General features: G+C 46.5%; 1 protein-coding gene across 4 annotated transcripts; it reads left to right on the top strand.

The window, feature by feature from the left end:
- Positions 1–1,877: 1,877 nt before the first annotated feature.
- Sema4f (ssemaphorin 4F) lies at positions 1,878–30,837 on the top strand. Of its 4 annotated transcripts, XM_075983779.1 has the most exons (14): positions 1,878–2,172; positions 4,520–4,671; positions 5,690–5,749; positions 5,966–6,064; positions 10,817–10,910; positions 22,457–22,576; positions 22,681–22,832; positions 23,452–23,630; positions 23,828–23,975; positions 24,105–24,327; positions 24,463–24,572; positions 24,679–24,839; positions 28,395–28,453; positions 28,700–30,837. In XM_075983779.1, the coding sequence occupies exons 1-14, from the start codon at positions 2,007–2,009 to the stop codon at positions 29,311–29,313; spliced, it is 2,337 nt and encodes a 778-aa protein (XP_075839894.1). In that variant the 5' UTR covers positions 1,878–2,006; the 3' UTR covers positions 29,314–30,837. The 4 variants fall into 4 exon arrangements, with proteins under 4 accessions (XP_075839894.1, XP_075839895.1, XP_075839896.1 ...); XM_075983780.1 differs by lacking the exon at positions 5,966–6,064; XM_075983782.1 differs by lacking the exon at positions 10,817–10,910 and having other exon boundaries at positions 1,880–2,172.
- The last annotated feature ends 40,803 nt before the right edge of the window (positions 30,838–71,640 follow it).

The following is a 71,640-nucleotide window of genomic DNA, read 5'->3' on the forward strand; positions in this document are numbered from 1 at the left end:
CAATATATCAGAAGCATCCATGGTCACACATCTAGTAATTATATTTGGAAGTGTTTATACAGGTAAAGAATTCATGATGACAGGCGGCATATTTATAGGGTGCTTTTTACTCTCTCAACCACGGAAGAGAGAAATAAACACACCAAGTATTACCACTCGACTCCTGAACTCCCAAAGACCATGTCTTCCTTTCCTTTTTACATTTTTATTTATTTACTTTTAGATTTAGCTTATTTGTGTGTATGAATGTTTTACCTGCATGTGTGTCTGTACACCACATGCATTGTGGTGCCTGAGGAAGTGACAAGACACTACATGGGTGCTAGAAATTGAACCTGGGTCATAACCACGGAGCCAGTTCGCCAGCCCCACAAATGTCATTTCTTAGAACTGGGTTGATTGAAGTTTTGATCACAGAAAGGAAACAAGGTTTCTAGAAGAAATTCATACCAGACCACAGTTGTCTTCAAACATGAAGTGTGCACCTAATAGAGACGTGATCAAGACTAGAGAGTCGGTCAGGCTTTGCTCAGGAACTCTTCCCAGGAAGCAAATGCTTATTTACATAGAGGCCTCCTTAGGAGACAGAACAGCATATGAGGACCTGAAGCAGTCTTCAGCCTGAGTTAATAAAGCAAACAACACGAGATGCCACCCCAGACCTCCATCCCACAGGTGACTAAGGGCTGCTTACTCATCATTCCAGCTCAGTTGCTAGGTGTATTAACACTAACACACCGAAACAGATCGGTGCGATTCTGGATGGCCAGGCACGTGTTCCAGCCACTGCTGAGATGTTCTGTTGGTCTGTAAAATACCTACTGTGTGTCTACCACACGTAGAATAAAATCCTGCAATTTTAGAAAGGGCAGGGTGGTAGTGCTGCTCCCAGCTCATCTCTGTCTTTATAAGTCAAGCAGTTATTCTTGATTTATAATTGTGTTAGTCACTCTTTGTTGCTGTGATAAAAATCACATGACCGAAAGTGACTTATGGAAGTTTATTTTGCCTCAGGTTTCCAAAGGGAGAATCGATAACGGTGGGGGAGGCTAGTAGCAGGTGATTGGAGCAGGAAGCTGAAAAATCCATCTTCAGCTACTACTAGGAAGCAGAGAGGGCAAAGTAGAGTGAGTTGGTAAACTCCCAAAGCCCCAAACTTCCTCCAGCTAGGCAGTTCCTGCTACAGTTTCAACAACCTCCCTAAACAGTGTCACAAACTGGGGACCAAGTATTCAAATACCTGAACTTATCGGGGACATGTCTCATTCAAACCACCACAATAATTATGTAACTTTTACAAATTCTTAATAATTGTTGATAACTAAATAATGTCACAATTTTGTTGTGAATTATTTGGTTAATTCTTAGTAAATTAACAGATGTTTACATCCATATCATTTGAAACCCAAGCGCTCTCTTTTTAAAAAATATCTTGAGCGAATGTCATATACGTGTGTGAGCAGAGGTGAGAAATCAGACTCAGACTTTAAGCTCAGCAGCAGGTGCCTTTACCTACTGAGTCATCTTTCCAGCCCTTACAACCCTATCTTTATGCGTACAGGGAACAAAGAAATAATTCTAAGAAATTTGGTGTATGCTCCAATTTACCTACATATTTTCCATAGTATCACATATATATTCATAGTAGTACAGATATGGATATTTGGGGATTTAGAGTGACTGCAACAAACTCACGGGTGACTCCAGGCCTAGGAAATCTCCGTTCTTCTGGGGAAGACAGGCACACCTGCACCTGATCTAGCTCCGCCTCCACCTGGGTTGAGCTTTTCTTACTCGTCCCTCCTCCACTCAATCTTGATTGGTTATAGGAAGAAACAGGTACTCCATTGGTTCCTTCGTGAGGGGGTGGAGTCGGATTGTGTTTCATCTCACCGCCGCAGGCCGATCTCAGCCGAACGGATCCGAGAGGCACCGAGGCCCGCGTAGTAGCGGTACTGATCAGAGGCCACCGGACGCGCCCCACCCGGCATCAGGCGTAGCCAGAGATGCTGGCCCGAGCCGAGCGACCCCGCCCGGGCCCCCGGCCGCCTCCGATCTCGCCCTTCTCGGCGCCGCCACCATCGCTACTGCTGCTGCTGCTGGCAATGCTGAACGTCCCGGTGTGGGGCCGCGTCCCCCGCTCGGTGCCCAGAACCTCGCTGCCCATCTCTGGTAAGACGCAGGGATCCTTGTTCTCAGCCCTTTGCACGGAGCCCAGCCCTTGCCAGCAGGCGCCCACACCCACCTGTCCTGCTAACCCCAGCGGCAGCATCTAGGGCCCCTCTCTGCACGGTGCACACCCCTCTGAGACCAAGACTGAGACCTGTACCCTGTGTACCATCTCATTCATCCCATCCCACCCAACCCTATCCCACCCTATACTACCCCCAGCCTGGCCTGGCATCTCAGCTCCCAATACACAACCACAGTGCTCTTGAAGCTCTTTCAACAGGATGCAGTCCCACGTCCTGCAGACCTGGATACTGAAGCCCAGGGAACACCTGGGGTTTGCCCAAGGTTGTCCATTTCAGCTCTTTATTCCTGTTTCCCGCACCTACATCCACACCCAACACTTCATTTCCAAGCCCACGCTATTCCCTATTCTTTCTTTCATTCTAGTTGAGGTACCAGCCTTGATCCCTAATCTAGCACTTCAGTCTTTTCAACTTCTTTTCCCCGTTGTCCTTTCAAATGCCCTCCCAATGCCATCGAGACCCAGATCTTTCCACCCACTTCCTATATGGCTGACATCTCTGGTTTTACCCTTCCCATCCTGTTACCAACTTGCTTTAACTTGATTCTCTAAACATTCGCTGCTCCCCCAGCCCATCCCCTACTCTGAATGCTAGAAAACACTTCAATGAGTCCATTCAAAAGTTCTTCATAAAATACAGAGAAGGGGCCTGGAGAGATGGCGCAGGTGTTAAGAGTATTTAGCCGCTTTTCCAGGATATCCGAGTTTTTGTTCCTAGCATCCATACTAGGTGGCTTACGACCACCAGCAGTTCCAACTCCAAGGGAACAGGACTCTGTGGTTACCTGTATGACCAAATATGCGGACAAAGATGCATATACTACTAATAATAATAATAACAGATGATGACGAAACCTAAAAATTATATATTAAAAACAGAGGCTAGGGCTGAGGTCGTTGATGAAGGCATGGGAAAAGTCGGGGTATGTGCTAAAGTTTCAAATGGCATTCACATTTTAAATATCCTTTGCTGAGTTGGACATGAGTGTAGCATGGGGCTTGTTTTCTTCTCAATGAAGCCAAAACTCACAATTGGGTGACACTTAGGCCAAATGACATCTAAGGATGCCATGAGTCCAGAAGGCAAAGCTGGGACCAGAGCCTCTGGAGTTTCAGTCTGTGGCAAAGCCGTACCCCACAAAGAGAGTTGTGGGTGCCAGTCTTCACTGATACCCAGGAACCCAGAGAGGCAAGGCAAAGCAGAGTAGGTAACACAAAAGGAGTTCTGACTGTTCAGGGCTTATACTAAGCATCAGAGTAGAGAGCGGGGATGAGTGTGGATGTGGAAGGATGGGAAGGGTGGGGCTCACACTGGCACATCTAGGGATGAATGGGCCCGTAGCTGGTCTACTGTCTGGAGAGCGTCTGAGCTGATGAGGCAGCCAGAATCGGGATGTGCAGAGCTCAGGTCTCCAGAACCAGATCTTGAGCGAAGGTGAATTTACGGTATTGAACTTTAAATAGCTAAGAGTTCTTGATGCGGATAATGAATTTCGTTTGGGTTTAAGTAGAATGCATGCTAAAGGAGGAAGGATGTGACCACTGAGACGGGTGGTATGCCCACTCGTTCCCCCCTGTACTCTCCCAACACCCCTGGATGGTGGTGTTTACACACGAGAAAGATGAGGCCCTCACAGGGCTCACGTGAGCACACACAGTGGTAAGTAGAAGAACCACATTTAAATGCAGGCTGATCTAGTTCAGAAACACATATTCACCCCACTCTGGCTTTGGGTGAATGGGGTAAGGGGAAGCCACGGGTGAGAGAGGAAGGGCACTCCAAATGTGTTGGCCAAAGAGCGCCCACTGTGGTAATACGCACGTTTAATCCTGGCTGCCAGGAAGCTGAGGTAGGAGTATTTGGAGTTCAAGGCCAGTTTGGGTTACATAATGAGAGTTTAGCTAAAAAGAAATAATTGAGGTGTATCAGGAAAGTACTAACACTTTCTATAGGTATTGTAATGTTTTGTATCACATTACTTTGAATGGAAATGCCAGATTCAATAGTTGAGCCATTATTCGTTTAAAGTGTTCTTTTTATAGAAAAAGCATGCCTGACTGGATCGTGCGCTAACTATTCTGGCCTCCTCAGGAAGATGGTTGGCTTGTTGGGGTTCTGTTTTCTTTCTTTCTTCTTCTTTTTAAAATCCTAGCTGGCTGTCAAATAAATAGACCTCAGAAGACAGCAAACCCCAGCCCCTGTGGGGACCTTATGTTTCTGAAGGGATGGCTAAGGTCACTCTCCCCCTCTTCTCTTCCTGCCAGAGGCTGACTCCTATCTCACGCGGTTTGCCGCCCCTCGCACATACAATTACTCTGCTCTCCTCGTGGACCCTGCTTCTCACACACTTTACGTCGGAGCTCGGGACAGCATCTTCGCTTTAACCCTGCCCTTCTCGGGGGAAAGACCCCGCAGGGTGAGAGATGACAGTAGGGTTGACCCAGAGCCCATGGCATGCATTTAAAGCCATCATTCCGTGGGCTGTAGGTGGGAGAGTTTCATAATAACTAAGGATGTAACGGAGCAGGAGAGAGAGGGAGCCTGCAGCAGCGTGAGTTACTTGTGGGTGGTGTGGGTGGGAGGGAAGGGTTTTTGGTGAGTGACTGTGGTTGTATGGTTAAGACCATTACTGTGTGGAATAAAGGATGAGGCAGAGGACACCCTCTCAGGGTGTAAAGCCTTTGTCTGCCAGTCAGGGAGGGGATGATGGGAAGGGGGTCTTCCTACCTGTGTTGGCTGTGATGGGGAAACATGGTTGGGGGAGGTTTTGAGGGACGCATGATGATGGGGGAAGAGTACAGGACATGTTTCAGGTGGCAGTGGGCAGAGGTGTCACTGGAATGGTGATTTTCCAGGGAGTTTGCAGACGGTTTTCACGCTGTATTTGTCATAGCTCTAGTGCATGCCCTAACATGGTGCACAAGTGGGTAAAGGGGTCCTGACAGAAAATTTCCTTGAACCAGCATTGAAAGTCACATATGTGACAAATTCTGATATATTGTGTTTCCTTAAAAATGTGGTAGGAATTTGTTTAGTAGGTGATTGCTTAGTCTGGACAGAGTCCTGGATTTGATCTCCACCACCACATAAAATCTTGTGTGGTGGTGTATGGTGTATGGGTTCTGTGATCTCGGAACTGGGAAGGTGGAGACAGAAGGATCAGAAGTTCAAGGTCATCCTCGGCCCTACAAAGAGTTTGAGGCCAGCCTGGGCTGCTGAGACCCTGTCTCAAAAATAAAAGCGTGGTTTTGATTTCACAGTTGATTTCATTACTCATTAATGGGTGGGGTACTTCCAGTTTGAAAAGAAGCTCAGTGAGTGCGGAATCTTGGAAGTTTCCAGATTGTTGAGATTTGTAGATCCTTCTCTTCTTCCCTGACCTCAGTGTGCAGGGAGAAGGGAACCCGGGGAAAAGAACTCTTCTTCTTTCTCAGATTGACTGGATGGTGCCTGAGGCGCACAGACAGAACTGTAGGAAAAAAGGCAAGAAAGAGGTAGGTGTAAACCCACAGCCGTCCTGAGTGTCTGTGGGGGGCCTTGGTCCAGCCCTGACTTCGGGTCATCCTGCAGTGGCACTCCTGTCCTGAAGGGTCCAACATCACACATCACCCGTACTTCCCCATACCACAGCTGCCTCTTAACTGTACCTGACCCAGTCCTCCCTCATCCCCACGGCTTCTGATTCTCTCTAACCATCTCTGACCCCCCAGGACGAATGTCACAATTTTATCCAGATTCTCGCCATTGCCAATGCCTCTCACCTCCTCACTTGTGGCACCTTCGCCTTTGATCCGAAGTGCGGGGTTATTGTGAGTGACAGGGACAGAAGGGGAGGGAGAGGGAGCCTGCAGCAGTGTGAGTTACTTGGGGGTGGTGGGTGGGAGAGTGGAAAGGGCTTTTTTGTGAGTGGCCGTGCTGGGCATGGTTAAGACAACCACTGTGTAGGATAAGTATTGGTGGGGGTTGGGGGGTAGAGGATGCCCTCATAGTGGATGGGAAAGGCTGCTTGTCTGTAGAGGGTAGAGTATGCTAAGTGTAAAACCATTCTGTGAGACAGGGAATGGAGTTCGGGTTGCTTGGAATTGGTTGGGCTGGGGATTGGGCCACTCCAAGAGATACTTCAGAAGCCAGACACTCGTGTTTCTTTGCCCACTAAGTGCTTTGGCCCAGCAGTGGAGCCTGACTGCTCATCAGAACAACCCAATCTCTCTTCTCCCATAGCAAGACTCCTCATCTTCTGGCATCCTCTGCCAACCCCACTCTCTACAGTGTGTGACTCTCATGACCTCTGATGTCATCACCATGTAATGTGGTCCCAGCTGGCTCTGTGCTCTTGACATTGCCTTCGGCATGAGCCACTGTGTCCACCACATTTTCTTCTAGATCTTGTTTACTGGGGAAGGCCTGTGGACTTTCCCACCCTCCAACCCAGGCAGTCTTGGTGTGATATATTGTTGATGATGTCTAGTCTAGTCACAGCTGCATGTTTGGAACTCTGACCTTTCTCTGTTAATTGTACAGTGGTCACCACTGGTCTTCTGGTCGCAGATCTGTGACTCAGTCCTGGGGTAAATAAAAAAAACCTCCATGTCCTTTGCACACAGGCTGTGAGCGTATTTCTTTCTTGACTCTGATCCTGAACTGCAGATATTGACTGGGTGGTTCTGCAGTTGCAGTAATACAGTGATCCGCTTGGGCCTAGGCAGTATACATCTCCAAAAACCTCTATTCAGGGGCATCCTCCTGTCTCTGGCTTGGGATGGATTCAGTCAGCACCCAGGGCTTTCCTCGGGGCTACCTGGCCTTGTTGAATTCTTTTTATATGCTCTTCACAAAAAAGGTGATTCTCTCACTCTGGGATGGCTTATTGGTTCTGGATGGTGTTTGAAAACCTCTGTATTCCAGCAATCAATATTGGGGGTTTAGGTCTTTACAATTCCCACCAGGCCCACAGGTAGCAGAGCTGTTTTTCCTAATCTGCTCAGGCAAAGGGATCCCAGAGGCCTGACTACCAGAGTCAGGGATTGTGCATAGTCCGGCCATCCCAGCTCATCTTCTTTAGCTTTTCTTTCTTCCTGGGATCTTTGAGTTGGACCCCAATGGGTTCTAGTCAACATACCTAGATGGAAAATGTTCTGGCCATGCCTGGGGTTATCGGTGTGACTTGGGCCCCATCCATTCTTGAGAGATGTCAGCAATGGTGAGTGGAGTTCATCTCACCTACCAGTTCATCTCACCAGATCAGTGTTTTCTCTGAAGCCATCTCATGAGATGGCTCATGAGATGAGGGGCCATTCTTTAGAGGGGGAGATTAGCTCTGTTAGCCCTCCAAGCACTATCCCAAGCCTGCTCTGTAGACATTTCGAACACCCTCTGCTGTTTTTACCTGTCCTATTCTGCTTGACTACGTCCTTGCTTTTCCCGTAGTGCTGAACCTCCCATGCCCCAACAAGTGATATTGAGGCTTTACATAGCTGTTTCCTGAAAGCTTTGGTCTGGACGCAGCTCACCTACTGATGGGCATGGGGAAATCAAGGCTCTAAGGAAGCCCTGGATCTACCAGTTGTAGCAATGAGGTGCTAGCTTTCAGTTCCAGCTTCCATCGTGCATTGGAAGAAGATACTTGAATGTGACTTGTTGAGGGAACTCCAGCCATTCATAGAGCAGAAACACATTAGCTTCAGTAATGATCACCAGAGAAGCAATGGCCGTTCACTCTGCTGTGGGCTTAGGTTCCTTATGTTCACAATTAAGCTTAATTTTATCACCGTATCATTGTATTCAGGCATGTTTTGTTTCTATTTTATAAGCGAGGAAACTGATATTCAGAGAAATTAGATACCATAGATACCATGGCTAAGATTATGTAGCTAGCAGAGACAGAGCCAGTATTTGAACCTGGGCTAGTTTAGATATGTTCTACAACCCTGTCCGTGTGTCCAGCCTGCAACCCAGGGGGCTTCATCTGGCTTCCGTCTCTTGTAGCATCTGACATGGTTCATGCATCTTGGGTCCTTTATATGCCTTCTCTTTTCTTTGGACAAGCCCAAAGGGCCAACTATAACTTCGCTGCTCAGGGAGAGACTTCTTATCCATCCCCAGATTTAGCTTTAGGAACTTGCCTTCACCACAGCTGATAGAGACTGGCTGCTGACGCGATGAAGAATCTCCACATACAAACAGAGAAAATCAGCAAGATGATCTTCCATTTTCACAGCCCAGTTCAAGGTCATTTTGAACAGAGGACAATCAGAAGCTGTTTCTTAGCAGGTGGCTCACATTCTCACAGGTTAGAATGTTAGATGGTAGGATAACCAGGGAAAACTGGGAGAGGGCTAGTCCTGACATTTTGTCCACTGGCCAATGGAAATATGGACTCGATTTGGAGGACATGGGGCTCATTGGAGAGCATCAGTCTCAGAGGGTTTGGCCAATGCTTTAAACAGAAAGGCTGGAAACAGAGGGATGAATGGGATATTTGAATGATATGTTAGAAAAACTACAGATGGATCCTAAGGATATACATGGTGGGGCTGGACAAAGAAGGAGCTAGAGAAACAAATAGGAAGAAGGATTCCAGGAAGATACAGTCTCAAGAGCCAAGGAATGGAATATTTCAAGGAAATGAACTGAACATGCCAACTGATACATAGAGATTGAAGCGGGTAGGGATCAGGAAAAGGCCTGTCTTTTTGGTCTTTGCTGAAAAGACAGAGAACAGTTTTAGGGACAGAGATAGGAAAACAGTTTGTTTTCTAGAAATAATAGGTGACTTTTTTTTTGGAATGAAGATAATTTTGAGAAGCAGTAGAAAATAAATAGATCGGGTTAGAGTTTGTACTCCAGGCTATATAGTGGTATATTATTTGTATTTTAATAAATAAATTCAACCTGAAAACCAGAAAATCAAAGCAACCAAGCCACTAGAGAAGTCTTACCTCTACCAAAGCTGGGTGACCGTTAACTAAGCAGCAGGAGCCCCTCTCTCCTCTCATTTTATATTTCCTCTTGGGCTGGGATTAAAGGTGTGTGATTCCTTACTAGTACCGGGAATAAAGGTGACACACCACTGGACCAACAGTGGCCTCCTCCAACACACCACCACCTGCCTTTGTTTCTGCAAGGATCTTCTGTAGCCCAGGGAATGCTGGAACTCACAGAAATCCATCTGCCCCTGCGTCACCATGACCTGACCTCTAGTGACTTTATCTTTGCTTCTGGTCTTCAGACAAGATTTATTTATTAAAATACAAACGATATACCACTACAAGGCAATGATGGGTCATGTGTGTGTGTGTGTGTGCACGCGTGCACAGATGTGTGCAATTCTGAAAAATTGATGTGAAGTAAATATGGAGGTAAACTGGGGGTGGATCTGTTCCACATGGGGCAAAGGGTAGCTTAGGTGAGAGGGCAGAAAAGCAGCCCCAGTTGGTGCTGACTGCACTCCAGGAGGGGTGGAACACTTTGATAGTGCAGAACCACCATCTTTCTCCTCAGACAAGGATCTTCTCTTTACCACACATTTGGAGTGCTGGGGTCTTCCATTCCAATATCTTTTTCTGGAGAAGCCATAAGTTTACGTCGCGCTTTTACAAGACTTCTTTAAGAATTATATCAGCACACTCAAACCTTGTTTGCCATCTGCAGCAAAGAGAGGAGCAATGCGAATCGTTGGACAGTAGCAGCATTAAGCTTAGGATCTGTCTTTACTGCCCACCTCTGACTAGCATCGGAACAATCAAGCTGCTGCCACCGTGGGCGTCTACTTGAGTTTGCCAGCTAGAGACGGCGTGCCTGGCATGTCCATGTCATAACTTTGATCTGAAGCCAACTACAGTAATGTTCCTCTGAGTCCTAGTGAAACCGTTCATTTCCACTTTTAGGTGTTAGCTTGACCCTCTCTTAGTGCTCTAGGCTAGAGTAAGATCACTTGTGACTGGCCCTGATGGCAGTCTTCATCTGTCACCTCCACCCCTCTGGAGGTCTCTGGGAGAAGACAGTACTTGCCTAGCAAGCCCTCAGAGCATCATCTGAGCTTTAGGTCATTCTTCATTGGCTTTACAGTTTCCTTCTCTGCTTGGATGTGGGACCTGACCCTGTCCTCCATGAGGAAGAATGATACTTTGTTTTCTTGTAAGTTCCCAGGCTTTAGTTGGTTTCTGTGACTTCCGCTTTTCCTTGCCCTTCCTCAGAGCTACAACCCTCAAAAGGCTGTTTGCTCCCTTCCATCTCTCTGGCTGTAGCACATCCAGGTAGTTACAAACTCCAGAATTACTGAGGAGAGACCTATGACCGGCCTCGTGGTATTTTCTAGGGCTGTTCTAGGTATGCCTTCATGAGGAAGTGTAGGGGATGGGTCTGAGGGCAAAGGGGAGGAACGCAGAGAAAAGGAGCGGGTGGAGGAACTGGGATTAAGGTGACTGGGTTTGGGGGTGAGCGTGGGGAGAGGGGGTGAATGGAAATGGTCTTTTCCTCCATTTTGATCTTCTGTTTCATTCTCACCATGAACCTTCCCCATGAACCCTAAACCACCTGCCCCATCCCCTTCTGGTCTGTAGGATGTGTCCAGTTTCCAGCAGGTTGAAAGACTTGAGAGTGGCCGGGGAAAATGTCCTTTTGAGCCAGCTCAACGGTCAGCAGCTGTAATGGCTGGTGAGTGGGGAGAGACAAGAACCGGTGATTCTGGCCCTAACGACCTCCTTCCCCACCCTTGCCGCTTGAATTTCTGTGTCTTGTCTTCCCTTGGAATGTCTACTACACTCACGTCTCCCTTGAGCCTTTCCTGATGGCCCCTGAGTACCTGTGACTGCTCTGTGTCCCCACAGGATACGATTTCCGGCAGGCTCCTCTCCAGAGAATGTGCCCCCCCTCCCGCACTTGCAGTGTGATTGCTTTTTCTGTGGACCCCGTTTTCTTCTCTTACAGCATCCCTACCCCGCCCCGTTTGTAAGAGGAATTGACTGCAGTGCATATTGTAATACATCTGGAAAGAGCATGATTTAGAATAGCACCGTCCAAATGATCTTTATGTGATAACCGAAATGACCTGGATCTTTGTCTGATCTGGTAGCCACTGGCTACCTTGGCTGTTAAGCCCTTGAAATGTGACTACTGCAAGGGAATGAGGAAAATTTAAATTAAGTTGAATTCAATTTGGTATAAATGGCCCCATGCGTCTTGAGGCGATCCCTTAATGTACTTCTAGAATATCTCTGCTTCGAAAACCACTGCCGGTGTTTTAGGATATTCCTTTCCAGCTTAAATGTGTCCACACACCCGCATACCCTTACACGCGGTTCGTCGGCTCGTCCTTTGTTCTTCAGAGGAACGGCTGTTTTTCAGTTCCTTTCGTTGCCTTCTTTGAGGGAGCCACCTGCAATTGTTCAAGTGTGGACCCCTCCCAAACTTCTTTTGGAGAATGACGAATTCATCGGCATAGAGAACAGATTACTTTTGTACTACATAACCCGTATTTTAGGGGAGGTTACCCCATGTAGACTCTCCACAGTCGGAGAAAAGCCAGCTGTCTCCTCCTGACAGTGCAGAACAAGCAGGGACAGAATAGAATCTTAGGTGTACGATGTAATATTTAAACCACTCAACTTCCAGCTTGAATCTAATTTTGAACTTTGCCATGTAACTTTAGTTTGTAGAACTTTCTGTATGATTTTTAATGCTTTTGTTGTTATTTTGAGACAAAGTAACATGTAGTTCAGGCTAGCCTCAAGCTCTCTATGTAGCCAGAGGTGAGCCTGAGCTCCTGATCCTCCTGTCTCCACCTTTGAAGGCTGGAAGGAGAGGTATGTATCTGCCTTAGCAACATTGGTGACAGAACCCAGGCGTTGTGTGTGCTAGGCAAGCCCTCTACTGACTGAGCTGTCCCCAGCCTCCAAAAGTACTTTGTGAAGACATTTTTTTTAAGTAATTATTCCATTAGCTTGCTTGGTTATTCATTCATTCATTCATTTATTTTTATTTATGGTTCTTTGAGGCAGTGTTTTACTATGTAGCTCTGTCCTGGAACTCACTTTGCAAACCAGGCTAGCCTTGAACTCAGACTCACCTGCCTCTAGCTTCCAAGTGCTAGGGTTAAAGGTATGTGCCACTATGCCCATTTGTGAAGACAGTTTTTAATGGCATTATACTCATCATCTTCTGAGAATGCTGTAAGTTGATTAAATAATTTCAAGTTGTTGTTATTCTATGCTTCCTTCAAAGTTTTTAGTGTTATCCATATTGCTGTAGTGAACATGTATATGCGTATGTTTGTCCTTGGTTTTGCTCAAGTCAGGATTCCTAGAAATGGATTACCACGTCAAAGGCTGTGAGATGTTATGGCTCATTAGCTAAGTTTAGATGGGGTGCACCAATCCACACCCTAAGCCAGCAGAAAAAGCCAGAAAAAAAGGCACCCTCAAACACTGCCTTTTTTCTCACATTAATTTTGCCATAATATATTGTTGTCATTTAAGGAAATCTATGCTAATCTGAGACTGAAAGTGGCACCTGGTTTTAATTTGTGTTTCTTTGACTGCCAGTGAAGTTGAACTTTTTTTTTTTAATGTTATAGTTCTTATTTTTCTTGGGTAAATTCTCAGTTGAGATAGGGTATTAGTACTCCAACTCACACCTTTTCCTCTGTGGGGTGCGTGTGTGTGTGTCTGTGTGAGTGTTCGTGCATGTGTGTGTGTGTGTGTGTGCGTGTGTGTCTGTGTGAGTGTTCGTGCATGCGCGTGTGTGTGCATGTGTGTATGTGTCTCTGTGTGTGTGCGTGTGTGTGATTTCTTTGTTTTATTTTATGTGTATGAGTGCTTTGCCTACGTGTGTGCCAGTGAGACATGTTCATGCCTGTTGTCTTCAGAGGTCAGAAGAGGGGATCAAACCCCATGGAACTGGAGTTATGGCCGATTGTGGGCAACCATGTGCCTGCTTAGAATTGAACCTGAGACATCTTGAAGAGCAGCAAGTGCTCTTAACCACTGAACCATCTTTCCAGCCCTGATTTTTATTTTATTTTATTTTATTTTTGAGACAGGGTCTTTCTATGCATCCCTGACTGTTCTGAAACTTACCATGTAGATCAGGCTGGCCTCAAACTCACAGAGCTCTGCCTGACTCTGCCTCCCTAGACTGTGATTCAAGGCTTGTAGCTCCACACTTGGCTTCTGATTTTTATATTTTTTAAAGCTTAGTTCTTCTTAAAAAAAAAAGACCAGATAACCATTTTTCTCTTTTAAAAAGTTCCCTTAGATTTAATTCTTTGAATATTTGGAACTTATTTTAGTGGTTGGTGTGAGTGGGCTCAAAGTCAGTCTCCTTTCCCAGCTGGTTAATCTGGGGCTTGTTCTCACAGATGACAGTTCTTCTTTCTTCCTGATACTTGTTGCCAAGGTTATCATAAAATATATTTTTACTTAAATTTTTGGACTCTTCATAAAAATTTTATTACTTATTCCTTCCTCCCTCCATCTCTTCCTCCTCCTCCTCTTCTTTTTTTTCTTTTTTCTTTTCTTTTTTTTTTTTTTGAGACAGGGTTTCTATGTGTAGCCCTGGCTGTTCTGGAATTCACTTTGTAGACCACACTATCATTGAACTCAGAGATCACCATGCTTCTGTTTCCTGAGTGCTGGGATTAAAGGCCGCCCTAACTACACCTGGCTTATTAATTTATTTTTGAGACAGGGTCTCACTATGTAGACCAGGCTGGTCTTGAACTCACAGAACTCTACATGCTTCTGGCTTTAGAATGCTGGGATTAAAAGTGTGCACCACCATGCCAGCTTGTGTAATATTTTATATAAAACAAAAGTTGAGACTTGGACTACAAATGTGAATTTTTTTCCTTATGTAGAAGTTTATTTTTAGGGAAAGTCTTAAAAGATAAACAGGTTAAATCACTCTCCAGTAATGTGGTTGGTGATTCTGTGTTTGAAAGCAAGCAGAGAGCATCCAGACATCTTGGTTATCACCATCTACTGTTGGAACCGATGAGACCTTATTTGTACTAGTTCATGTTTGAATAAAGCAGTTCAGTCAATATTTCTCTTGGCTCTGAACTGGTTGCTGGGGTCATTAAGAAGGATTTCTGAGTTGTAGCTGTTGTAAACATTGCTAGAGTCTGCGGAATTGGTACCAAGACAAGAAGCGTGAAGGAGGAACACGAAGTGTACTTTTTTCAGAGCAATATTCCTTAAGCATGTGTGAGTCTCTGGAGAGCTTCTTTGTTTCAGCAGGAAGAAAATTCATATTAGGACATAGCTTAAGGAGGCAAGCTTCATTTTAAGTTTATTTTATTGATTGAAAGTTATTATTTTATTATTATTTAATTAAAAATTCTTATCTAAAGTCCAATTTGATTTGTATTTTTCCTTTCCTTTTCCTCTTTTTTTTTTGTTGGGTGGGAGGTGGAGACAGGTCTCACCATGTTTCATTTGCTGGCTCGGACCTGGCTAAGTAGATTAGAATGGCCTTGAACTTGTAAGGATCTCAGCCTGCCTTTGCTTCCCAAGTGCTGAGATTAAAGATGTACACCACCCTAGGCCCTGATTGTGTTTTGATTGGCCTTTCTCCTGGAGATGTCAAACAGTTTGTCTTGTTACTGGTACTTGTATTTCTTTTTTAGTAAATCTAATAATTCTAGGGTTTATTATTGTTGTTATTGTTTTTGTAGACAAGTCTCTCTGTTGCCCAGGCTGGCTGTGACCTCCTAGTCATCTTGCCTCAGTCTTCCGAGTGCTGAGATAGCAGACATAGGCCACCATGTCTAGCTGCAAGTTCAATTTCGAAATATGACATTTATCTGTACTGTAGTCAGATAAAATTAGCAAAATCATCTCAGTGTCTTCATTTGTGATACTTATTCTAGGAAAAATGTGACTATTTTGGCAATCGATTCACATTAGCCTGAACTCATTGGTGAGTCCTTGGCAGTTCCCTTGTTTTATGCGTGCTCTTTGAAGGTTGGCTTCCACCCAGAAGCCTCTTCTCTTCCACATGGTCATGATCTCAGCCAGCCCCGTGGCTTCTTCCTCCACTACATTCTGAGGGCTCCTGGTGCCCTACCTGCCTCCCAGACCTTACCTGAATGGAGAACATCATCCAGCTGCCTTTCAGACAACTGTGCTTCAAGAATCTCACAACCATCATGCCCCGACATTAGCTCATCATCTTCATCTGCTCACCCACAAGCCCTCTCCCTGATCTCAGAGACCACTACTCACCCAGGCATCCAAACAGGAGCCAGCAGCCCATTGCCTTTGGTCTTTCCCACAGCATTTTGAGTCAGGTTTCTGTGACAGTGACCCGAAGCTTTTGCTACTGCTTTTTTCTTTTTTTTAAAACCTGTCCAGTACCTTTTCTTTTATGGATTCCAGGACCATCCCTGCTGGTGGTAATGCTTCTGCCAAGAAGTCCTGAAAGTGTTCAGGTGTACAGCTGCCGCCAACATCTTAGGTCAAATCCGACCTTTTTAATCCCCTTCTGCTCCTGGACAACCAAGCATACAGTGAAACATGGCGGGCATAGGATCTTGCATGCCCCATAGAGAGCAATAAGGGGTAAACACAGGATCTCTGTCCAGTTGTGTCTTACAAATAGATTGCCGAAGAAAGGTATCCCGGTGACCTAATTCTTAGATAAGGAAGTGGAAAACGTTTGATAGAATCGAAACCGTCCATCTCGAAAGACTGTCTGGCCAGCAGAATGTGGTAGCATAGACCTGTCATCCTGGCACTAGGGAGGAGGAGGAGGTGGGAGATCAGGAGTTCAAAGCCAGTCTCAGCCACATAATGAGTTCTAGGCCAGACTGGGCATCATGAGACCATGTCCAAAAAGGAACAGAAAGAAAAGGAAGGAAGGAAGAAAGGAAGGAAGGAAGGAGTCTGATCTTATGAAGGAAAACTAGAGCACGTTCATAATCTTTTTTAAAAAACAGAAAATCCCTAGTGTTAATTTCCTATAAAAGTGAGCATTTTGAGAGGACCTGGAGTTCAAGGCCATCCTAGGCTTCAAAAGAAGATAGTATGTTGTTTATTTTTAAATTATTTTAGATTTATTTTATTTTATGTGTGTGAGTGTTTTCCCTGAATTATGTCTGTGTGCAGTGTGCTTGCTTGGTGTTTACAGAGGCTAGAAAAGGGCATTAGGTCCCTTGAAACAGAACCACCATGGGGTTGCTGGGAATCAAACCCAAGCTTTTTGTGAGATCAGTAACCGCTCTTTACCACAGAGCCATCTCTCCAGCCTCCCAGATGGAAATTTGAAACTCCGATGGTGTAATGGATACTTGCTGCTGGATGCACAACCTAGCCTGTTAATTTTAGGGTGGCTGATCCTTCTGAGACCTGTGTCCACAGGCCACCCGGACAAGCAGGGACCTGTTACATATACGGTTATATGTTTTATTCAGCTTTGAGCCCTCATCTTTTGTGGCTTTCAATATATTTTTAATTTTTTTTTTGATTTTAGAAATGAAAGTGTGTTAATTTCTGGGTTATAAAAGTAAAAGATGATAACTTAAAAAAATCAACAATGACTACAAAAGTATAAAGAATTTCTTTAAAAAAAAAAACTATCCAGGTGTACATACCTTTAATCTCAGACTCTTGGAAGGTGGAGGCAGGAAAGTCAAGGTTGTCCTTCCCTGCATGGGAAGTGTGAGGCTAGCTTGGGTTACATGAGGTGCTGTCTCAACCCTTTTTACCCCTTCCCCCAAGGGAAAACAGTCCAACTAGGAAGGTGGTTTAAACTGGAAATCCCAGCACTTGGTGGGGGTGCGGTTAATATCAGGGGAATCAAGAGTTCAAGGCCATCCCAGGAAGATCCTTTTTCCAAAAACCCAACGCAAAACATTTTTTTCTAATAACATTAGTCAGAAACAAACATCGTAAACACTGTAGTTATACTGTCTTCAATAATCTGTCTGAAGACCATATACATTCATACATATACATTCATACACACACATGCACACATGCATGCATACACACATTATGTGTGGTGTGGTGTGTGCACACATCTGCTTGAGTCCCTTTGTATGTGAGTGTGAAGGCTACCAGAGCATGCCAGAAATCCCACTCTGTTACTCCGCTCTGTCCCCTTGAGGCAGGGCCTGTCATGGAACCTGGGGCTAAGGTCCGCAAGCTCCCGTGATCCCACTGTTTCTGTCCCACGTGGTGCTGGGACTACAGGCTCGCATACAATCATGCTAGCTTTTTATGTGGGTGCCAGGGATCTGAACTCAGGTCCTCATGCTTGCACAGATGTGCTCTTATCCGCTGAGTGCTCCCCCCAGCTCCTCTCTATGGATATATTTAAATACGTTTTATAAAAATAGGACTGAATTATCCCCAGTGTTGTTTTCTAATCAGCTTTTTCACTAACCTCCACATAGTACTGTGGTCATTGTGCCGTGGTCACCTCATCACTCTCTTTTGCATTTTAGCTTTTAATTGTCATTTGTTTTGGTGCTGAGGTTAGAGCCCAGGACTTTCGCAAGCATCTTACTGCTGAGTTCTACCCCCAGACCACAGGCTCTTTTGGTTTCGTTGTTGTTGTTTGTTTGTTTTTGAGACTGGGTCTCACTATATAGCTCTGGCTGCTCTGGAACTCCTTATGTAGATCAGGCTGGCCTTGAAACCCCCCTGGCTCTGCCTCCCAAGTGCTGGGATTAAATAATGCACTACTATGCCTTGCCCTCAGCCTCTTGAGACAGGGTCTAACTCTGTAGCCCAGGCTGACCTGGGTACCTAATACTCTTACTTAAACTTCCTAAGTGTTGCCTGCATCACTGGACCAGATGTGTATTTGAATGTTTACTTGATTGATCCATTCAGCAATAATTGGCCAAACAGTTACATGTTTATGAATATTTTACTACATTAAGGTTGCAGTTCTGTCACATTGAAATTAAGAAAGCCTTGGAGAATGTGTAAAGACTGTATGTCCTCCTGTGGACATGGTCTTCATGCCTGTGTGGTTGATGTCCCTTCTGTGTTTATTAGAGACCATGGTGAGCCCATTGATTCTCCCAAAGCACCTGGATACCTGCTACTTCCATCCCTGTTCCCCGAGTGTCTGTCCCTTCTTCAGTGGCATAGTGACAGTGACCCTTTTCTTTTCCACCCTGAGTGACAGTTCTCTGCACTTGCAGGTTCCAGTGTTGCTAGATATACAGGGTATTGATCCCTTAGAGCATTTTGGGACCATTTGCCTCCAGGGACAGCTAGGCTTTTGCGTGCGTATCTGTGGTTCTTCCCCATTAATGTTTAATCACCTTGATCCCTAAAGACATGCTCTCTAAATATGCACACCTGTCTTCTCTTATCCTCCACTCTCAGGACAGCCATGGCACAGCTTCTGCCAGAGGTTTGCTTTTAGAGCCTTCTGTGTATGCTGTTCTTGGTACAACTTTTCTTTTTCTTTCTGAGATAGGGTTTCTCTATGTAGCCCTGTCTGTTCTGGAACTTGCTTTGTAAACTAGGTTAGCCTTGGACTCAGAGATCCACCTGCTTCTCCCTCCCAAGTGCTGGGGTTAAAGGTGGTGTCATCACTGCCTGACTGGGGACCATTTTTCTTCTTTTTTTTTTTTCCGAGACAGGGTTTCTCTGTGGTTTTGGAGCCTGTCCTGGAACTAGCTCTTGTAGACCAGGCTGGTCTCGAACTCACAGAGATCCGCCTGCCTCTGCCTCCCAAGTGCTGGGATTAAAGGCGTGCGCCACCACCGCCCAGCTTTGGGGACCATTTTTCAATCAGCTTTTCTGTGTCAGTTCTCTCTCCACCTACCACCTTGCGAGTCCAGAGAGTTGGGTCACATTGGGTTCCGTTTGTTGCTGGGACCTATGACTAATTTTTGAGTTTTCTTTTCTCTACTTCTCTGGGAGGGATTGGGGTGACATTGACAGCTGCCCCTTCTCTACTGGCAGCAATCAAGCATATGTAACTGATTGTCCGGAAGGCCTGCCGTGTGTCAGGCTCTCACTTGGGCTCTGTGGTTGTCATCTAGCGTCTGCATTAATTCTGAGTAGAGCTGGCTTTCTCTCTATTCTGCATTGGAAGAATCTGGGATTTAGGAACGTTGGTTTGCCCAAGATCCTATTATCTAGTAGGTAGTCAGAGTTCAAACCGAAATCTTCTGAGGTTGAAACCCTTTCCGAAATCTCAAGTAGTGAAATTATTTCCCCTTCTTATCCGTACCCCACAAGGTTTTCAACCCACGTGTCTCCCAGGCCTCCTGGCTGTTTTTCAGTCTGCTTTGAGTATTGTGTCAAGGCTGGGTATCTGGCCACTGATAACAGCAAATAGCCTTTCTGGAGCATCTGCGGCCTGGGGTGTCTGACTTCCTTCTGCGTGACACTGCCTTCCTGCGTCCCCTGGCTAGCACAAGCCCTTTCAAGCCCTTGCTCAAGAATCTCCTACTTCTGCGTGACCCTGCCCATCCCTCACCCCCCTGCATCCCCTGGCTAGCACAAACCCCTTCAAGCCCTTGCTAAAGTATCTCCTCCTTCTGCGTGACCCTGCCCTCCTGCATCCCCTGGCTAGCACAAGCCCTTTCAAGCCCTTGCTAAAGTTTCTGCCTCGCTTCTCCTGCCTCTTTGCTCTGACCCCTTAGCTGCCCGCAGAATCCTCTCCTTTAAAAGGTAGTGTTCCCAAGGGCACCCTAAGCTGTTTACCTTTCTGCTTAGCACTTTGCATTGTTCCTACTGGGGCTTAAACAGGATGTGCACCGAGTCCCAGGTGCTGGCTCTAGCTGTGTTTCCCGGACCTTTTAGAATCTCAGATCTGTTTTGAAAGCCCCTTTGTCTTAGCACGTCCAGAAGTGAATGTCCTTCCTCTCCAGCTACCTTCTTCATGGCTCTTCCTCTATTGTTCCCTGTCCTGGTTACTTATGGGTGATAAGCCATAGAGAAATTATCTTAGTTTATTCTTTCATTTCTCTTATCTCAATTCATGCTCATATCTTCCTAACATACTCTACCTTAGGAATATCTTCTTATCCTGTCCCCTTTATTCTCTCTGCCTTGTTCAGAACTTCTACTCTTCTTGAACTGGGTGAATGGTTCTTTGTTGCTGTTATTCCTCTTCTGCCTCCTCTCTCTCTGTCTTTTGTTTTCTCCTTATTCCCCCTTTCCATTTCCTCCTTCTACTTCCTCCTCCTCTTCTCTTTTTTAAACATAAAAATCACTTTCTTTAAATGAATCCACAAGTTAAAACATCACACGGTGAATTTAATGTAGGAATGGTTTCTTCTCCCTCTCTTTTTCCACTTTCATTTTACGTGAATGTGTGTTTTGCATGTATGGCTGGGTACTACACGCCTGTAGTACCCAAGGAGGCCAGAAGAGGGTGTTGGATCCTCCGAGTCTAGAGTCCAAGGATGACTGTGAGCCTCCATGTGTGGGTGCTGGAAATCAAATACAGGTCCTCTGTAAGAGCAGCCTGTGCTCTTCATGGCTGAACCATCTTCGTTGTTGCTGTTTTGTTTTTGAGACAGGGTCTCTCTGTGTAACCCTGGCTGTCCTAGAACTTGGTATGTAGACCACGCCGGCTTTGAACGCACAGAGATCTGTCTGCACGGCTTCGAGAGCACTGTGACGAAAGGCATACACTACCATGGTTTCCTTCTCTTCATTGACAGCAGCTTGTGTTGTAGTCCAGGCTGGGCTCCAGTTTGTCACCCTCTTGCCAGCCTCCCTACTGCTGGGAGTACAGATCCGCACCACCAGGACTAGATTGTCGTCCATGTCATTGTTGCCGTTGTCATCGTCGTCGTCATCACTATGGGTTCTAACCCAGTACCTCGGCTTTATTAGGTCAATGCTCTGCCATTATCTTCTTAACAACCAAAAAATTGATTGTTACTCTCCCCATTAAAAACAACTCTGTAGTTCTATTCTTCTGTGTGGGATAAAGACTACTTTTCCTGGCATGGCAGAGCACGCTTCATACACAGTGTTCATCTCCATGCCTCTGGTCTCGCCTCTGCGCTCGTACTTGACCCAGAAGCCACCGTGCTCCTGGAAATGGCTCCTCTATTCGCATCTCTCCTATCTTGCTCTAACCAGCAAACTTTATTCTTCAGAGGTGCTGTGGGGCTGTCTGGGGATACAGCTCAGTTGGTAGAGCACTTGCTTGGCTTATGCAGGGTCCTGGTTTCAATGCCTGGTACTTCCCTGCCACCCTTCCAAAGATGCTGCAACCCTAGGTAGATATGGCTGGATTGCCCGCTGTGCCCACCTCCATCCACTAGTTCAAGACTTCTGGTCTCTGGACATGTGCTCGTCTTCCTTTCCCCAGTGGGAATCTGTGAGGACAGTGATGTGTTCAGCACCGTGCCTTGTGCACAGTAGCTGATGGGCTCTTGCCACCTTGCTTTCTCCAGACTGCCCTTGGTGCTTGAGACCTTCCAGATGCCCATGACTTTCTTTTGCCCTCAACCACTTTCTTACTCCTGTGTCTGGGCTTTGCCCGTGTTACTCATGGTGACAGAGCTGTCGGTCTCCTCCGAACCAAAGCATCTGTGGTTTCTTCATTCCCTTACCACTACTACCCTGGAGTGCTCGCAGCTGTTTCGGGACGGGGACGGAAGAAGAGCCCACTCTTCTGTTGTCCCCGCTACCTGGAGCATCTTCTCATCAAACTGGGTTGGCATTTCCCAAAGTGACCTTGAGCCACTTGCATCAAAGTAACCCCTGCTTGTTTGAAATGTCCCGATTTTACAGTTAGTCACTGGGCCTGAGGACACTTTCCCTGTGATCAAGTCCGCAAGCAATTCCCACGTGCTCTTTAGCTGGGAATTGTCCCAGACTAGCATACCCAGCGGAAAAACACAGGTTCCCTGACTGCTCCATTGTGGACAACTTGAGTAAAAATGGGGTTTGCTGCAAAGCAAATGCCTCCTCTTGGGGAGTCTCAGGACAGTCAGCTTATCACCAGATTACTGCAGCGACCCCCAGGGTCCCCTAGAGAGGCCTTTCTGCTCCTGTTGTACAAGACAGTTTCTCTGGCAGTTCCTCAGTGTGGGCTTCCTACTCCAGCGCGTCCTTTCCCGTTTTTTTGTAAGGCAGGTGCTCCCCTGTGATGACATTTGGCGGGTGCTCAGTCACGTGTGTTGCTGCTCTGCTTTGTCCCGTGCTCTGCCTGTGACCGCTTCTGCTTCTGGGTGTGTCTCTGACAGCGGTCTCCTTTCTGTCGCCCTGCAGGGGGCGTCCTCTACACTGCCACTGTGAAAAACTTCCTGGGCACAGAGCCGATCATCTCCCGAGCCGTTGGCCGCGCTGAGGACTGGATTAGAACAGAGACCTTGTCATCCTGGCTTAATGGTGGGGAGAGGGACAGGGTTACCTGCGGCACAGGTCGGGTGGGGGGGGAGGCTGGGTAGTCCCAGGCTCTGTCTGTGAAGATCTGAGGTCGTTGCTTTCTTCAGCCCCAGCCTTTGTCGCTGCTATGGTCCTGAGTCCGGCTGAGTGGGGGGATGAAGATGGAGATGATGAGATCTTCTTCTTCTTCACGGAGACCTCCCGAGTGCTGAACTCATACGAGCGCATCAAGGTCCCGCGGGTGGCCCGAGTGTGTGCGGTGAGCTGTCTGTCCTGGCTGTGTGTCATCTGCTGGCGTTTGTCCTTCTGTCTTCTCCTTTCTGGGTCTGCTTTGCCTGTCTCCTCTGCTCTGTTCCCTACCTAGGCTTCTTTCATCGGAGCTTGAGGAATGTGAGGGAGAGGGCTCCGTCTCTACCCTCACACTTATCCTTGTGACACACAGTCTAGACAGGAGGTTGGTTTACATTAGAAGTTCAAGGCAGGAACTAATGATGGTCCCGGGTTTGAGTCCTGCCGCACCACTTCCTGCCTCTGTGATCTAGTTTATTCTTTAGCATCTTTGAGACACATATGTAGAATTTATGTAATAACTGATGTCAGCCTGTAAGTGTTTGAGGAGTATGTGAGGTCACGGTTCTTTGTCAGTACTCATCGGGCATTGTCTCTGTCGCTGTTATCACAGTCCTGTCTGCCTCTGCATCTCATTACCCCCGGCTTCTCAGGCTATATGTCTGTTCTTCCTTCTCTGTCTGTCTGTCTGTCTTCTCATCTGTCCATGTGTGCTGTGAAGTCAGGGAGGAAACTAGAAGGTTGACCTACACATGTTTTGCCTAATATTGCTCTTCTGAAGAGTGTTCCTCATGTTCTTGTCACCCCAGGGGGACCTAGGGGGCCGGAAGACTCTTCAACAGAGATGGACAACATTTCTGAAGGCCGACCTGCTGTGTCCGGGGCCTGAGCATGGCCAGGCCTCCGGGGTCCTGCAGGATATGACAGAGCTCCGACCTCAGCCTGGAGCGGGAACTCCCGTCTTCTATGGCATCTTTTCCTCTCAGTGGTGAGGGGGATCTTGGTGTGGGTGAGAGTGACGGGGCTGGAGGTCTGCGGAGTTGGTGTGGTCACTGCCGGCGGACTCTCTTTCCCTCAGCTGCATGGCTCCCGTGTGTTTCTCGGGGATGACCTCATTTGATAAGGCATGAGTTGCTGTCACCTAGCCCTCTCCAGATACCTGGCTCCAATCTGTGACTCCTCCAGGGAAGGAGCTGCCATCTCTGCTGTGTGTGCCTTCCGACCCCAAGATATTCGGGCAGTGTTGAATGGTCCCTTTAGAGAGTTAAAGCATGACTGCAACAGAGGACTGCCTGTCATGGACAACGAGGTGCCCCAGCCCAGACCTGGAGAGGTGAGAGGGCAGGGCAGGTCTTCATCTCAGGCCTGATTTTTGCCATCAATAAGGACAAGCGTCATGCTAAACACCCCTGACACTCCCTGTTCCCTGAGACACACTGTCACCCAGACCTGTCTCTTTTAGTGTATCACCAACAACATGAAACTCCAACAGTTTGGGTCCTCACTCTCCCTGCCTGACCGAGTGCTCACCTTCATCAGAGACCACCCGCTCATGGACAGGCCCGTGTTCCCAGCTGATGGCCGCCCCCTGCTGGTCACTACAGATACAGCCTATCTCAGAGTTGTGGCCCACAGGGTGACCAGCCTCTCAGGGAAAGAATATGATGTGCTCTACCTGGGGACAGGTATATCTAAACATCAAACATGTTCTCTGCATAATGCATACTGTCACTACAGGAAGTCCCCTGTGATGCACTGGAATCAGAGCCGCAGGCACAGTGCCAACCGTGCCATTTTCTTGCCCTTTGCCTGCCTTCTAGAGGATGGACATATGCACCGGGCTGTGCGCATCGGAGCTCAGCTCAGTGTCCTGGAGGATCTGGCCTTGTTTCCGGAGCCACAGCCAGTTGAGAGCATGAAACTGTACCATGTGAGTCGTGAATCAGAGGAGCCGGGGGGAGAACGGAGTCTGTGGCCAGTTCATGGTCCAGCCTGGAAGATGTAGCGCGTTTTCTCTCCTGGCTCCATTTCTTTAGGGTTGGCTCCTGGTGGGCTCCCCTACCGAGGTAACACAAGTGAACACCAGCAACTGTGGCCGTCTCCAGAGCTGCTCCGAGTGTATCCTGGCCCAGGACCCTGTGTGTGCCTGGAGCTTCCGGCTTGATGCTTGTGTGGCCCATGCGGGGGAGCACCGCGGGTGAGTGGGGCTGCTTTGCTTTGGTCTCGTGCCTGCCCTCCGTGGCTCCACCCCTCCCATATGCCTGTCTCATCTGCTAATGCCACCCTGTGTGTATGTGTGCCTGCATCACTTGCTCGTCCATCTGCCAGCCCATATTAGCTCATCCATCTATCTGTCCATCCGTCTGTCCGTCTGTCTGTCTGGTGCTGCCTAATTAATGCTAGGCCTGCCCTGACAGTGGGACTGAGTCCATGTCAGCTGGTGACGACATCTTCGGTTTTCAGCCTGCTAGCTGCTCTCACAGAGCCCGCCCTTGCCCTTCCTCACCTAGCTGGAGTTTCCCCCTCTTGCCTTCTTTGGTCTCCTCTCTCACCCTACCGATTGCTGTCTCCTCCTCCAGCCGCTGAACACCGATATTCCTCAGGGTTTAGTCCTAGATTCTTCTTTTACACTCTGCTGAGGTGATTTCGTTCCTGTGATTGTCACAGACATGTCTGAAGCAGAGCTGCAGTGTAGCAGGCTCCACCAATCAGCTTCCACATCATGACACGGATCCTTCTTATCAGTTATGAGTGCTCGGCCTCAGCTTATTCTTGCCCCTCCGGCTCCTACAACTTAACCCATTTATCTTCATCTATGTTTTGCCTCAGGGTTTCTTTTTCCTTTCTGAATGTCCTACTTCCCCTGCTTCCCTTGTCTGTCTGTCTGTCTGGTGGCCACCTGACTTCTGGCTCCAGACATGTCCCTCCCTTTTTCTCTCCTCCTCCTTCTTTCTTGAGCCCAGATTTCTCCTCCTACTTATTTTCACCACTCAACCCTCTCCTGCCTAGCCATCGGCTGTTCAGCATTTTATTAGACCAATCAGGTGCCTTAGGCAGGCAAGGTGAATCAAATGAAACACATCCTTACATCACTAAACAAATGCAGCACAAACAGATGAAACACATCTTTACACAGTTAAAGCATCCACAGCATAAACAAATATGCTACATCTCCACACAGTTAAAATAACATCCCACAGCCCTGCAGAACTCCCCTGCAAACCCATACTTCGTACTCCCCCGCAGTGCTTCATAAGCAGCTCAGACACAGCCATTCTTAAGCAAGCACTCTGGTTTCCCTCACATGCACGTCTCAGTAGGAGGACTGCCATCCCGTCAGGTGCTCGCAGCAAATGCTGTGCACATTGGGCTGCGACTGATATCGACTCTGGTTCCAGGGTGTATCATGGCTCTGCTGGCTTCCTCCACCTCCACTGCCACCAAGCTTGTGTCGCTTCTTTATGTGTCCATATGATGCACTGTGATGCAAATGTGTACACGCGTGTTTGTGTATGATGTGTGTGATATGTATGTGTGTGTGTGTGTGTGTATATACATATATATATATATATATATATATATATATATATATATATATATATATATATATATATGAGTACCAGCAAGTTTATGTTATTTCCACAACACGTGTGTGTGGGTCACAGGACAACCTCGAGTGCTGGTCTTTACCTCCCAGTCTGTCTTCTCTTCCTCCTCCTCAGTCATCAGGGAGCACTGCCTACAAGCTCCCGGTCTGTCTCTTCCTCCTCAGTCAGCAGGGGTGAACTGGGATCCCTGGGATGATAGAGACCTTACTGCTGTGGCCAACTTTTTTTTTTTTTTTTTGATTTTTCGAGACAGGGTTTCTCTGTAGCTTTTGGTTCCTGTCCTGGAACTAGCTCTTGTAGACCAGGCTGGCCTCGAACTCACAGAGATCCGCCTGCCTCTGCCTCCCGAGTGCTGGGATTAAAGGCGTGCGCCACCACCGCCCGGCTGTGGCCAACTTTTATGTGGGCTCTGGGGACCAAACTCATTCCATCAGGTTTGGGCAGAGGGCACTTTATCCATTGAGCCGTCCCCCACCTGGTCACTTCTCAGTGGGCTGCTCTTCCACCTCCTCATTGACCTTCTGTTGCTCATTTTGGCTCTCCCACCCGTTTGCCTCTCAGAAGTGACCTTCAAATATGCCACATGAAAGTAAATCCTGACATCTCACTCACCCTGAATATTTCAGGTCAGCAGTGACCTTCAAATATGCCATATGAAAATAAATCCTGACATCCCACTCACCCTGAGTATTTCAGGCTGGCTTTCTATCTCATAAAGACGATCCTGAAAATATTTCATCTTTGGGGATTTTAAGCATATTCAACAGTAGAGAGACTGCAGTGATGAATTTCCGTGTGCCTACCCCTCCCACCATTGTTGCCTGGCCAATCCTGTGTTTTTAATAACTTCACTCTCAGTTGTTTTGAAGCAAATCTTAGATATCATATTACTTTATCCATGAAACTTTGAGTATCTCTGACATCCAGGGGCACTTTCAAAGGGGGCTGATGGGTGTGGAGGGATGGCTCAACAGTTAAGAGCATGGCTGTTCTAGAAGACTCTGGTTCAGTTCTCAGCACGTACATGATGGCCCACAGTTCCGGGGCTTCTGTGCCCTCTTCTGGCCTGTCAGGGCATAGCACACATGTAGGGCATTTTGAGGGGAAAAAAAAGCCATAGACGCTGCCTGATGACTCCTGAGATTGTCCTCTGACCTCCCTGTGTAGTACACATGTGTATGCTCATTTGTGTGCACACACAAACACATACGTATACACATACAAAATAAATAGCCATGTTACCTAATGATACATAATACTACTCTAGCCATACCCAATCATTAATTTCTTAGTGTTACCAAATATCATGCCAATATTTCGGTGTTCTAATTTGCATATACTTAAAACAGCCTGCATAAGTCAGGATTCAAATAGTACCATCAATCCTCATAGGCTTATAGGTTGCATAAGTGTCTTTCAATTTGAAAAAAAATTGAGTACTACAGTCCACTGCATATAATCAGGCTAGAACTCATTCTATGTAACCTGAACTGGCCTCAAATTCATAGTGATCTCTCCTGCTGCATCCTCTCACACACTGAGATGATAGGCATCATGATTCAGACCTGATTCAAACCTAGGGTCTGCACATGCTAGGCAGGCATTCTCCCCGAGCTAAATTCTCAGCTGTTAATTTTTAATATCAATTCCTTCAATGGAATAAATTTTTTTGGGGCCTGCTGTTTGCAGAATACTTTTTCAAAGTAACCCTGAGATTTTCTGTTCTGAAGCCCTGCCGTGCACCACCAGCCTGGCCCCACGCCCAGTCTTTTACCTGGGGTTTAAGCTTAAGCTCTCATTGCACAACCAGTGCCCCCACTGGCTGAGTCACCTCCCTGGGCCACTCAGATTTAAATATAGAGATTTTGTAGTTAGGACAGCCAGTCTTGCTTCGGGCAGACCCACCAAGCGTCTTTCCAACAGATTGTTTGCAGGAATATGTATAGAACTGGACAGGGCAAACACCTCAAGGAATGTAAGGGGAATTAAGGAAAGATTTGGTGGCGGGGAGAATGCTGACTGACTCCAGGGGTGACTTATAAGATGGGGGGCTGTAAGTAAGGAGTACCATGGTACCGCGAGGCTCTGAGGAGGATGCAGGCGCGTGTGAACTCCAGAGTTACCATATGTTCTCTTCTTTGTAGGATGGTCCAAGACATAGAGTCAGCGGATGTCTCGTCTTTGTGTCCAAAAGAGCCTGGAGGTTTGTATGGCTCACGGAAATGTGGGTGGGATACACAGAAAGGGGCGAGGAAGTTGTTCACTTTTTACTTAATCAAATAGCTTGGACCCATGAAAAGCATGACATTCAGGGATCCAGGGCCGTCCCCTCTTTGGGAAATCCTTTTTGGCAAAGTCCCTACAACTCCATCTCGTATCTGACATCTTTCCGTATGCCCCCTCATCCTAGTAACCTCATGTCTTTTGTGCCTGTGCCTTCTCTCTGCAGAACACCCAGTAGTGTTTGAAGTTCCAGTGGCTACCAAGGGCCATGTGGTCCTGCCATGTTCCCCCAGCTCTGCCTGGGCATCATGTGTCTGGCACCAGCCTAGTGGAGTAACTGCACTCACCCCCCGAAGGGATGGGCTAGAGGTGGTGGTGACCCCAGGGGCCATGGGTGCTTATGCCTGTGAGTGTCAGGAGGGTGGAGCGGCCCGTGTGGTAGCTGCTTACAGCTTGGTGTGGGGCAGCCAGCAGGGGCCCTCAAACCGGGCCCACACAGTGGTAGGGGCTGGACTGGTTGGCTTTCTCCTGGGGGTTCTTGTGGCGTCCCTCACTCTCCTCCTGATTGGTCGCCGTCAGCAGCGTCGGCGTCAGAGGGAACTTCTGGCTAGAGACAAAGTGGGCTTAGACCTGGGGGCCCCGGCTTCCGGAACCACAAGCTATAGCCAAGACCCTCCCTCCCCTTCTCCTGAAGATGAGCGGCTGCCCCTGGCTCTGGCCAAGAGGGGCAGTGGTTTTGGTGGCTTCCCCCCACCCTTCCTGCTCGATTCTTGCTCTAGCCCAGCCCACATCCGGCTCACCGGGGCTCCCCTAGCCACCTGTGACGAGACATCCATCTAAAGCTGGGGAAAATGACTGCTAGCCCATGAGCAGTCACCGGAACTAGCAGCTACCAAGACCAGGGTTACTGGACCTGGGAGAGGATCATGGCTGCTCAGTTGTCTTGGAGTCTGTGTGATCACCTGGACATCAGTGTCTGTCCTCTAGACTCAGAAGAACTGAGAACCAGACCTTGCCAGAGTCCTATGAGAGACCGATCCCTGTGACCCTTCTGCCATGGCCTCCTATCTTGGGCCCATCAGTTGGGGATGGAGCAAGGATCTATCTCAGACTTGCTTTCTGGTGGTCCCCAGACAGAAGGAAGCACCACAGAGGTAGCTGGGGCTGGTGTGAACTGTGTCCTTGTGGTGGCTGTATGATTTGCCAGATTGCTGACTCTGGGGAGTGCATGATCCCTTGACCGCCTTGAGGTCTCTCCCATCTGTTTCCCGTTGTTCCTGGAAGAGTGTTTGTCTGTACACTGGTGTGCCTAGAAGACCTGTCCATGTGTGCATGAATGGCAGGGCCAGTGCCTAGGTGCTTTTGGGGGGTGAGAGGGGAAGGTTGGAATGGGGGACACTGCCCATACAATTTTACCCTCGGTAGCCAGTGAGGGAAACCACACCCCCCAATCACCCCACAGAGCTTCTTTAACTTCGAGCAAAGTTCCCAAAGTGACCTTCTGGGTGGGAAGGGCAGCAGGACACGTGGCCCCCATCCCTCTCCTTGTCTTGACCCTCTGGCTGCCACCACTGCCATACCACTGCTGCACTTTCCCCGGCTAGAGTGGAGGCTGAGCCCTCTTTCCCTGGCTCCCATTTAAAATTAACTTCACGACATTCTAAGGATTGGAGGATGACGAAGGAAATGTGTGTCGGGATACACGCAGGTTAAAGGTAGATTTGGCGGTGGCTTTCACCCTTGCCCTAAGATAGGAGTCCCCCGGCTGGGGCCCACGGACTCCCAGAAATGGTATGCAAAGTGTTTGTCCATGTGTGTCTGTTTTTTTGGAGTATAATGGCTTTCGTCAGAGCTTAAGGCCTTAATGGGGTTAAAAGGCTGCGTGCTGGAGGTGCTGCTCCGTGGCAGCTCCTCCCTGCCCTGCTGCCTGTGGCCAATCCCTGGACACGCTGCTGCTGGAGATCCGACACCTCTCCGGTCATCGGAAGCTAGGCTCTGCACGGCTTGAAGACACCGTCACCTTGTTTCTTGCTTCGTACTCCAGTGTGCTCTGCTTCTGCTCAGTCCTGGTCTTGGCCTGTGAACGTGCCTCGTCCATCCCTGGTAAGGGACCTCAGACTCCAGTGGTGACGCAGTCCTTTCCAGACAACATTTTATGCTCCACCTTCCTTGACAGCAGCCTGTGAACTACTCAAGAGTCCCCTGGGTTTGGAGTTAGCAGTGGGTTTGTGTGGGATCTGTGGCACGTACTCTAACATAGGGATTGGTTTATTCATCTGTAAAGTGGGGATATACCTACCTCAGGGATGCTGCAAGGAGCAAATGAGGAAATGTGTCAACAATAAAGCATTACCTATAGCAGTAGATGCTGTTATTGTAACTTGCTTTATTATACCATCATAGCTTAACCACTTGACAGCCATGACAGGTGCAGTCACTGTGAGCCCCATGCAGTGGGAACTGGGCCATCTTTTCGCAGATGTCTGGTCTTGGTCCATCTCTGGATGGGTCTTAGCCACTCATGGCTAGGCTTTATTTATTTTTAAATGTTGTGTATATGTGTATGTCAATGTATACATGTGTGAATGCGGTACCTCCAGAGGCCAGAAGAGGGCATTGGATCACTGCAGCTAAAGTTATAGGCAGTTGTGAGGTGGTTGATGTGGGTGCTAGGAACTGAACTCCTGCCTTCTGAAAGAATAGCAAGTGCTTTAGTTGCTCAGCCAAATTTCTGGCCCTCTAATCTTAAACATTTTGAGCAGTGTTTATAGCCAAAGTTTCCTTCTGCTAGACCAGGGGCCAGACATCATTGTTGCTTCTCTGTGGAAGGGGCAAATGTTGTAGGAGGCCACTTGTATGTTCCTGGCTACCCAGACCATGAAATAATCACACAGAAACTATATTATTTGCAATACTGTTTTGCCAGTAGCTTAAGCATATTGCTAGCTAGGTCTTATATCTTTGGTTAACCCATTTCTATTAATCTGTATATTGTGGCTTACCAACAAGGTTCCATCCAGTGTCTGTCTCTGGCGGGGCTACATGGCTTCTCATAACTCTGTCTTTTTTCTCCCAGTGTTCAGTTTAGTTTTCCCTGCCTAGCTCTACTGTGCCCTATCACAGGCCAAGTGAGCTTCTTTATTCATTAACCAATAAAAGCAACACATATACAGAATGACCTCCTACACCAAGCAAATGTACTAAGTCCTTTGTGCTATTCTAGTTTCAAGATGGAAGTGAATTTTCCCCCAGAATGATGGAGATTGGGCACACACAAGAAATCCTGTTGCCTGAATTTTATGTCCCGCCTGGTCCTGCAGCCATCAAGTCCCAAAGAACCACACAGAGGTATACATTAGTTATAAACTGATTGGCTCATTAGCTCAGGCTTCTTATTTACTAATCCTTATAACTTACATTAGCTCATTCTTGTCTGAGTTAGCCACGTGGCTCGGTACCTTTTTAGGAGAGGCCCTCACATATTGCTTCCTCTGTGGCTGGGTCACAACTACAGAATGTGCTTTCCTCTTCCAAGAATTCTCATTGCTCTGCCTCTACTTCCTGCCTGGTCACCCCACCTATTCTTCCTGCCAATTGGCTACTGGCCAATCAGCATTTATTTAAGATATAAGTGACAGGGTACAGACCATTGTCCCACAGCAAAATCCATCTAAGGAAGAGATGCTGAAGTAATATTGCTACATAGCTCAGGCTGGCCTTGACCTCAATATGTACCCCTACTGGCCCAGAACTTGTGATTCTCCTGCTTCAGTTCCTCAAAGTCTTGGGACTACAAGTATATACACTGGCATACCTGGCTTTAAGAAGGTCTAGGTTAAGTAAAATGAGAAATTCATGGCTCACTTAGTAGAGAAGACAGGGATAAGATACTCTCAGTACAGCAGAAAAGACTTTGGGAATCAAGGTGCTAACCTCTAGAATCAGGATTCAGCATTAGAGGGGGGTCTCTCTGTCCTACTGTCTGTCACCTCTGCTTGTTCTGCCGGATTTCTTTCTGTCCAGCTGTAAATGGTTCACTTATAGAGGTAGACCAGATGGCTGCTGCTCGGATGACTCAATGGTTAAAGGCATTTGCTGCCATATTTGATCTCCAGGACCCACATGGGAGGAGAGAACTGACTCAAGTTGTTCTCTGACTTCTACATGCATGGTTGGCATACATGTGCATGTGCACACATGCATACATATACAAAATAATTTTTTTCTTTTTTCTTTTCAAGACAGGGTTTCTTGGTGTAGCTTTGGGACCTGTCCTGGAACTAGCTCTTGTAGACCAGGCTGACCTCGAACTCACAGAGATCTGCCTGTCTCTGCCTCCCCATTGCTGGAATTAAAGGTGTGCACCACCATTGCCCAACATTAAAATAAACTTTTTTTTAAAAGGAAAGAAAAAATAAAGATGGCTGCTTTCATATTCTTTCAGTTACAGATCTCAGCTGTCAAAGCTACTTCTTCCACTCCAAACCAAAAATCACAAGGAAGGCTCTGCTTATATCACATGACTACTCTAAACCAATGATTGTGTTCAAGGAAATGGGATGCTGTGATTGGCAAAGCCTAAGTCACATGCATGTCCAAGGAGAGAAAAATTAAGTTTTCAGAATGTGCATAAGGATAACGAAAAAGGTTGTATTTTACTAAAGTCATTTTAGATGTAGACAGTGATCTTTCAAAAATTAAATCTGAATATATTCCTTCCAGATGAAAACTTTTTATGGTTTCTTATGACACTTAGGAGAAATTCCGAACCCATTCTTCTAAATTAGAGTCCTACAGGTTAGGATACTTATTCACTTGCCCACGCTTTTTTCCCCTTCCTTCTCATGCAAAGAAACCACCATACTAGCCTGTATTAGTCAGAGTTCTCTAGGGTCCCAGAACTTACGGGATGAATCTCTCTATATAAAAGGAATTTACCAGGGTGACTTACAGACTGCAGTACAACTGACCCAACCCTGACCAGCTGTGAATGGAACATCCAAGGATCCGGTAGTTGTTCAGTCTCATGGGGCTCAGTGTCTCAGCTGGCCTTCTGTATGTGCTGGAAGAAGTTGGCTTCCATGCCAGCGGAATGGATGTGCTAGCAAGGAAAGGCCCAGCAGACAGCAAAAACGTCCTTCTTCCAGGTCCTTATAGAGGCTTCCAGAAGAAGGTGTGGCCCAGATTAAAGGTCTGTCTCCCATCTGAAGATCTGGATCAGAGGCATGCCTTTCTACTTCAAAGGTCCAGACTAAAAGAGGATTCACCTCCTTCTAACAAAGCATAAAATCTCTCACAGGTGTGCCCTCCATTTCTGGATTGTAGTTCATTCCAGACATAGTCGAGTTGACAACCAAGACCAGCCATCACATACCATTTATCACATCTGTGGACACATTAAGCTTTTCCTTCCTTATGGCATTTAAACTCATTATTCTTGGCAAGCCTGGCCTTTTCTAGCTATTTAGCCTTCCTCATAATATCACCTGGCTCACTGGATAATGGAGAGAATGAGTGAGCACTCCTGCGGAGCCCACATAGTGCCAGCTGCCTTGGTTCTGCATGACTGAGTCATGGGCCCTGGACCTTTCGGTTGCTGTGATAAAATACCACATGCAAAAGCAATGAGAGAGACAGAGACAGAGAGAGAGAGAGAGAGAGAGAGAGAGAGAGAGAGAGAGAGAGAGAGAGACATAGAGAGAGAAAGACATAGAGAGAGAGACAGAGAGACAGAGAGAGATATTTTGGCTTATGGTTCCAGAGAGATAAAAGTCCATCATGGCGAGAAAGCATGGCAGCAGGTGGCAGGCATGGTCCCTGGAGCAGGAAGCTAGGAATTCATATCCTCATCATCCACAGGCACAAAGTTGGGAGAGTGAACTGCCAGTAGGGTGAGGTTATATGATCTTAAAGCCCAACCCCAGTGACACACTTCCTATAGTAACCCCAGTGACACACTTCCTATAGCAACCCCAGTGACACACTTCCTATAGCAACCCCTGGGACACACTTCCTATAGCAACCCCTGGGACACACTTCCTATAGCAACCCCTGGGACACACTTCCTATAGCAACCCCAGTGACACACTTTCTATAGCAACCCCTGGGACACATTTCCTATAGCAAGACCTCACATCCCAAACCTCCGCAAACATTGCCACCAACAGGGTCTAAGATGTTCATTATCTGAGCCTGTGGAGTTTGTATCCAAGCCACCACATAGAAAATCTTCAACAGGTGACTTTCGGGTGTTTCCATTTCAGAACTCCAGAAACCTCTTTCTATCTTGGTTTCTGAACAACAGCTTAGACCTTTATTTTCTTTGGGTTCTATAAATAATGTTTGGTTATTTGCAGATGGGTCTTTTCTGCTCTCCCTTTTTATCAAAGAAATTAAACTATTTATATGAGATACATTACTTTTCCAAGAATAAATGTCCTAAATAAGAATAATTGCTCTAACAACTAATAAATGGGACCTCCTGAAACTGAGAAGCTTCTGTAAAGCAAAGGACATGGTCAACAAGACAAAATGGCCACCTACAAAATGGGAAAAGATCTCATCAACCCCACATCAGACAGAGGATTGATTTCCAAAATATACAAAGAACTCAAGAAACTTGACATCAGAAGAACAAATAACCTAATAAAAAATGGGGTACAGACCTAAACAGAGAACTCTCAACAGACGAATCTCAAATGACTGAAAGACACTTGAGGAAATGCTCAACATCCTTAGTCATCAGAGAAAGGCAAATCAAAGCAACTCTGAGATTACATCTTATACCTGTAAGAATGACCAACATCAAAATCACTGATGATAGCTTATGCTGAAGAGGATGTGGGGTAAGGGAAACACTCCTGCATTGCCAGTGGGAGTGCAAACTTGTATAGCTTCTTTGGAAATCAGTATGGCGATTTCTCAGAAAATTAGAAAACAATCTACCTCAAGACTTAGCAATACCACTTTTGGGTATATACCCAAAGGATGCTCAATCATACCACAAGAACATGTGCTCACCTATGTTCATAGCAGCATTATTCATAATAGCTAGAACCTGGAAACAACCTAGATGCCCCTCAACCTAAGAATGGATAAATTTATCGCTGAGTAGTACTCCACATTTACACAGTGTAAATGTGGTGTACTACTCAGCGATAAAGAATAATGGCATCTTAAAATTTGCAGGCAAAGAAAAAAAACATAGAAAAAAAAATTTGCAGGCAAATGGATGGAACTAGAAAAAAAACATACTGAGTGAGAGCCATAAAGACAAAAATAATATGTACTCACTCATAAGTGGCTTTAGACATAAAGCAAAGAAAAATCAGCCTACAGGCCACAACCCCAGAGAACCTAAACAACAAAGAGTGCCTTAAGAGAGACATTCAAGGATCTAAATAAGAAGGAGAAAAAGACAAGATCTCCTGGGTACATTGGGAGCATGGGGATCACAGGAGAGGGAGGGAGGGGAGTGGAAAAATGTATAACTCGATAAAAACAATAAAATAATTGATTAATTGATTCTAATGTGTGTCTACATCACTGCAGTGAATTTTCAAGTCACAAATATTTTTCTGACCCTCAAATAAAAATGATAAGTTTTATGTATTATATAATTTATATTATACACACTCTGGGGGGTTCATGATCTGAGTTTATGAGGATGACTGACCAGGTCTCTTCCTCTTTGTGTGGTAGCCTTTAGCTGACCAGCTGAACCTCTTTCCACCCACATACTAAATTCCCCAGGTTTCCAGAGGACATAGCTGGTCATTTCCAATCTCACCATCAAGGAAGCAACTTAGAGGAGTGCATGGGATAAGAAGAGGAAGACCCCAAAAAACTCTGGACAGACAGCATAAAGAAAGACTGTGGAACCTTGGTTATGATAATAACACAACCATCTAGGACTGCCCAGGATAGGAACAACTGGAGAACCACCATAAACGGGCTGTCCATGCATGCTTAAGCATTGCTGGGGCATAAATGATGATGATGATGATATATTCACTGAGACATGGAAAAATACAAGAATAGTTGCTTTAGCTAAAAATAAAGATAGTGTCCTTACATACACTAATTTGGTTGTATAGTATAGTAAACATTTTTCATACCAAGCTCAACTACAGAAACACCGGGATAAACTACAGTTTTAGCCAGAGGAACAGGCTCAGAGGGGAAGTCTTCTGAATCCAAAGTCTGTGCAGAAATGTATTGCTAAAAATTTTCATATTAGTATTAATTACAAGACTGACAGAAAAATACAATGACTCAGTGTGAAATATTTCTGGTTAAATATGGCTCAGTGTTGGCATGAAAACATGTCTGCAACATTGGTTAGTGAAGAAGAGCCAGTAACTCGGGAGGAGAAGCACCCCAGAAGGCTGGGAGCTAGCCTGTGCTCAAGTTCTGCTAGTTATGTTGAACTAGGAATAGTTGCTAGAACATCCACGTTGACTAAGGGCACTCAGTGCTAGTGACAGATCAAGGTGAAAACAGTCTACACCCACATCTAAACACAGGCAAGAACATGAATACTGCCCAAACCACAGAAGTGAGCATGCACTAACTAGGCAGAGATGTGCTGCATTTGTTTATCCTGCGGAATATTATTTTAACTGTGTAAAGGTGTGTTGCTTTTATTTATGCTGCATTTATTTAACAATATAAGAATGTGTTACAGTTTTTTCCCACCTTGCCCTCCTGATTGGTCTAAATAGAAAGCTGAATGGCCAATAGCTAGGCAGGAGAGGGATGGGTGGGGCTGGCGGGCAGTGAGAATAAGTAGGAGGAGAAATCTCGAGAGAGAGAAGGGAGAACGAGGGAGAAAGAGAGGGACACACCCGAGGCTAGAAGCCAGGCAACTGGCAGACAGACCGGAGCAGCAGTAAAAGTAAGACATGCAGAAGGAAAGGTAAAACTCCCCGAGGTGAAACGTAGATGAAGAGAAACAGGTGAAGTTATAAGAGCTGGTGGGACAATCATAAGATAAAGACGAGCATTTATAACTAATAAGAAGTGTCATGATTTGGGAGCTGGTTGGTGGTCCCAAAAGAAAAGGCCTGTTACTCCTGCCCCAGCTGATGTAAAGACGTGCAGGCTTAGGCCATCTCTAGCTTTGACCTTGCACTCATCCTCCCTCTTCTCAAACGGGGTGTATTAACCTGCCTGGTCCCAGAATGACTCGGCCTCTTGACAATATCCAATGCAAGCAGTTCTCCGAACTCTCAGCCTGTCTTCAGATCACCTGGCAGAAGCCCAAGCCCCATAGTAAGTTCTTCCCAATGCCCTCTAATTGAAATGACTCACGGGTCCCCATGTTCTCTTTAACCACAGCTACCATCAGTGTGCTCCTGAGGCTGGGGAGCTGTCCTGGTCAGGGTTCTATTGCTGTGAAGAGGCACCATGAGCACAGCAACTCTTAGAAAGGAAAACATTTCCTTGGGGCTGGCTCACATTTTCAGAGGTTTAGTCTGTTATCATCATGGTCGGACATGGTGGTGTGCAGGCAGACACTGTGCTGGAAAGGTAACGAAGAGTTCTACATCTTGTACAGGCAACAGAAGGTGGTCTGTCTCTCAGGGCATAGCTTGAGCATATGAGACCTCAAAGCCCACCTCCACAGTGACACACTTCCTCCAATAAGATCACACCTACTCCAGCAAGGCCACACCTCTTAATGGTACCAATCCCTTTGGGAGTCATTTTCTTTCTTTCTTTCTTTTTTTAAAAATATAGTTTAATTAGCTTATGACCTAGTGGATTTTCGTTTTCAGATGTAGTCATACATCTTTCGTTTTGGCTAGCCACCGCCTACACCCTGTTTATCCCTCCCCTATACTCATTTAAACCGTTCACCCAGAGTATACCCCATGTTCTTTCATGCTACTCATTTTTATCTTTTATTATTAATTATTATTATTATTAATTATTATTATTATTTTGAGACAAGGTTTCTCTGTAGCTTTGGAGCCTGTCCTGGAATTAGTTCTTGTAGACCAGGCTGGTCTCAAACTCACAGAGATCCACCTGCCTCCCCAGTGCTGGGATTAAAGGCATGCACCATCTCCTGGCCATTCTTCTCACTTTCTACTTCCCTTCTAAATTACTTTTTTGCAGGACTATAGGCTTCCATATTGCTTTTTCATGTACATTTAATTTTTGTTAAGTCTTCCTAAAAGGAATCTACTGAACAAACCATAAAGTAATGAAATCTTTCTGCCTTTTTAAAAATCCAAAATCTTTTTTTAAGCATTTAGTTTTTTTTAATTGTTTTTATTGTGCTATACATTTTTCTCTGCTCCCCTTCCTCCCTCCCCTCTTCCTTTCTATCCTTTTCCGTGACCCCCACTCTCCCAATTTACTCAGGAGATTTGATCTTTTTCTCCTTCCTATGTAGATCCATGTATGTCTCTCTTAGGGTCCTCCTTATTGTTTAGGTTCTCTAGGGTTGTGGCCTGTAGGCTGTTTTTTTCTATGCTTTATGTCTAAAAGCCACTTATGAGAGAGTACATATTTTATTTGTCTTTCTGAGTCTGGGTTACCTCTCTCAGTATGGTTTTTTCTAGATCCATCCATTTGCCTGCAAATTTCATGATGTCATTGTTTTTAACTGCTGAAAAATACTCCATTATATAAATGTACCGCGTTTTCTTTATCCATTCTTTGGTTGAAGGGCATCTAGGTTGTTTCCAGGTCTGGCTATTGTGAATAATGCTGCTATGAACTTAGTTGAGCACAAGTCCTTGTGGTATGATGGAGCATCCCCATTTTCCTTCAAACCACCACAAGAGCAATGATAATCACTGCCATCTCACTATTGTGTGGGACGATAACACATCTCTGTTGTCACAAATTTGTTTGGGACAACACATGCCAAACTATTCGTGATGGCTAGCTCTGGTAAGAGTCTACCTTTAACTTAAATGTGATGAGCATATGTTCATGTATGTGTATGTATGGAGGCCATGGGTTGAGGCTAGGCATCTTCCGCAATCATTCTGCACAGTTTCTCAGTGAACCTGGCTGGCCAATGAGCTCCATAGATTCTTTTGTCTCTGCCCTCCCAGTGCTGGGGTTACAGGCATATACCACTGTGCCCATCATCTAACATGAGCATGGGGGATTTGAACTTAGGTCTTCGTGCTTGGCCCATGATCACTGTACTGAATGAGCTATCTCCTCAGCATCAACTTAAAATTTTAACTAAAGAATTAACATTTATTTATTTGTTTGGTATGTGTGTTTGGGTGTGTGTGACATGGCTTGAATGTAGATGTGAGAGGGCAATGTGGGAGTCAGTTCTGTCCTTCCATCATGTGGGTCCCAGGGATTGAATGAGTATTCTTTTGTACACACACACACACACACACACACACACACGCTTTGTATTTTATATTTATATACCATATATTTAAATATAATATTGTATTTTAATATATTTACATGTTTTATTTCAAATTCTGGTTTATAATGAAGTTATATAGAGAGGAGACTGAGAGAGGGCTGCTGCTGGATAGATGAGGAATGACTGTACCAATATATTCCAAAGTCCCAAGTGGGCTGAGGCCAGACTTGATCTCAGTACACTAAGTCACCCTGGGCCATCTGTGCGGCTTGATCATTGTCTCAGATTTGAAGGGAATGATCCTGGCAGAGGCCGTCCAGCCTGGCTCTCCGCCAATGGTGTGGTTGGTACAGGGTCAGAAAGGAAGATGGAAGGGCAAGGATGGAAGGCTGAGGGCAAGGCTGCTGGGCAATGCTAGAGAGTGACTGTATCAGTCACTTCGCTCGTGGCTGTGACAAAAGAGCTGGCAAAAGCAGTTGGAGGAAAGAAAGGCTTATTTGGGCTCGGAGTTGAAGGGTCATAGTCGGTTATGGAGAGAAGTCATGGTGGCAAGAATGGCTCTAGATGAGGCTCTAGGAGCGCAAGGTGGGGTCACCCTGTGTCCGGAGTCAGGAAGGACAGGGAGCTGCGTGCTGCTGCTCTGCTTGCTTTGTCCTCTCCCCCTTTTCTCAAGCCCAGTACCCCAACCACAGGATGGTGCTGCCTATGTTTAGGGCAGGTCTTCCTTCCTCACTTAAAACTTTCTGGATGTGTCCTCTGCTGTGCCCAGAGCTGTGTCTCCTGTAGTGCAACGACTGCTCTATGTGCTATGTGCTACAGTACGGGTCACAAGTCAGGTAAGGGCCTGGAGATTGAAATACACACGCGCGCACACACACACGCACGCACAGAGAGAGAGAGAGAGAGAGGAAGAGAGAGAATTCCTCCAAGAATGCTCTCTATATTGTGTTCCAGGGCAGCTTATATAAGGTCTCCTTGACTAATGGCCATGTCCTATCTTTCAGCTGCAAGCCCACCAGAAACCACTCCCCTGCCATCAGGAACTCCCAAGGGTCTCGTGCTCAGAGCAGCTGCAAAACAAGTTGTTTGCTCAGATCAGCAGCAAGCATAGGAAAACAAGTTTACTCTGGCAGGAGAGTCACAGAAAATTCAGGGTCTGGGGGTCCACAGTCCCCAACAGTCTCACAGTTGACTATCAACAATGAAACTAAGGAATCATGATGACTTGGACAGATAGAAGAAAACGGCCACTTCCGTCCTCTCCTGGGAAGCACTGAGACCCAGGAGGGGATGTGTCACACCTTCAGGGCACAGAGAGGAGAAGGAGAAGACTAGGCATGGGTGAGGTTATACTCCGTCATGAGCACTAACCTAGTTTGTGCAAGGCCTTGAGTCGGTTCACAGGTCAGAAGCAGCATACATGGCAGCCACCTGTGTCTAAGATGCAGTGGGCATGTGGTCTTCAAGAGTAAGGCCAGGAGCTCAAGGGAGGAGACACACTTGAGAGATACTCAAGGTCCTCGAGAGCCATGGAAAGAGATGGCTGGAGTTGCCATGCTCTGTCTATGACCGTCAGCCCAACAGTGGGATGTAGAAGCCTGTCCTTTGAAAGTCGGAAGCTGCCAGAGAGATTTCCAAATCTGCCTACTGGGGAGGGGTAGCTTCTGGTGGACCTACTGTGAGGCAGAACCCTTTCAGTTGGGCAAGACCTTTGGAGGAAGTGAGTTTTGCTGCTAAGGTTTGGGGGGCTCCCCCCGGTGTACATTCTCACACCAATCTGTGGACTCAGTCCAGACTAGGCCTTTGTAGAACCCAGAGATGCAAAACCTCCCATCCAGAAACGCGAAGTCTCCCATCCAGAGATGCGAAGTCTCCCATCCAGAGACACGAAGTCTCCCATCCAGAAACGCGAAGTCTCCCATCCAGAGACGCGAAGTCTCCCATCCAGAGATGCGAAGTCTCCCATCCAGAAACGAGAAGTCTCCTCACATCCAGAGACGTGAAGCCTCCCCTCCAGAGACGTGAAGCCTCCCCTCCAGAGACGCGAAGTCTCCCATCCAGAGACACGAAGTCTCCCATCCAGAGATGCGAAGTCTCCCATCCAGAGATGCAAAATCTCACATCCAGAGATGCGAAGTCTCCCATCCAGAGATGCGAAGTCTCCCATCCAGAGACGTGAAGTCTCCCATCCAGAGACGCGAAGTCTCCCATCCAGAGATGCGAAGTCTCCCATCCAGAAACGCGAAGTCTCCTCACATCCAGAGACGTGAAGCCTCCCCTCCAGAGACGCGAAGTCTCCCATCCAGAGACACGAAGTCTCCCATCCAGAAACGCGAAGTCTCCCATCCAGAGACGCGAAGTCTCCCATCCAGAGATGGGAAGTCTCCCATCCAGAGATGCAAAATCTCACATCCAGAGATGCGAAGTCTCCCATCCAGAAACGCGAAGTCTCCCATCCAGAGATGCGAAGTCTCCCATCCAGAGATGCAAAATCTCACATCCAGAGATGCGAAGTCTCCCATCCAGAGATGCAAAATCTCACATCAGAGATGCGAAGTCTCCCATCCAGAGATGCGAAGTCTCCCATCCAGAGACGTGAAGTCTCCCATCCAGAGATGCAAAACCTCCCATCTAGAGATGCAAAGTCTCTCATCCAGAGACGTGAAGTCTCCCATCCAGAGATGCAAAACCTCCCATCTAGAGATGCGAAGTCTCCCATCCAGAAACGCGAAGTCTCCCATCCAGAGATGCGAAGCCTCCCATTCAGAGATGCGAAGCCTCCCATCCAGAGATGTGAAGTCTCCCATCCAGAGATGCGAAGCCTCCCATCCAGAGACGCGAAGTCTCCTCACATCCAGAGATGTGAAGCCTCCCATCTAGAGATGCAAAACCTCTCATCCAGAGACGTGAAGCCTCCCCTCCAGAGATGTGAAGTCTCCCGTCCAGAGACGTGAAGCCTCCCATTCAGAGATGTGAAGTCTCCCATCCAGAGATGCAAAGTCTCTCATCCAGAGATGTGAAGTCTCCCATCCAGAGATGCGAAGCTTTCCTTTGAATGAAATACTGCAATCGGGCAGAGCAGAGCAATTTGAGAGTTCAGAGGTGGAGGTGAGTTGGGACGTGGTCTCAGATTACAAACATCACCACTTTGTGAGAAATGTACCCTGAGATGGGTTTCCATACACACAAGCCACTAATGGGTAAAACAGATTTATTGATTTTTTTAAATTGTTATATAAATACACGCCATAGGGCCTGGAGAGATGTCTCAGAAGAGCACTGGCTGCTCTTCCAGAGATCCTGATTCCAATTCCCAGCCACCACATGGTGGCTCACAACCATTTATAATGAGATCTGGTGCCCTCTTCTGGTGTGCATTGTAGGCAGAACACTGTATATATAATAAATAAAAAATTTTTTAAAAACAAATAAATACACTCCACAATAAAGCATTCAGGAAATACTGAAAGATGTGGGAAACTAGCCCCATAGGTCAGGGGTATAATCTCAGATATGGAAATATTTATTCAACATAAGCATGCAAATATATATAAATATATATGAATATGTGTGTGTGTGTGTTGTGTCCATGTAGTGTAACACCCGATTTTGTGTTACACCCTCGGTACAGTTCGCGCGCCCCTGTACCGTACGCGAGTCAGGCAAGAGCCTGGAGATTGAAAGAACACACAGAGAGACCAGGGTCACTTGAAAGGAGACTAGCCGAATGCCAGTTTATTCAGACTTGGGGAAATCCTTAGGTATCTAACTGCTGCACAAGGATCTCCGCCCAGGCAGGTGGGAAATTACCATATTAACAATGGAGTAAATGCCCTGCAGCTAACCACCAGGTGGGGCAGGGAGAGCATAGAAACACACAGGAAGCTTAGTTAGCTGATCATAAACTGTCCCCGCAAATGCACCCCAGGAATAAGAGAGACCAGGACCCTACAATGTAGGAGCCAGAGGGCAACCTTGGGTGTCTTTACTCAGGATGCAGTACACTTGACTGTGGTTTAGTTAAAAAAAACACAGTAAAATTTTTTGAAAGATTTATCCATTTTGATTTTATGCATGTGAGTGTTGGCCTGCATGTGTGTGAATGCACCATATACGTGCCTGATTCTTGTGGATGTCAGAAGACAGTGTCCAGATCCCCGGAAACTGGAGTCACAGGTGGCTGGAGTTACATGTGAGTGCTGGAATCTGAACTTGGGTCCTCTGGAAGAGCATCAAATGCTTTTAATTGCTGAGCCATCTATCTAGCTCCACTCCTTTTTTGAGCCCTGGATGCTGGAACTCATTATGGCTAAACCAGGCTGCCCTCAAATTCACAAGAGATCCACCGGGCTCTAATTCTGGAGTTCTGGGATGAAAGGCCTGCTCCACCATGTTCTGGAAATTTCAAGATGCATTTTGTCTTTTGAGACAGGGTCTCGTTCACCAAGTAGAGTAGGCCGGCTGGCCAATGAGTGAGTTCCAGGAATCCACTTACCTCATCTCCCTTGTGCTAAGAACACCAAGCCCTGTATGTTTATGTGAGGGCTGGGATTTGAACTCAGATCCCTGTGCTGGTACAGCAAGCACTTCGCCAACTGAACTTTCTGCTTATCTGTAAATATATTTGTAAATGGAATCTGAATTTGAAATGGTCTTGTGATCTGCTTCTTTCATTTGATACACCTCTGAATAAATTTGTTTCTCTTATTTCTTTTTTTTTCGAGACATGGTTTCTCTGTGGCTTTGGAGCCTGTCCTGGAACTAGCTCTGTAGACCAGGCTGGTCTCGAACTCACAGAGATCCGCCTGCCTCTGCCTCCCGAGTGTGTTTCTCTTATTTCAACAAGATATCTAGAACTTCCAAACAAACGTAGACAGAATCCAATTGGTTTTGTAGCTGAGCTTCTAGTATTCTGGCATTATTGTTCGTTTTTCTTGTTTATTTTCAGTAAGTTCATAGCATTTAAAAATATTTATTGTATTATTTATTTATAGGTATATGTGTCTCTGTGGGCAATACCTGCAGAGGCCAGAAGAGGGCGCTAAATCCCCTGGCGCTGGAATTACGTGTGGTTGTGAGCAGCCTGGCACAGGTGCCCAGGTCTGAACTCAGATCCTCTGGAAAAGCAGCAAGCATTTTAAACTGCGGAGCCATCTCTCCGGGCCCCAGATTGATAGTATCAAGGAAGTATTTTTGTGGTTTTTCTAAGATACATGGGGTTTTATATTTTTATTTTTAGATAATTGGGAGTGAGGTATGGTGTCACATGTCTAAAATCCCAACCCTTGGGAAGTAGAGACAGGAAAATGAGAAATTTAAGGTCATCCTTGGCTATACAACATCCTTGGCTATGGAACTCTAGGCTAGCCTGAACTATTTAAGAGTCGGTGTCAACAAATTACAATCTCAGAGAATTTAGACAACAGTGAGGATCCTAAGAGAGACATACATGGATCTAATCTACGTGGGAAGTAGAAAAAGACAAGATCTCCTGAGTAAATTGGGAGCATGGGGACTTTGAGGGAGGGAAGGGAGCAGAGAAAAATGTAGAGCTCAGTAAAAAATCAATAAAAAGAGTCGTGTCAAAAAATAAAAAAAAAACACAGAGATACACATAAGAATCAGAGTAGATGCTGAATTACCTCAGACAGCTAACTTCCTGGCTTATATGATGATGTAGTTTTTCTCCTTTGCCCGTGAGTGCCCTGGTGTAGAGCCTGCCTTCGCTTTCTGGATTGAGCCCTGGGTTAAAGATTCCGTGAAGTCAGAAGGGTTAGTGGCTGCTCTCGGAAGTCTTAGAGAAAAGATAGCATGTTTTAAAACGCGTGAGACACCTGCTTTTTTTAATTCACCATAAATCCCGGAAGCGATTCCCTATCATCTCTGAGAGCATTTCCTCATTCTCTGTTTACAGCCGCGGAGTGTTCCTTCGTGTGACTGTGTCACGGTTTATTGAGCCGGTTCCTGAGTGAGAGGCGGTTGAGGTGTCTCCCGTCGTCTGTTGCAGCAGTCGCTTCGTAAGTGCGTTGTTTTATGGGAGTGTATTTCAGCAGCCATTCTCGGAAATGGGAAGCTGTGTGTACTGAGGTGAAAGGAGCGTTCAGCCCTTAGAGACAGCAACGGGTGACGATAACAGTTCTCAGAGACTCAGAGTTCAGACCACTCAGCCGTGAGCAGCTACATCTGCAAATACTGTTCAGCAGGAATTGCACGTGCGCGTGCGTGGGCGTGTGCATGTGTGTGTGCTTCTTTTACACTTTCTACATTTCCTTTTTTATGTTCATGCTTTTGCCGAGCCGTGCGTAACCTCTAGGCTTTCAAGGATTTTATTTTGTGTTGAGATGGGGGAGCCTTACTGTATAGTGCTGGCTGGACAGGAACTCAGTATGTACCCAAGGCTGACTTTGAACCCATAGAGATCTACCTGCCTCTGCCTCCTAAGCATTTTTATTTCTGTGATAAAACACCGTAATCAAGGCAGCTGGTGGAAGGGATTATTTGAGTTTATCATTCAAGGGCAGGAGCCCATCACCCTCGTGGTGGGAGAGCCTGGCAGTCGGCAGGCATGGTGGCCGGAGTGGTGACTGAGAGCTCACAGCTCAAACTGCGATTAGGAAACAGGGAGAGAGAATTGAGACTAGGATGAGGCTCTGAAACCTCAAAGCCCTCAGGGATGTGCTTTTTCCAGCAAGCTGCACCTCCTAAGCCTTCCCCAACAATGCCACCAACTGGGGACCGAGTATTAAAATGCCCAAGACTACGTGGACGCATCTCATTCAAACCACAATACTTATCAGGCATTGAACAATTTCCAGCTCTGAGTGTGTTATTTCTCCTTTCCTTAAAACAAAACAGCCTGGTGGTGGTGGTGCATGCCTTAAATCCCAGAACTCGTGTGGCAGAGGCAGGGGGATCTCTGTGAGTTTGAGGCCAACCTGGTCTACAAAGTGAATGCCAGGATAGCCAAAACTGTTACACAGAGAAAACCTGTCTCGAAAAATGATGTCAAATTGTGTCGGCTTAATGGCGTCTGCCATGGGAAAGTTGCTATAGGAAGTGTAGACGTCAGGACTCATGGTGAGACAAATGGGAGCTTGGTCTTGCATAGCAATGTGAAAATCGACTGGTTAACTATGAGTTAACTTATGAATTAGCACCCCCATTGGATAATTAATGCTGCTCAACCAGCATCACCAGGAAGCAGGGCTGTATATATTGTCTGATAAACACACTCAATCAATGCAAACTCCTGCTCCTTCCTGGCGCCCCTTTCCACACAACCGGAGTAAACTTTACATCTGCAAGTTTATTAACATCTAGGTCAAGTTATAAAAAAAACCAGCAAGGAATATCCCCCTCCCTTCCTGCCTCCCTCTTTCCCTCCCTCCATCTATTTTTTCTCCATTCCTTCTTTCCTCCCCCTTCTCTTTCTCCATTTCTCTCTCGATTTCTTTCTTTCTCGACAGGTTCTCCCTGTGGCCCAAGTTGTCCTCGAACTCACGGCATCCCTTGCAGCAATCCCTCCAGTGCTGCGGTTTCAGCCGTGGGCGTCCATGCCTGTCTGGACCACCCATTTCTACTGTGGAGTTTTCACTTCACAAGAAAGGAGGCTGTGAAGAGCAGTGGAGACCTTCAGAGTAGATCTTCAGACGCCAGTGGGTGGCATAAATTGGTCTGATAGCGTTGCTTTGTTATGAAAATATTGTGCTTTCTCCTGCTGCCTATTTCTGACTTTATTCTTCTGTGACGTGATGGGGTGCAAAGAATTATCTCAGTTATGTTTAATTGGTTAAGACTTGATTTGTGTCCTATGATATAAGTGATGTTGGGGAAGGGTTCATGTGACCCTGAGGAAGATATGTACCCCTCTCTGCTGGGGTATTCTGTGTATCACATGTGTGCAGGCCAGTAGATACAGAGTATGTTTTAGCTCTGAGATTTCTTCACTTGTGTTTAGTTTGGAAGACTTATCTAGAAATGAGAAGGGGGTATTAAAATCCCTTCTTATTATGTTAGGACCTGTGTGGTCTTTTGTGTCTTTTGCTGTTTGTTCTATGGCATTATCTTATCCAACACATAAATGCTTACAATTGTTATAACTCCTTGAAAAATCATTCCCTTTATTAACATAGTGTCCCTGTTATCACTTCTAATTATTTTGGTTTGAAAATGGCTGTTCTATCAAAATTAATCCACAGGTTGAATGTAGTACCTACAAAAACTCCAATGTCATATTTCACAAACCTAGAAAAACAATTCAAAGATTCATATGGAACCACAAAAGACCACGAGGAGCCAAAGCAATCATAAGGAGTAAGAACATTGTTGGAGGTATTGCAATACCCGACCTCAAATTATACTACAGAGCTATAGTGATCAAAACAGCCTGGTATTGGCATGAAACGGACAGGAGGACCAACAGGACAAACAGAGGGCCTGAGAATAGACTAACATAGCTATAACTACCTATTTTTGTTTGTTTGTTTTTTGTTTTGTTTTTCGAGATAGGGTTTGTGGCTCTGTGGCTTTTTTGAGCCTGTCCTGGAACTAGCTCTTATAGACCAGGCCGGCCTCTAACTCACAGAGATCCACCTGCATCTGCCTCCCGGGTGCTGGGATGAAAGACATGTGCCACCACCACCCAGCTAGCTACCTAATTTCTGACAAAGGAAACAAAAACATACATTGAAGAAAAAGAGTCAGTTCAACAAATGATGCTGCCAAAACTGGATAACCATCTGAAAAAAAAAAAAACGAAGTTGGATTAATCATTTTTGCTTTGTACAAAAATAAGTTTTAAATAGATCAGAAACATAAAATCAGGGACTGAAGAAATGGCTCAGTGGTTAACAGCACTGGCTGCTCTTCCAGAGGACCCAGGTTCAATTCCCAGCAACTACATGGCAGCTCACAACTGTGTGTAACTCCAAGATCTGATGCCCTCACACAGACATACATACAGGCAAAACACTAATGCACGTAAAATTTACAAAAAAATATTTTAAAATACCCTAAAATCAGAAACAATGTAATATAGGAAACATTCTTCAAGACATCTGAACAGTTTCAATAGCACCAGAACTGGCCCCAAGAATCGACACATGAATCTACGTGAAATTAAAAAGTTGGGCTATGGTGGTGCATACCCTTAATCCCAGCACTTGGGAGGCAGAGGCAGGAGGATCTCTGTGAGTTTGAGGTCAGGCTTGTCTGCAAATTGAGTTCCAGAGTAGCCAGGGCTACACAGAGAAACTCTGTCTCAAAACAAATAAACATAAATAAAACGAAAAGTTTCTGCACAGAGAGAGGGGAATTACCATCAGATCACACTGAGAGACCACAGAATGGGAGGAACTCTTTGTCATCTAAGCTACAGACAAGGGGCTAACAACCAGAATTTACAAAGAACGGCAGAAGTTAGACACCCAGGAAATAATAAAACTGCCAGCCAATAAATAGTACAATATACTGAGTAGACAGTTTCCTTAAGAACAAATGGCCAAGAACTATTTTAAAAGTGCTCATTTTCCCTGGATACCAGGTAAATGTAAATGAAAACTACTTTGAGATACCGCTTCATACCAGTCAGTATAGCTGTCATGGAGAAATGCTGGAGAGAGTGTGGGAAATAGGAAACTTGAGTCCCAGCACTCCAGAGGCAGGGATGGGCAGATGCCTGTGAGGTCAAGGCTAGCCCTATCTACACAGTAAGTCCCAAGACAGCCGAGGGCTACGTAGAGAGACTCTGTCTCAAAAACAAAACAAACAAACAAAACTCTCAAGACACTGCTGGTGGGGGGTACAAATTAATACACCCATTTTGGAAATCAGTTTGGAGGGACCTTAAAATTGTTTAAAGATGGAATCGGAATATGACCCAGCAACCCCACTCTTTATGTACACACAGAGAACCCCACATCCTCCCACAGAGATACCCACACATCCATTTTATTGCTTGTTTCACTATAGCAAGTGGATGGAAGCAGCCGAGATGCCCATCAGCACATGAATGGGCAATGAAAACTTGGCACATGTATAAAACAGAACACTATCCAGTTCAAAGGAGAAGTGAAATTACAAAATTGGCAGGAGAACAGATCAACTTAGACTGTATGAAGAAGTGAGGTCACTCCGTCTCAGACGGAGGGCGAGACAGGCTCTCACGTAACCACGTCCAGCTTTGAACTCCTAGTCCTCCGGCTTACAACTCCTGCACTCTGGGATTACAGGAGAAGCTCATTTATTTAAGTGCTGAATAGTATTTGGGGATCAATAGTACTCCATTGTTGGAGTGTACACAGTGACCCATTCACCTCCTGGAGCACATGTTGGTCACCTTGAAGTTTTGCACATGCTTTTTATGGATGTAAGTTTTTTAACTCTTTGGGTAAATATCAAGGGACATGATTATTGCGTTAAAGAACTCTTTAGTTAAAAATTTTTTAATATGTGCCAGGATGATTTAACTATTGGTATAGGCGTCTCAGGGGTGATTACAACACTGCCCATCGGACACCAGCTGATGTGACATCCAGCAGCTCCTTTTGGAGCTGGGACCAGATTTAACTGTGGAGCTAGCTGGCACATAACAGCTCTAGAACACCTCCATTGTCCTTCATTTGTGATTGTGATTTTGATGACATCAGGACGAGGTCTCTGTATGCAGCCTGGAACTTGCTAAGTTGACCAACCTGGCTTCAGACTTGCTTCAATTCTCCGGCCTCTGCTTCTAGCTTCTGAGATGACGATGCCTGGCCTCCATCTTCCTTTAGCCCTTGGTTGACTTCCTGTTACTCCAGCTGTTTCACAATTACTGCCACAAGCATCAGACCATAGAGGTGCTTCTGTTCATCGCAGAGCAATGGAAAGTCCCCAGATCCAACACAGCCCTGACCAGCTCTGCAGTCCCTAGCTCAGCCTTTCTCCCCTTTAGACACAGCAGGGTAATCCGTTCACCTCTACCCATCCCGCACCCACGGGCTTCTACAGCCCTTGTTCCCTCATCCTCACAAACCTTAACTGAAATGAACGAATCTAAATGAATGAACCTAAACAAATGAACAAGCCAGAACTGGACTTTGTCATGTAGAGGGCAATTAACCAAGGAACAGTATGCTCTGCCCCTCTCTCCCACTATTACCTTTTATATGAATTGCTTTCTAACAGGATTAACTTCAGCCGGAGTGTAAAATTAAGTTTCTAAATTAAGCCTAAGAGAGAAGCAAGTGTTCACGGATTCCTGACACGTCAGTCCAAAAGAAGGAAGTAACCCCACAGGAATCGCAAGATGCTAGGAGTTCTCCCAACACCAGTGAGCCAGCCCTACTGGGCAGCTTGCAATCGTGTGCACAATGCAATGTGAAAGGGCACAGAAAGTAACAATGACATGAAATAGGGCGCATTCCCGGAAAGCCTTGTGTTTATGGAAGAGGAGGCCTGGAAGGAACCGAGGGCTCACAGGGCCAACCCTCCCATCTTTCAGGTAAGGAAGTGCAGAGTGGGCAAGGCCCAGCCAGGATCAAGACCTTTGTCAACCATGCCAGTTGCTCTTCTGGAAAACATTCCCGAGAAAGCTTGATTTCTTTACTCTTGTCTTTTTCCCTTCTGGTCTCTTCCTCCTTCCCCCTCCCCCTTTCCTTCTCTCTCTCCTTCTTCTTCTTCTTCTTCTTCTTCTTCTTCTTCTTCTTCTTCTTCTTCTTCTTCTTCTTCTTCTTCTTCTTCTTCTTCTTCTTCTTCTTCTCTCCTCTCTCTCTCTCTCTCTCTCTCTCTCTCTCTCTCTCTCTCTCTCTCTCTCCTCTCCCCTCCCTCCCTCCCTCCCTCCCTCCCTCCCTCCCTCCCTCCCTCCCTCCCTCTCATTCTTAATAGGTTCTTGTGTATCCTAGGCTAGTCCGGAACTCACTGTGTACCCAAGGATGACCTTGAGCTGCTGATCTTCCTTCCTCCACCTTGAATGCTAGATCATAGACATGCACCATGATTCTTGTTTATACAGTGCTGGGCATGGAACCCACGGTTCCTTGCATGGTAGAGAAGCAAACCATCAACTGAGATTCTCCCAACTACCCCCGTAGGCCTTCAGTCCACTTTTGAAAAATAAAATATTGGGATAATTTAAAAATAAAAATATAGAGACTGGGTATACTCAGATACATTGTATGTATATACAAAATTGGCAAAGAATAAATAAGATATTAAAATATAAAAAGATGTATTGGAAAGTCTTTCCTTCTCTCTTATTAATTTATTAGGCTTTGTGTGTGTGTGTGTGTGCTCGTGCACACGCCTGTGTGTGCATGTGAAGGCCCAAGATTGGTGTTGGCTATCTTCCTCAATTGCTTTCCATCTTTTAAAAATGTTATTTGTATGTATGTATGTTCTATTGGTTGTGTGTGATGTATACATGTATGTGCCAACACATGGATACTAGTGCCTACAGAGACCAAAAGAAGGTGTCGTATTCCCTGGATTGGAATTACTAGCTACCTAGACATGGTAACTACATGTGGTTGTGAGATGCTGCGCGTGGGTGCTGGGAACCGAACTCTGGCCCCCTGGTCCTCTTAACCACTGAGCTATTTCTCCATCCTGATCTTATTTTCTTTTGAGAAACAGTTTCTCACTGAACCTGGAACTGATCAGTTCAGCTAGTCTGACTGGCCAATGAGCTTCCAGGATCCACCAGCCTCTTTTCCCCTGGTATTGGGGTCACATATGTGTGCCACATCTGACTTTTATACATTAATAGAAATGGGCCAAGCAGTGTTTATATGAATACAGTTCGTGTGTTGTTATTTTGGGGCATAAGCTAGCCAGGTGGCCGGGAGCTGGGTGGCAGGAACGCAGCCCGCTGCTCCTTTCAACACTTGTACCACTTTGAAATCCTTCTGGCAGAACAGATGTGTTAGTCTTTGCTGGAGATCTGTCTTCTCAAGCTGAATTCTGCCAGGACTAAAGTCCTATGCTGTTTCAGATCTTGAGTACACAGTTTTGGGCCATGCTTGGTAACATGAAGATGGAACCAGCATAGACTTACAAACTTGGCACAACTGGTGCCTAGAGTATTGGTGTTTCTCTACCCAGGTCTCCTCCTCCTTTGGCTTCTCTTTGGGAGGTCATCGCTTAGAATAGCTCCGAATGTTGAGCTATCAGGTGGCCAGTTCTAAACTTATCCTCAAAATGACCCTGTGAATGCAAGGGACAGTTATGAAGAGTTCGGTCTTAGCCATGAAGACCCTGAGGCAGAGAGGTCTGAGACACTCTTCCAGGATGGGCTGAGAGAAAGTAGCATTTGTGGAGGGAAACACCTTAAGCCATGGTTGCCTTTTGCAGGAGATGCGGGTTCTTGGAAGACAGCAAGGAGTAGCATTAAGGGCTGCCTCTAGACTAAGCTCTGGTCAGACAATAGAAACAGTCCTTAGTTTAAATATAACTGAATTCTTTTAATGAAAGTCATAAGGGAAAGGGGAGGGAGGAGGGCAAAGTGAGTCCAGAGTAACAGTAAACACTGTGTGAAAGAATCTAGTCAAATCATCAATCTGAAGGCACCACGTAAGGTGGGAGAATCTAGGTGTAGGTCAAGAGATCTATCCAGTAATAATGTTTCAATCAAAAGAAGGCCCGCAGAGATTGTAGGTTGTAAACAAGAAAACACAAGCATAATTCATGCTGCAGAGTGGAATAGCCAGGGATGGAGGTGTCATCCAGATAGGGCTGAACTATCCTGTCTCAGAGAGCAGTATCATCTCCTGTTCTCTACCCAAGAAACAGACATGTGTAATACAAAACCCATACGGATGACTCCACACAAAGAAAATGAGCACAGACACTCCAAGGAGTCAATTAGTCTCCATGGTGGGTCTGTTTGTTTTGGACAGTTAGCCTCTTCTAGTCTTTTGAGTGTCTTGAAGTGTCCCTGCTTCTCTTTCTATCTCAAGGGTTTAGAGCAGTGGTTCTCAACCTGTAGGTTATAACCCCTTTGGCAAGCCCCTGTCTCCAAAAATATTTACATTATGGTTAGTAACAGTAGCAAAAGAACAGTTATGAAGTAGCAATGAAAATATTTGTATCATTGGAGGTCACCACAACATGAGGAACCATATTAAAGGGTCATCGCACTAGGAAGATTGAGAACCACTGATTTACAGACTGCATCCAACAAACCCATGGCCAGTCAACAGCAAAAATGCCAGGTTTCATTGTATTTGATGAATTCTCTATAAACTCACTTTTTATTTCTTAGAGAGCGGTAGATTTCTGAAGTTTGAAGGAGTCAACAACACTTTTGGGGGGGGGGAGAATCTGAGGACTGAACCCATGGCTTCAGGCAAGTGCTCTGTGACCAAGGTAAATTCTAGACTTAGAGACTGGTAACTAGAGCTTTAGTAACGTCAGTAACTGAAGTGTTAACAATACTTTAAGGCAGAGTTAATTTCACTTCTGAGCCACTCTGACTCCCAAGGTTCTTTTTAGGGTCAGCTGAGTTTTTATCTTTTTCAGTTTTCCAGTCATTGGCCTTCCTTTGGGGCATGTGGTGGTGAAGTTTGGCTGGATTTGGAACTACCAAGGAGACACGAATTTCTGGAGGCCTTTCTAGAGAGGGTTAGCTGGAAATGAAGGAGCTGCCATCATTGTAGGTGGCTCCATCCCAGGCGGTGGAATCCTGGATGGAATGAGAAGGAAAAAGCCAGCTGGCCGCTGGCATGTGTGTCTGTCTGCTTCCTGGTTGTGGACATGGAGTGGTCCCCTGCTTCATTCTCTTGCCATGTCTTCCCCCCAGGGATGAATGGCACCCTCAGACTGGGAGCGCAAGTAAGTCCTTCCTCAAGTTGATTTTGTTAAATATTTTTGTCACCGCAATAAGAACGGTAACCAGTGCACCACACTGTCAACTCTTTTCCTGGTTGACCACAATGGTCCAGGTTAGCACTGCAGACTGTTGCAATTGCCACCAAGGATAGGCACCTAATGTGTCTCCAGCTGTTTGCTACAAGGTAGTTCTTCTGGAATGTGCTGAGGGTATTGAAGACCCAGGGAGGGCTCCAAGGAAAGATGCCTCTTGGGCTGTCAGATGCTCTGATACTCAGAGAAAGGATGAAGTTGGTAGGTGTAGATTTGAGAATCATTATTGTGTATGGGTCACAATTAAGACCTTGAAAATAGATGGTGCTCCATAGAGACACCATTAGATGAAAAGACGGTGGAATCTGGGGGACTGTGGGTCCCTTAAGGATGGCAGAAGAAGAAGGAGGTACCCACAAAACACAAGGAGTGACTGAAGAGGCGCAGTCACGGAAAGAGAACATTGGTGACCGTCATCCAGAAGGACAAAAGTGAACACAGGAACGGTGATATCAAGTAGCAGAGCCCCAGACATTGGCAGCTGTGGGCAGGCGTCAGTGAGACCAGAGCAGAGGGAAGGGAGACAGTAGGGAAGGAGAAAATGGTCAGGGAGAGGAGGCAGCTTTCTGGGGTGCCTGTTGGGGAAAAGGGCGAGGCACTTGGCTTTCTGTGGGACAGAACTCAGCATTGCTTTCTCTTCCTCCTCTTGCTTCTCTCCCCCTTTTTCCTCATCTTTCCTCTTCTCCTCTGCCTGTTCTTCCTTCTCCTTCTTCAACTGGATCTCTTGTAGCACAAGCTGGTCTTGAACTCACTGTGGTCCAGGATGACCTTGAACTTACGACTGTAGCCAGAAGCTTTTCCGAGTTCAGTCCAGTCCCACTGGGCTGGTTTCTCTCCCACCCGCTGGTCCCCACAATAGTCGCTCAGAGGCTTAATATGAATTATAATTGTTTGGCCGATGGCTCACACTTCTTACTGGGAAGCTTTACATATAAATTAACCCATGTCTAATAATCTGTGTATTGCCACGTGCCCCCTGGCTTACTGGTGATACTCTGGCGTCTTACTCCTCCCACAACTGCTAGAGTCTCCCTGACTCTTCCTTCTTTCTCCCTGTATCTGTTTGGATTTCCCACCTACCTATATTCTGACCTGCCATAGGCCAAAACAATTCTTTATTAACAAATGGTAATGAGACATATTCACGGCATACAGAGGGATATCCCACACCATCTGATCTTCCACTCTGCAGTGCTGAGATGACAGGCGTGAGCCGCCAGGTCCAGTCTATGTGGAGTGCTAGAGATGGAATTCAGGACTTCACACATGCCAGGCATGCAGCCGACATTCAGCCAGGATTTGAGATAATTCCCGCGCTAATGGAAAGGGTTCAGGAGATAAGAACAGGCGCACAGAGTGCGGGAGATAGGCAAAGGGGACAGTTGACGGAGTAACAGTTCTGAGAAAGACTGTGCTGGCATGAAACGATAGGAAACATTCTTTTTTAAAACGTGATTTTACTTTTATCCTCTTTGAAACAGGCTCACATGTGGCCTAGGCCAGCCTCAAACTTACTGTGTAGCTGTGGAGGGCACTGAATCCAGATGTGCCTTCAAGGGCAGGCTGTCTTGTGTCCTCATCCTGAACTTGCCCTTCCCGGGTTTTCCCATGCTTACTCCTTTCCGGGTCCTGACTGGTTTTCCTGCGGTTTGACTATGGAGGGACAGTGACTCTCCTGCTCCTTACCTTGTCCTGGACCCACTGGCCGTTGTTTCTGTTACCTTCTTGTCGGTGACCCCCAGCTTGCTCTCCCTGTCCCTGTGCCAGGTCACATCCTGACCCGGTCATTCCTGCCATTTGTTGTCTAGACTGGAGTTGAGCTAGAGAAAACTCAGTCAGACTGGCCACCCGGGAACAGACCAATGACTCCTTCCCTGGTTGCTTCTCAGTGCTGCTAAAAGATCTCTATATTCTGCCCTCAGTCAGCACATTTCCGATGTCCCACAGCAACCATTCAGGCCTTCTGAGGCTCCTCCCCTCCTCCCACATTCTCCACACCCTCCAGATCCATGCACAGGGAAGGGCGGGGATGAGTACTGACTGGGTCATGAGCGACAGCAGCAAGTTCTGTACCCAGAATACAAAAAGACATTGGACAGTTCTTGCAATGAGACTGATGTCACCTGCATCAGTACAGAAGAGCTCAAAGCGGTAAGCAAGAGTCCAGGGCTGGACTGTGATTCCAACCCTTAAAAAAAGACATTTATTTCCAGGTGCTTCAGGCAGTCACGGAAACCAGGGTAAAAGAGAATCTCAGAAGTAATTTCTGAGGTTAGCCATGCCTGCCACCAAAGCATGGTGACTGATCATGTGTGTTCATGGGATGCCAGCAGGATCCAGAGAGAAGGGAATGCGGGAAGCCTGAGCCTCCTGATGCAGGGGCTGCAGCAACTGTGGCCTTCTGGACACTTCTTTGTTTCCTTTTTCAAGAATCTGTGTTTACTTTTTAAATTTCTGTGTGCGTGTGGCTATGTGCATGTAAGTGCAGTGTCCATGGAGGCCTGTAGAGGGCTTCAGATCCCCTAGAACGGGAGTTACAGGTGGTTGTAAACCACTTGCTCTCCAGCTCTGTTTTTGTTGTTTGTTTTTGTCTTGAGACAGAGCCTCCAAGCTGGTGTGGAACTCACTATATAGACACTCTGGCCTTGAACTCACAGAGATCGACTTGTCTCTGCCTCCGGACTGCTGGGATTAAAGGTGTGCATAGCCTCAATTGTTAATAAGCAGAAGTGATCATCACGAATGTTTTCACAAGTTGGTGAGATCAGGTCAGACCTTAGAAACAGATGTCCCATCAACAGATAAACAAGCCTGAAGCTCAGGCAAGAGGGCACCAGACAGATGTAACTTGCCAGAAGCATGTTAAAAGCACATGCTCTTGCAGAGGACCAGAGCTCACTTCCCAGAGTCCACATGGTGGTGTACAGCCATCCATAACTCCAGTTCTAGGGAATCTGATGCCCTTCCTGACCTCTGCGGGTACCAGGCCCACACATGGTGCACAGAGATACATGTATGCTGAACAGTCATACACATACAATAAAGTAAATCTTAAAACACACACACACAAAGTAAAGAAATAAGATAAGGAAACAAGCAATTAACTAGGGCATTAATGGAGCACATTTTGGGTGTGTGTATGAGAGAGATATGCATACAGAGAAAAGACAGACAGAGAGAGACAGAGACAGAGACAGAAAGGAACAGAAAGCTTTTCCAAAGAGGATTAACTGGGGAGGGAGAGCACCTTGAGTGTGAGAGGTACCTTCCCATGGGATGGGGCCCAAACTTTAACCAAAAGGGGTAAAAGAAAAAAATCCATCTGGGCACTAACACCAGGCCCCCTCCCTTTCTACTTCCTGCAGAAGAAGCAGACAGGGCATTGCCACCCCAGGGAAAACCTACTACTATTATTCCACTAAAAGAAATACAGCAACAAGGTGACAACGCGCACTCCAAGCAAACATCTTCTCTAGGAGGGAAAGGAAAGATCCCATGTCTGGGAGCATAAAGGCTGCAGAGATTCCTAAGGGCCCACTGCCAACAGCAGGGAAAGAAGGGAGTGAGCAGCCGCCGGAGGCGAGGGTAGGAACCGATGTTAGGACTGTGGAGTTCCCTGTAGGCTGCACAGACAGCTCTTGGGTTGCAATTTTGGGGACATGTCACCCATGTTACGGTGGGCTTTCTGGTGACACAGCTGCTTTTGACTCATTCTTGCTCTTTGTAAATTACCCCTTCCCCACAGTCCTATTAGTAACTCCAGTAAAAACTCACTGGGTTTACCAAGGTGGACATTGGTGCAATTGTTCCTTTGGTCTGCCCTAGCCTCCCTTTCTGGGATGAGCAGGTGAGTGTGTGGTGTTTCCCCATGAAGTCCCATAATAGCTAGGCAAACACTCTGTCAACTGAGCTGCAGCTCTAGTCTGTCTCCCTCCTCCCCCCACATTCCCCCAAATATCCTAAAATGTCGCCTTAGCTCTTCAGAAGTGCACGAGCTGGTTAGGGAGGCAAGGCACAGTCAATTGTCATGCAGGCATGGAACAAACGAGGCATTATGGGCATGGCTGGTGGAGACAAACAAGGCTCTAGAAGGCCAGAGAAGCTACAAAGCAGGGAAGATTGTTGACAACAGTGGTCTGGAAAAGTGTCATGCAGGCAGGGAGTGGGCCTCAGCTGGGAATCAATGAAGCAAACTTCCCCTGCCCTCCCTTCTCCGCCAGCTGCTGGGAAGCCCTTTGTGTTGCAAGGGCCAGAAAGAAAGGCTAACTCTAGCCTTTTCCAGGAAGATGCTGTCTGTCATTAGGAGGCACTAACAAGAGCAGAAAACCGCCCCAGTGGCTTCAGTAGCTTCCTTCAGAGCCTGGTCAGAAGTGGCTGGCGAGGGTGCCAGTCTTTCAAGTCAAGCCCAGTCTTTGGCTCCATTAATAACTGAACTCCCGACATCTCTAGCAAACAGCTTTTGCTTCCAGATCGTGAGAACTGAGGGGCACATGGCTGCCCTGGATTGACCCTCACATGACCTGCTGGTGAGAAGGGATGGCATGGCTCTTTTGCTAAGTTCCATTTGTAGCTGTTTGTCAATGAGTGGTGTGGGCAAACCCCACTGTGCCCTGTGGTTTTGGAGTCCTCGGGGACAAATGCCTGAGGTGCCTATTTTACATATCAAAGCGGACATTGGCAGTCAGGTTCTCCACATTCTCCCTGTATCCATCGGTCCCCACCTGTTGGAGTCCTCCTAGCTGGCACACTCTGCCCCCTACCTTGAACTCTTCAGCCCAGGGGACTGGGCTGCCTCCCCTATATAACAGGATCATTTTGGTTACCTGGCCTCTTTGAACCTTTGGACCTCCAGGCTGCTGCACCTGGTTCTGCTCCCTCTCCTCTCCCTTCCTCTTCCCCTCATGGCCCAGTTCAGTCTGGTCATGACCACTCTGGACTCTCCCAGAGGTCCCTGCCTCTGGCTATTCTCTCCCCCATATCTATAATAAACCTTCTCCTCATCCCTAGGAGCAATCATGTTCCTTTTCCCTTTTATTTTATTTTTCATTGATTTGGTGACAAAACCCAGGACCAGTCTCGTTTCCTTTTTATTTCTGTTTTCTATTCAGTACCCAGATGAAGATGGTCCTTGAGATGTGTAGGTCCTAGTATCCATTTATTTAATTGTATCTCTTATTTGCTTGTTTTCCACTCTAGGACTTGACCCCAGGACTCGATGTATGCCAGCCGAGTATCCTACCACTAAGTTACACTCTTAGCCTCCTGGTTTCTACTTCAGTTGAGAGGAAGAGGTCAGGATGTGAGGCTCAGGAAACAGATTCATTCTCTGGGCTTCAGAAGCATCAGATCTCGGGGGTCAAGTACATTAACCTATCCCTGTGGGGGTGGCGGGCAGAGGCTGAGGCGCTCTATCAAAGTAGGGTGGAGGTTGGGAGCCCTTTTTTTTTCCATTCTGCAGTTTAACTTTGGTTTTCTTCTGTCTGTGTAGCTTCGGACTTGAAATAGTATCTAGAGTGGCTCCCAGACTACCTGAACTACATGTGGTTTCTTTAAAGATAGATGGGCCTGAGTTTTGAGCCTCAGTTTCCCTTTCTGTAAAGTAGGAATAATGATGGTGTAAACGTTACGGCATTGTTGGAAGGGTCATAGAGACCACATGTAGAATCCAGCATATGACGTAGGGAAGGGGTTCAGCCAATGCTGCTGCTACTGCTGGGTTATACAATCCATTGTGACAGAGAAATAGTGACTACCAGGGGCCCCGGAAGCTGCTCTGCTCCTGCCCCGGAGTCTCTGAGGCCTCCTCTGCTTCCTGCAGCTGTGGCTGCTTTTCCTCAAGCAACACATTGGCGTGCATCTTTCCTGCAGGGTCCAGCATGTGACCTAGGACCCGCCATGGGCTTAGTAATTGTTTAGATTCAAAGACAATAGGAACATGAGTTTTAAATTCTAAACAACCCTTCTGTCCTTGTCAGCCTGGGGTCATGTGAGAAGAAAACCTTGATTGAAGAATTGTCTAGAATATATTGGCATTTGGAATGAGGGATTGTCTTGATCATTATATTTAGGAGGGCCCAGCCCGCTGTGGGTGGTACCACCCCAAGGCAGATAGAAGTGGAATATGATGGAATAATGTGGAATAATGAGAAAGTCCAGAGAGATGGCTCAGCAATTAAGAGTACTTGCTGCTCTTCTAGAGAGAGGATCCTGGTTCCCACAAGGCAGCTCCCAACCTTCTGTAATTCCCATCCCGGGGATCATATACACATTAAAAATTAATTAATTAATTGAAATTCACGCAGTGTCTGTTAGGCTTTAAAAAGAAAAAAGGTAGCTGAGCATGGCCTGTGAGGGAGTCAGAAACAGACGTTTCCCGTGGTTGCGGCCTGCAGGTTCTGCAATTTAACTTTCTCTTTCTGTCAGCACTGCTGTCCCTGCCCTGAACTTCCTTGGTGATGGAGGTCTCTCTCGAGTTGCTTTTGGGTGGGGTATTTTGTCAAAACGATCAAAGGAAACCAAGGTGCTTTTAAAAGCCTTTAAAATAATCATAATCATGGAAGCCATTGGATGTTCTGGGGCCGCCTTCCCAGTCGCTGCCAAAATGACTGGGACTGTGGAGTGTTCAGAAATCAACTGGAGAGCAAATGGCTCTGATTCAGGTTGGCTTTCTGCGAAGGGACCACAGAGGACATGGTTAGAGGAATAAGGAGGCATTAGGACTGCCGAACTGAGTGGAAAACCTTGGCCTTTGGGGCCAGACACCTGTGAGGAGCAGCTGCTCTGTGACCCAGCTTCTGCAACCCAGCTTCTGCGACCGGCTGCGCAAGAGCCATGGCCTCGCCTTGGCTACCCGCCATTGAAATCACTCTCTGGAAACGTGGCCGCAGTGTGCTGGGAAGACAAGCGCCAGTCTGTGGGTGGTCACATGGAGGGCTTTGCTAATCTCTGACATTGGAGAGCCTTCCTTGCTCGGTCCAGCGTCGGGGTGATAGAGGTCCCTGGGGACGAGTTAGGGCCAGGATTGCCAGGCACCTAGAGAACGAACCCAGAAAGGAGCCCCCACCACCGAGGCCAAAAAGAAAGAGAAGACACGAATGGCCGATGTAGGAAGGGTGCTGCTTGCTTGTACACCATGGTTCGTGTTTCTTCACATCGAGGGCCTCCCCTGAGATGGCTGTCACTTCTTCAGCTGTTCTGCCGCTCCCAGAGGCAGGAAGCACAGAGCTGAAAGTCTTCTTGCTCTGTGTTGGACAGCCGTGTGCTCAAGTCTCAGTTCTTAGGCGTGTGACGCTGGCTGATCCAAGCTCTCTGAGCCTTCTGGGTACAGTGACTGGAGTAGTAACTAGGACAGCCATCCTTCAGCGTCCTGAGGATTGGCTCTAGAAAGCCCTACTGACAGCATGATCTAGGAGAGCTCAGATCTCTGGAGAGATGGCTCAGCAGTTAAGAGAGCTGACTGCTCTTTCAAAGGACCCGGAGTTGGCTCCCAGCTACCGACTGCCTTCAACTCCAGTTCCAGGAGATTTAACTCCTGCTCTGGCCTCTGCGGGCACTACATGTGCATAGTGCACGACCGTAACACGCGTGTACTGATACACACAGAATAAAACTAAATTTTTTTTAAAAACCGCCTCCAACAGAATGACTTGTAGTCACGCACGTGGAGGCATTTTCTTGATTGCTAATCCTCCTACATCAGTAGGAGGGTCCAGCCCACTGTGGACGGTGCCATCCCTAAGCAGGAGGGTCTGGGATATGAAATAGCTACTGAACAAGCCAGAGGAAACAAGTCAGCTAGCAGGGTTCCTGCCTTGAGTTTCTGCCAGGGTTTCCTTCACTGATGGACTATAACTTGAAAGATAAAATAACCTCTTCCTCCCCAAGTTGCTTTTGGTCAGTGTCTAATCACAGCAGCAGAGAAGACAAGATCTCTCTGCATAGCCTACACTGGTCTCAAACTCCAGTGACTCTCTTGCCTTGGGTCCCCAAGTACTTGGGTTACAGGTGTTTGCCGCCGTGCCTCGACAGGGCGATAGCACTTTCAGGGAACGGATGTATGAGGCTCTGTCTTGAGCTTCTTAGAACTCACGGTCTGTCAGAGATGAAGTGTGACAAACGACACAACAGTGGAGGAGCATCTGGAAAGAGCTGTGTCAGGTCTTAGGGAAGGCAATGAAGTCTGAAGTCCCAGCTGCCTCCTTCTGCCCCCTCTGGCCTTCCTTTTAGAACAGAGGTTCTCAACCTCTAGGCCACAAACCCCTTGGGAGTCAATGAATCTTTCACAGGGGTCACACATCAGATATCCTGCATATCGGATGTTTACATTATGATTCATAACAGGAGAACTGTTGTGATTATGAAGTAGCAATGACAATGTTATGGCCGGGGTCACCACACCGTGAGGAGTTTTGTACTAAAGGGTTGCGGTGTTACGGAGGGTTGAGAACCACTGCCCTAGAAGCATTAGCTAATGGGCCATTGAGAAGTCATGGAGATGAGTTGTTAGCCTTCTAGGTAGATTTCTTTCAGTTTTCTTGAAATTTTGAGGTCTGGATAGGAAGTGTCTGTAACTTGAAAAAGGTAAACACTGAGGCCAGGCATAGTGTCACATTCCTTTAATCCTAGCACTTGGGTGGCAGAGGCAGGAGAATCGTTGTGAGTTCAAGGCCAGCCTGGTTGACATAGAACGTTTCAGTCCAGCTATGAGATCCTGTCTTGAAAAAAGAAAGACAAACAAACAAACCTGCATGGGTATCTGGCAAAGGATCACACAACTAAGTGTGCACTGGAGCTGAGAACATGGCTTAGTGACGGAAGTGCCAGCAGAGCAGCCGTGGGGACCTGAGTTCGATTCCCATAACCTGCTCTAAAAAGCAGCTGTGATGCCAGTCAGTGCTGAGCAGGCAAACAAGTGAGTCCGTGCAACTCCTTGGCCTCTCAGCCTGCTCGGCAAGCTCCAGGCAGATGAGAGACTCTGTCTCAAAATGAACATAGTGTTCTGAGAAATGACACTGAGGTTGATCTCTGGCCACACACACGCACAGACACACACACACACACACACGTGTAGGTACACACACATGCACACACTTCCCCATCTAGAGGTTTCATTAAGGAAGCTGTGCTATGGTAAACGGAGGAAGGATCTCTGTGTACCCTGGCTCCGCTTACAGTACATATTTGGTGAGTCAACAAACCTCCCTGAGCCTGTGCATCTTGGTCCATAAACGTGAGGTGAGGGCACCTTCCTTTTAAGGTGGTGGCAGGGTCACATATAACTCACAAGGGACAAATGTCAATGATAAACAAACAGAGGAAGACTGTTTACCCAGGAGTCTAAAATTCGGGATGAAAGCAGTTCTCTAAACAGCAGAATGCTAAAACAAAACAAAATAAAACGAAAACAGACACCAGAGTTAAAAGACTCGTAGTGCCCTAGTTTGTGGCACCCATCTGTGATCCCAGTGCTTGGGAAATGGAGGCAAAAAGACAAGAGCTCAAGGCTAGCCTCAGCTATAGAGTATGTCTGAGGCTAGCCTGGGCTAGATGGACCTTGCCTCAAACAATCAGGGGAAAAAAAACTAATGCTCATTGAGTCTTCCCTGTGTCTAAGCACAATAGATGTATTTCATTTAATCTCATAAACACCTGGTTCTCATACCATTTTACTTTATTACCTGACTTTTCATTCTAAGCCTCACTCTGGCTCAGACTGGACTGGAACTCATGATGTAGCCCCAGTTTGTCTGTGAACTCATAGCACTCCTCCTGCCTCAACCTCTCCAGTGCCGGAATTTCATGAACAAACTTCTCAAAGCCATTTTATCCATTTTATAGATGAAAAATTGAGGCACAGAGAAAGGAAGTAGCTCACCCCAAGTCTCCCCAACGGTAAGTGTTAATCTAAGGCTTGAGTTCACATCAGGTGTCCAGGCTCAATGCTGCCCAGGAGTGTATACCACCTCATTTACAGTGAACAGTGGAGGCTGTGGCTGTAACTCGGCCGGCTGGTACCTGGCTTCAAATTCCAGTGCCACATAAACAGATGTGGCGGAACAAGCCTGTGATCCCACTCTCAGGAGGTGGAGACCAGGAGATCATCAGTTCAAGGTCATCCTTGGCTGCTAGTAAGTTTGAGGCTAGCCTGGGGTACCTGAGACCCACCCAGTCTTAAAGAACATGAGAGTCCCGTGAGGACTAAAGCACATAGAAAATAACTTCAAGATGAGAAACTAGTAGTAACTGGTGTCAAGACTTTCAAATTCTGAGCCTTGCTGTGAACCACCACTCAAAGACAATTGTTGAAAAACTGCTTTTGTAATATCCACTTACATCCGGAATCATGGTGTTAGAATGTTGAGGAAAGGGTTCCTTGCTCACAGTCAGGGTGGTGGAGTAACCACTACACTGTGAATGACCCTGGAGATGACCTCTGGTGAGTCAGTCTGGTCACTCTGAGCAATGCAGACAGGGCGGAACAGACTATCGGGGAAATCTCAGTGATATCATCGCGTAGGGGTAGAAAACCTGTTCTAACTGAGGTGCCCCAACTACGAGCTTTGGTAGTGAACATCACCTTACAGATACTGAATAGCATTTGTGTAAGTTTACCAACCCAAATAAGTGACCAGGCGTAGTGGTACATTTCCATAACTCAACACTTGATGAACTGAGGCTGGAGAATTGCTGGGAGTCCAAGGCCAGTTTCAACTACGCAGAGAGTCTGGCTCAGAAGAGGAGTAAGGTGGACAAAAGAAAGGAGAAAGGATGGAAAGGCGGAGGGGAAGGAGAAAAAGAAGAAAGGAAAGAAGGAAGGAAGGAAGGAAAGGAGGAAGGAAAGAAGGAAAGCGATCAAGTTAGATTCTTTTGACAATTATTGTGTACTTCAGAACAAGCACATCTAAACAGCAAGCATAAACTGGAATATCTGCTTCCCGGCTCAGAATTCTCATCCGGTCCGGCCCAGTTTTGCGGTCTGGTTGGCTCCACCGAGGGAGTGCGCTGGGCGTCCGCGCGAGGGCGCTCGGGGCTGTGAGTCACTTGCGCGTCAGAACGAGGTACCAGAAACTCGCGGTAGAAGACGTCACTCATGTAACCCCCACCAGTTTAGCTCCACTTGAAAAGCCACTAGAGCAGGCTCGATGGGTCCTGCAGTCCTGTAGCTCAGGGAGGGTCCCGGGCCAGGGCAGGCGTAGCAGTCTTTGCCCAGCAGGTGGGAGGCCTTTGCGGGGTTGGGGGGGAGGGGGGAGGGTGAGCAGAGGCTGACTGATCAATAGCTCGGGTGGCTGTGAGGATCTCCTCCGCCCTCCTGCCGGCTCCAGGGCCAGTCCTGCCTAGTTCTAAGATCTTACGTAACCTCGCCCACTGCCACCCGGACGTGAGCACGGGGGCCCTCCCACATGCCGCCACTCCTGGGGACCACAAGGCCTGCTGCTTGGTACGCCAAGGGCGGGCTGCTTTTGCATCCGCCTGACTGACTGCCTGGCCCCTGAAGGGGCAGAGAAACTGGTCTTGGGTCCCAGGTCTTGAGACAGGAGGCTTTTTGTTTTAGACCAGGCAGGGTGTTAATTATTTTACACAGCATCTTTCCTCCCCAGGGATCTCTTTTTCTCCCCTTAAAGACAGGCTAATCATATTAAAATAAACAGGTAACATACATGGGTGGGAGGGATGTCTCAGCAGTGACCAAAGTTTAGAGCAGTTTGCTGTTCCTCCGGAGGACCCAAGTTCAATTCCCAGCAACCGTGACGGATGGCTCATAACCCCCTGGAAAGCAACACCCTCTCCGGTTCTCCTTAGGCACCCCTGCGCACACATAAACAAACAAACAAATAAGATAACTGGTGTTGTTATGATCCCTTGCTGCTCTTGTTGGGGTTCAGAGTTCAGTCAAATGGCTCACAACTGCCTGTAATTTCAGCTCTAGGGGTCCTGATGTCATCTTCTGCCTTCTAAAGGTGCCTACATGCATATATATGTACACACATACACACACACACACACACACACACACACACACAAGTTTAAGGATAGATAACAGACTTCAATGTGCCTTGTGCAGGAAAGCTCACATCCACAAGGCAGGGAGGGGACAGCTCTGCAAGGTGTAATACAGCAGCTGTGGCAGGTGGACAAGCTCTAGGGAACGGGCTCGCGCACTGTAGATTTCCTTCTTAGAGCCTTTAACTATGTCTCACAGCTCATGGTCAGTTGTGCTCCTTTAAGAAAGGACAGTTGAACGTTCCAATATCACTCAGGAGAAACATGAAGACCTTTCAAATCCAGACAGTAACCCGGACTCTCAAAGAAAGCCCCAACATTCCATGAGTCATGAACGGATCTCCAAGCACGGAACTTGTGTTTACCCGGCGACAGGGTTGGGAGACGTCTGTTACTCAGGCAGTCTGACAGGTAAATGGTGCTCCCCGGGGTTTATAATTATGACAACGACCACACGTGAACAATGCAGCTGGCATCAGTTGTCACCTACTGGCACTCCAACACAAAGAATCATTAACTTCATGGGTGGCAGACTCGCCTCAGTTTACCCTCTCCTGCCCGCCACGAAAGCTGGAGTGATTAGTCTTCTGGGAAGTTGTTCCTCCCAGAACTTTCCTTCCCTGCCTTGGACTTCCTTTCGGCCAGCCCAGCCTTCACGTGACTCCTGTTGACTCCTCCCTGCCTCACCGACTCATTGCTACCCACTGAGACCTGACCACCCAGGACACCATGTGTCTAAATCACACCCTGCAGAATTTAGTGATGGCTGACTAAATGCATTGGTACAGATCGCCCTGACTTGTCCTTGCCTTTCTTAGTGAAAGAGTTACCTTCTGTGCTTCTCTGTGCTGTGAACGGTGGTTAACATGGACATCAGAAATGGTTAAAGTTCAAAGAACTAGCGTCAGTGAAGCAGTGCTCACTCATAAGTTGGTAATCAACATCCCACGCACTCCCACAAGGCTTCAGGACCATAGCAGATCGTGGAAGAGGGACGGAAAGACGGCAAGCCAGAGGTCAGGAAGGACTGGGGGAAGACAGTGTCTTTGGATACAACAGGATTGCTGCGCTCATGACCTCATGGTGCTTGTGGTGCCGGCACATGGCCTTTAAAAGGTCCAGTCAGTCATTCCAGCATGGAATTCAGGGGTCTGTGAGCCCCATCCCCGTGGACAGTTAATAACCACCCCTGTGGTCGGGGGAGGGTTCTTTCAGGGTGTGACTACCAGTTGGTTGATATGATCCAGGGATGGCCCCATATCCAGGAATATATAGGCAGCCCAAATTGGGCTCCATGGATTATTAAAAAACCCAAAAGGACATGAAATTGGGAAGGTATGGATGTGAGACGAGGTAGGAAGAGGAATGGAAGCTAGATATGACCAAAATACGTGATATGAAATTCTCAAGGAATTAATTATGTATCTATATCCTTATATAAAGGAATCTTTATATCTATATAAAGGAATAATCCAGGCTAAAGAGATGGTTCAGTGGTTAAGCGAGCTTGTCCTGCTCTTGCAGAGGACCCAAGTTCAGTTCTCAGCACCCACACCAGGCAGCCCACAATTGCCTGTGGCTCTAGCTCCAGAGGATTTGACACCCTCTTCTGGTCAGTCACATGCATGTTCACATATATACACACACATGTATGCATACCTTTTACAAAATAAATCTTTTTTTTTTTTTTTGGTTTTTCGAGACAGGATTTCTCTGTGGTTTTGGAGCCTGTCCTGGAATTAGCTCTTGTAGACCAGGCTGGTCTCGAACTCACAGAGATCCGCCTGCCTCTGCCTCCCGAGTGCTGGGATTAAAGGGGTGCGCCACCACCGCCTGGCTACAAAATAAATTTAAAAAAAAAATAGTCTTCTGAATTAAGCTGTAAGCCTTGAGAATGTAAGGGCCACCAAATCCACTTAATCTCAGATATAGTAATAACATGGTCTGTAAACATTTGTCTATTTGTCTAGTAGAGGCATATCAAAACGGGATGTCATTGTGTATGTGTGGGGGGGAGTAGCCAGAGTACATTATAGAGTACATCATATAACATATGAAATGATCTAAGCAGGAAGTTAATAGATTATATAACAATGGGATTTCATTGACGAGAAACAAGAAAGGATTACTTAAGGAATATTTTGTAATGGAAAAATTGTAAACAAAGCCGAGAGTCATGAACTTGATTCGCAGGCCGCTCATCTCCAGCAGTTATGAGTGCACAGCTAATCTGTGTCACCTACTCCTTGCCTGCCCCACCCACGACTCTGACGTAGTCATTGCTCCTGCAAATATTTCCACAAGTAGCTCTAAAATGAATATCTGTGGGCCCACACGATGGCTCAGCAGACCTTAGTGTTTGCTGTCGAGCCTGATGACCTGAGTTCGATACCCAGGACCCACACAAAAGAAGGAAAGAAGGAAAGGAGCAACTCCCTAAAGTTGCCCTCTGGCTTCCAACACCTGCCTTATAGTGCTTGCACATGCTTCTCCAAGTAAATAACATTTAAGATGAATATTTCTTATATAAGCATAGTGCCATTGGTACATTTAAAAGCTAGCATTTTTCCATTACCATATAAATAGTTATAGCTCACAGACTATAAATTCTATTAGGTTTTGTTTTTTACAGCATATTGAATTGGGACCCAGCTAGAGTTCATGCATTGCAGTTAGTTGCCCTGTCTCATGAATTCCTTAGAAAACAGGCTGTCTTCTCATCTCATCTTAGACACTGCTGATACCACCCCGCAGTGTGTTATCACAGGCTTTTCTGTCGTGAGTGTGCCCAATAAGTGGGCATTTTTGTCTTGGGTCAGATACGGGTGTATTTTATATTCTTTGCATACGTCTTGCTGTAGTTTTCTATGTTTCCCTCTTGCCATTTTTTATGTTTATATTCAGAACCCTAGAAGTTAAAAACAGCCCTTTAGTGTGATGTTAGTACAAAGATTTTTTCAAAAAACAGTTTTAGAAACTGGACAACAGTGGGCAATTGGCAAAGTTATTTCTAAAAAATATCGAATTGATTCTTATTTTATGTGCATTGGCATTTTACATGTATGTCTGTGTGGGAAGCCCTGGAACTGGAGTTACAGACAGGTGTGGTCTGCCATGTAGGTGCTGAGAATTGAACTTGGGGCCTCTAGAAAAATTGGGGCCAGTGCTCTTAACCACTGAGTCATCTTTCTGCACCAAAATTCTAATAGATTCTGTAATTTAGTGGATAGTATTATTTCCTTGCTGTTTTATATTGCTAGAATTATTTTATATTGCTAATATATTTCATTGCTATTCCTAGTGTTGATAAATATACTCTGGCAAGATAACATGTTGGTATTTGAGGATGTGGGATGGGGTGGAGATTGCATGCATATAATCTTAGCACTAGGAGGTAGAGGCGGTGAGATTAAGAGTTCAAACTATGTAGCGGTGTAGTAATTTCAAGGCCAGCCTAGACCATATTATAACGTGTCTCAATAAAATAAAATAAAATTTAAAGAAGGAATATAGATGGGAACTTTCCCACAGACTTTCTGAAACTTAAAAGTCTGGAGAGAAGGCTCAGTGGTACCAGCATTGGCTGCTCTGACAGGGGACTCCGGTTTAGTTCCCAGCACCCACAGAGTAGCTCCAACCATCTAAACATTCAGGCAAGACACGCGTGCACAGAAAATAAAATAAATCCCTAAGCACAGTTATGATAATTTTGCTAAGAAAACTTAGAAACTCTAGAATAAACAGGAGTGAGGCTTGGCATTGGGAACAAGGCCAACAGGCAGATAAAACAGTCCCAGAGACAAAGATTTAAACAAGGATGACACTAAGTAGCTTTTCTGTTTTTGAGTCAGGGTCTCAATATGTACTGTAGCTTCGGCTAGCTTGGAACTCACTGTGTAAATCAGGCTGTCCTCGAACTCACAAAGGTTTGCCTGCCTCTGTTTACTGAGTGCTGGAATTAAAGGCGTGAGCCCCTACCTTGGCACTGAGTATCTGAGCCTGAACCTGTGTTGGGAGGGAGGATGAGGGGAGATGAGAATGATCTCTGAGAAAAACTCCTGTCCCATGAACCATGCCAGCTGCTGCGCCATTGGCCGTCATACAGGGAGTTCTTAGAAACTCTTTGTTTAGCCAAGGAGGGGGCAGAGTGCAGACCAAGCCACTAAATGACAGGCAGGTTTTGCTTTATTTTTATTTCTTCATTTATTCTCACAGGTTGTTCCTACATTCCCACCCTCTCTGGATAAACCAGCAGGGAGGTGGGTGTACACAGCATTAAGAAACAAGTCTCTGCTGTAGTTTGTTCTCTCCCCCTCAGCTCCTATGTCTGCACTTGGTTCCCCAGCTCGTGGGATGGTCATGGAGGGCTGTGGCTCCTTAGAGTTCAAGTCTCACCGGAGGAAGTGGGTCACTGAGGTGGGGCCCAGGTGGGCAGAACTTGGCTGTCATGACCTGGTCACACTTCCTGTTCATGTGAGAGCACCCAGTGACAACTCCTGCTATCATAAAGCTGTCTGCCACCACACCTTCCTCTCCCTAATGGGCTGTGTCACCTCACACGGAGCCAGGATGAACCCTTCCACCCTGACGTTACTTCTTGTCAGGTGTTTGGTGACAGCAAGAAGAAAGGAAATGGATACAGCCTCACTTTCCCGTGGGAGATTGGCCATAGTCTGAGGTTTCTTCCTTAGGTAGGCAGAATGAACTTCCCTTCCCTCACAGAAGTGTCTTTGCCTTCACTTTTTCAACTGTGAGCACGTGTGCCATTTATAAAAATAAAAGCCCAGCTTAAAATCCACACATCAGGAGCTGGGCAGGTGGCTCAGAGGGTTCTTGCTCTGTAAGCATGAAGACCTGAGTCTGAATTCCCAGCATCCACATAAAAAGGCAGGCATGGCAGTGTGTGCCTGGAGCCCCAG

This window comes from Microtus pennsylvanicus, chromosome 8, assembly GCF_037038515.1.
Source record: "Microtus pennsylvanicus isolate mMicPen1 chromosome 8, mMicPen1.hap1, whole genome shotgun sequence".
Taxonomy (NCBI): domain Eukaryota; kingdom Metazoa; phylum Chordata; class Mammalia; order Rodentia; family Cricetidae; genus Microtus; species Microtus pennsylvanicus.

Excerpts from the sequence above, each read along its gene's own strand:
- Sema4f (XM_075983779.1), top strand. The coding sequence starts at position 2,007 with ATGCTGGCCCGAGCCGAGCGACCCCGCCCGGGCCCCCGGCCGCCTCCG. Across the intron at positions 6,065-10,816 it reads ATCCGAAGTGCGGGGTTATT|GATGTGTCCAGTTTCCAGCA; the intron begins GTGAGTGACAGG and ends TCTGGTCTGTAG. Across the intron at positions 24,328-24,462 it reads TGTGCTCTACCTGGGGACAG|AGGATGGACATATGCACCGG; the intron begins GTATATCTAAAC and ends CCTGCCTTCTAG.